General features: G+C 37.9%; 1 protein-coding gene across 3 annotated transcripts; it reads right to left on the reverse strand.

Moving 5' to 3' along the window:
• Window positions 1–5,444: 5,444 nt before the first annotated feature.
• Window positions 5,445–39,540, reverse strand: RAB18 (RAB18, member RAS oncogene family). 3 transcript variants are annotated; one of them, XM_032144539.2, is made up of 8 exons: window positions 39,363–39,532; window positions 33,895–33,950; window positions 17,069–17,130; window positions 12,336–12,422; window positions 11,374–11,446; window positions 10,125–10,243; window positions 9,984–10,050; window positions 5,445–6,087 (listed from the first exon to the last, which is right to left on the reverse strand). In XM_032144539.2, exons 1-8 carry the CDS (start codon window positions 39,428–39,430, stop codon window positions 5,912–5,914), a joined length of 708 nt encoding a protein of 235 aa, XP_032000430.1. In that variant the 5' UTR covers window positions 39,431–39,532; the 3' UTR covers window positions 5,445–5,911. The 3 variants fall into 3 exon arrangements, with proteins under 3 accessions (XP_032000430.1, XP_032000422.1, XP_058292583.1); XM_032144531.2 differs by lacking the exon at window positions 12,336–12,422 and having other exon boundaries at window positions 39,363–39,527; XM_058436600.1 differs by lacking the exons at window positions 9,984–10,050; window positions 12,336–12,422 and having other exon boundaries at window positions 39,363–39,540.
• Window positions 39,541–72,089: the final 32,549 nt, after the last annotated feature.

Raw genomic sequence — 72,089 nt, forward strand, 5'->3', positions numbered from 1 at the left:
CATAATCATTTCAAAAAAGAGTCCACAAACATGAAAATGACTGCAGAAAATGCAAACTAAGTTACACCCAAAAGTTACACCTGGCCGGGTGCGATGGCTCGTGCCTATAATCCCAGCACTTTGGAAGGCTGAGGGGGGCAGATCACCTGAGGTCACGAGTTCGAGACCAGCCTGGCCAACATGGTGAAATCCCATCTCTACTAAAAATATAAAAATTAATCAGGCATGGTGGCACATGCCTATAATCCCAGCTACCTGGGAGGCTGAGGCAGGAGAATCACTTGAACCCGGGATGCAGAGGTTGCAGTAAGCCGAGATCACGCCACTGCACTCCAGCCTGGGCGACAGAGTCAGACTCTGTCTCAAAATATATATATATATATATATATACTATCTGGGAAAGATTCATTAGTATTCCAAACCTCAGCATCACACAACATACCTTTGTAACAAACATGCACATGTACTCCCGACTCTAAAAGTTGAAAAAAAATTACACCTTATAAGTATCAAAGTAACTAAAATGTGGTAACACCTCAGGGCTGATGGGGAATGCAGGGAAAGTGATATGTCCATAGTTATTACACTAGTGGAAATGTAAAAGGTTACAGACTTTGGGAAGCTATTGACAAAATATATCAAAACTTAAAAAATGCACTGTCTGATCTATGGATCCAACACATAGATATCTTACAAAAGGAAATGTGTACAAGGATATTTATCGTGGTACTATGTACAGTAGCAAAAAAATAGAAACAAGATAATTGCCCACTACTAGAGGAATAGTTGAATAAATTGTGGTATCCCATACATTAGAATTTTAATATTGTACCATCATGGAAATGGATCTTAGATGTACAGAAATTGGTTTGGAGGGATTTTCACAATCTACTGTTAGGAAAGAAAAGCAGCCAGGTGCAGTGACTCATGCCTGTAATCCCAGCACTTTAGGAGGCCAAGGCAAGATAGCTTAAGCCCAGGAGCTCGAGACCAGCCTGGGCAACACAGGGAGACCCTGTCTATACAAAAAGATGTTTAAAAAATTATCCAGGCATGGTGGTGCACACTTGTAGTCCAGCTACTTGGGAAGCTGAGGTGAGAAGATCAGTTGGGACTGGAAGGTCGAGGCTGCAGTGAGCTGCGATCACGCCACTGCACTCCTGCCTGGGCGACAGAGAGAACGCCTGTCTCTAAAAAAAATTTAAAAAAAAAACAAAGAAAAACAACATGCAGAGATGAATATACAGATGGTTCCAATTTATAATATATACTTAAAGAAAATTGTAACTATATATAAATATATATGTATCTATATATATTTGCATATGATTATAAACATCAAGAAATGCAGAAAGAGCACATTAGCTAGGATGCAACAGATAACCTCACGGAGGAGAAGAACGAGAGAGCATGCTCAGGTGACAGAGGAAATGAAAAGAAACCACATCATATATGTATGAAGTTAACTCATTTACAGTTTTCTATGTATATATCCATAAAGAAATACGTAAAAGTAATCTCACTAAAATGTTAATAGTTATTTAAGAGTAGTGGCTTTTCAAGTGGTTTACTTTTTTCTTCCTTATGCAAATAATCAATCTATTATTGATGTAACTAACTTGATGTACAAGCACCTCTGTAAATAAGAAAAACACACACATTCTCACACAACATATATTTGGTTGCAAGAAAAAAGAAAATCCAAGTCAAACTGCCTTCAACAAAATAGGAATTTCTTGGCTCACATAAGTGAAAGCTGAGAAATAGATCTCAATTCAGGTCCAATTTGATCCAGAAGTTCCCAAGGGCTCCAATAGACTCCCTCTCACCCTGGTACTGCCTCAGGCTGGTTCCTTTATATTAGAAAAATGAGCTGCAGCAAGTTCAGAATGTGACTCCTCCCAGCACACTATCTCCAAGATGTCTTCAATAGCTCCTGAAAAAGCCTAGGCAAACATCTTTATCTCAGTAGTCTGGTCTGGGTCAGGTGCCTATCCCTGAACCATTGCTACTGGGGAAGTGGGGCACTGCTAAAAGGTAATTGGGTTAATCTAGAAAGCCGAGGGTGTGACAATGCCACCCAAATCACATGCATGATTGTTTGCAGGGGTGGGGGTGGGGGCGGTATGGTGAGAGAAGGAAGTAGGTGCTGGATTGGGCAGCCACAGCACACACAAACAAGAAATTAAAGTCAGTCACAAACATATCCAATAAAATATTAAAAGTACTCAAGCTCACTAGTAATCAAAGAAACACAAATAAAACTAAGTAATTTGTTGCTTCTCCGGTTAAAAAAGAGGAAAAACAACAACAACAAAAAAAACAAAAAAAAAAACAAGAAATAAACTGTATGAGAAATGGTAAAGGGGGCAAGACTGAGAACAGGCGTGAACACATGACTATTCAAAATATGTATGTGTGTGTGTGCTTGCATTCATGGAACAGCTTTAACTAAGGGGCACTTAAGCAAACTTTATACCAGAATCAGAAACATGACTGATTCCTAAATATGAAACAATAAGCTAGCAACAAAACAGTAAAATGTAAAGCCCCATCACAGTAGTCCTCCAGCATGACAGATATTCCCATCTGGGGAGAGAAAAATAAAAAAAATAAAAATTAAAATTAAAAAAGACCTGGGTGATTCTATATTCCTGAGCCCCTAGTCTTGACTTAGCCTGTCTATGTCTATTTATTCTTGTCTTTCAACAGTTTAGGCAAAACCCAGGGTGAAGTCTATATAGTTGAGTATACATGGCAGGGTCAGAGTCAGAACAATGTCTTCTGAAAGTTCAATAACGTTTTTACCGCTATACTTAACTAGGGAAATACAGGAAAGACAAAATAACTTCCTAAGTATTACTGGTGAAATGTACCCCCAAGAAATAGAAGCATAATGCTTGAATATGGAGAGGATCTCTGATCTATAATACCTGAAGAATTGTTGAGTTCATTTGAAAAAAATACACAGAAAAAATATTAAGTTGTACTTAAAGATACTATGGATATTAGGTAAGTCTGTGCCAACTCACAGGCAGAACAAGTACTGGTGTAAGAAGGATTCTTTTATGAGCTACGGTGCTAGCCCTACCCTTAGTAAAGAATCACATCTCTTGACCATGCAAGCTACGATGAATCAAAATCAAGTCTATTTCCACAACACTCAACTAGAATGTCAACACCAAGTATGAGTTTATGGATGGCAATCAAATACATGAAATGAAAACATCACCCCCAGATTTCAGTTTTGAGCAAATTACTGTTTCCATAATTTCTATTCTCACATAAAAAGTGAAGGTACCATAAGTCCCCTAACTTTGTACCTTTTCTAAGTCAGGATTTTCAGTCCACTCTGAGCAGGTGAAAGAAATAAGACCACCTACTCCACTACCTTAACTTTTATGTCACATGACTTACGACGTAGGTTTACATCATGGGATTTACTCTATAACCAAAAAGTCTGAAATACTTCTATTACATATAACAAAAGAGTGATAAAGAAATAGTGGAACTGCCTTAACTCGGTTGTGTTACAAAAAGCTGGTAACTACCCATTGCAAAAGGAGCGATGGTGAAGAGTATGGGCTCAGGAGTAAAAATGCCATCACTGGAATCCAGCTCAATGACTGAGTAGCTATGTGATCTTTGGGGGTTACCTAACATACCTACATTGTTTTATCCTCACCTTTAAAATGGGCATAATAGGAGTACTAATCTCTTAAGGTTGATGTGAGGTTTAATGAGATAATTCAGCACTTAGAATGGCACCTGGCACCAAGGAAGCTTTCAATAAATATTAACTATTACTCAGAAATTGAATAGTTTTTTATTTGTTTGGGTCAATCTCAGTACTCCTAGACCTCAAAATACTATACTCTAATTGTTCTAATTTGTACCATCTACAAAAGACCCTTTAAGACTGCTTCAATGATTCTGAAAAGAATTAACAAAATCCTGTTACTAGGTGCCTGACCTTAGATATTACAACCGTTTCATTTACAAAACCTCCACTACAAAACACTAAGCTTGCAACAAAATAACAAAATGTAAGCCACATAATATGAGTAACACAACAGTACATATTCCTCAGCTGATGAGAGTAATAGGGAAATGTATATACTTCCTACACAAATGCATCTAGGGAAAGCAGGCTATATTTATTCAAGAACTAGAAAAAGGTTACAATATAAATCTATCAAACAAAATTCATTTTTGTTATATTCAAGTAACTCATATATATTCAAATTTAGACCAAATCAAGACAACAATCCAATACACAGATTATTATATAGCTCAAGGAGCAAAAAACAACAGTCTTGTCAATACAGACTCTACATAAATACACAAATCTCAAGTTTTAATATAACATGAACAAATCACAAGTACACGTGTTAGTGTTCTTTCTCCAAATTTCTAGTAGTAAATCTTGTATATTTAGTAAAAGCATATAGAATGTATAAAACCTTCAACCACATGTAATGTAGACTAGGAAGTGTAAATCAAATAGAATGTGAAGTTTTCATATGTAAAGATATACATTTCAGAAAGAACCCAACATGAAGTAAATTAACAAACATATTGCAAAGGTGGTCACTCACAAAAATGCTTACCATTTGCAATTGTATACAGAGAACAAACTGCCCAGAAATTAATATTGGAATCTTACTGAGGGGTATTATAGTAACCAACCTTAAAGGACAAATAACTTATTTGGGGGGTTAAAATAGCAGAGATCAGTGTAAATTAAATAACACATGAATGAAAAAAATCTACAATATACAATAGCAAGAGGTGAGAAAACTGAATACTGTGAAGATTTATTAGTCTGTACAAGTTGGTTTTGATGAACTATTGGTTACTTGTTAAATTGTCAAGATTTTCATTGTGACAGTATTTTCCCTCACACATCAGAATCTGGAAGCAATATGCCTTTCTCAAATTATCACTTAAGTGTTTTTTTCCCCACCCCCTCAAAACACAGAAATAGGTTTTTGAATATCAACTAGCCATTATGGAAGCTGTAAGATACAGATATTCATCAACATTACACAAGCTACAATTAAGTTACCTAGACAAACACTACCAACATTTATGAAAAAAGATGTTGGTTTTAAAAGTGTATGAGGAGTTACAATAAACACACTATTCATGTCCTCCTGAAACCAAAATGGGGGAAAACCTTATTGTCATTCTGCCAAACACCACATAACTAAAAATGCTGCACAGAGTCATGAATCCAATGTACATATCACAGGATTAAAACTCCAGTTAAGCAACTGAGCTAATCATTGAAGTAAATTAAAAATACCAAGTTTCTTTAACTTATCAATGCTGTTTTAGAAGCATCATCAGAACAAATAGAGATTTAGTTATAAATTGGCCAGGGCTACATTCTGTGATAAGAATTTTGCTTAGTACTATAAAAGAATCTCAAACATCCTAGAAAAGCTGTGGAATCATGCTCTTTATTATTCCTGAAAGAAAATTTGCCACGTTTGATGGTACCTCTATTCTTCCCCGTGGTTCTAGGAGTTCTAAATACCATGTAATTCAGAAAATGATGGGAGTATTTAAGCAAAAAGAATAGCAAAAGCAGACTTTGTATCAACATATCCTAGATAGATGGATTTTTTAAAAAATTACATGATAAATGTAAATCATAAAATTGAATGTACTTATAAAGGTACACCTATTTTGCGCTACATAAAAAAACTGTAGACTGCAAACTGTGCATGCTTACCATAACATTTTACCCGGGGTCAATGAGTGGGATTTCTTGCAAATATTTACTGCTATGATATAAAACAATTATGTGCAAACTGCAAGGTCCCTAAAATAGCAGTTAAAGAGTTTATATACAGAAAGATGTCACTATCTGATCAAATATGCAAGAGATGGAATTTCCCAGAGTTTATAACACAGAACAATAACCACCACAGGCTCCTCCTCCTTGGCCTTCTTCCCTGTGTGACAGTTTGACTCCTTTATTCTGGTTCTCACTTTCCCACAGTCCAGGGGTCTGAATGATCTTTTCAACAAGTTCTTCAAAGGCACATTGTACACCATCACAGGTTTTTGCACTTGCCTCTGAAATTCAAGGAAAAAGGTCATTCATAGTATATTCCTTTCTGGCCATATTCTCATGTTTTTCTGGGAAATTATCAGGGCATAAATATCAGCCTATAATATATTAAGAAACAAATCAGTAATTTTTCCCCACAGGTCAACAACTAGTGAATTTCCAAATCTCAAAATTGGGCTACTTAAATTCTATCCATAAGAATACCAGTATATAAATTTATACCAAAAAAATACTGGTTTATAATATTAAAACTGTGATAGAATTGTAACTTGTAAAGCCCTACTTAAATAGCATGTGAAAGTTTTTTCCTTAAGCTTTCAGTTAACTCTTACGACTCGCTCCCAAGGCAGGTATTATTCCTATTTTAAAATAAGGAAATTCATACAAGTTAAACAATTAACCTGATTATTCTGTGCCTTCAACCAAGCAGCTCCAGGCAGCTGGACAAAATGACAAACCACCATGAAAATTGGTCCCACAGCAAATGTTTGCTCATGAAACTCAAGTGGACACTCAGCACTGCTACCAACCCTACGTTTCCTTAGTGATGATCTTTCTCACTGTCTGAGATGACTACTTTATTCCCTCCTCTCAAAACTCTATCGCAGCTAATAATCTAGCTGCATTATGCTGAGAAAATCAGAAGCAATCTGGCAAGAACTGCCTGATCACCCCACTAATAAATTTACCAAGCTACCTGCATATGTATCCTCATGCTCTGCTTTCCCTCCTGTGAGAACAGATAAACTGTCCCTGCTGCTATCCAAGCCATCGCCTTCTTTTGTTCCTGGAGTCCCATCCCTTCTCATTCACCGAAGGATCAAACGCTCTCTCTATTGGATCATACCAATCAGCCTAAAAGTCTGCCAAATTATTTTCCATCCTATTAAAAAACAAACTTGCTCTCTGGGCCACATGCCCTTCTTGTAGTCACCCATTTCTCTACTCTCTTTGAAACCTCTTCTAAAGAGTTATCCACATAAGCTGTTTCTGCCTTCTTATCTCACATTCTTTCTTCAAACTACTCTACTTAGGCTTTCATTCCCACCACTCCACTGAAATCATTCTTTTCCAAGACCACCAACACCCTTTATCTTGTCAAATCCAACATCCTAATTTTATTTGACATCTTTGGTATTTGCTACTGCTAATCACTTCCTCTTCTTTCAAACAAGTTGTTCCCTTGACTTCCAGGACACTGAACATGCCTGAAAATCCTCTGATCCCACTGGCATGTCATGTGCAGCCTTATTTGCTGGCACTTCCTCTTTCTGCTGACCTCTAATTGCTGGAATCCCCCAGGGTTCAATCTTCTGCCATTTTCTTTGTTTTGTTTTTAAGACAGGGTCTCACTCTGTCACCTAGGCTGGAGTGCAGTGGGAGCTCCACTGCAGCCCTGGCCTCCCAGGCTCAAGTGATCCTCCCACCTCAGCCTCCAGAGTAGCTGGAATCATAGGCACATGCCACCACACACAGCTGATTTTATTTGGAGATGAGGTCTCACTATGTTGCCCAGGCTTCTTCAGCCCTTTTCTATCCACATTTCCTGAAGTCACCACTCTAATCACATGACCTTAAATGCCACCTAAATGCCAATGACCACCATGTCCACCGGTTATCGGAAAAATGTCTCATTCTTATGTCAAAGTGAAATTCTTCATTCCTCACTTCCCTACCCTAAACCTGCTCTTATCTCAATCTTTCACATCCTAATTATTGGCAGCACAATCTACCTCACTGCTCATGCCTAAAACACGGAGTTATCTCTGATTGCTCTCTTTTTTTTTTTTTTTTGAGACAGAGTCTCGCTCTGTCGCCCAGGCTGGAGTGCAGTGGTGCGATCTCGCTCACTGCAAGCTCTGCCTCCCAGGTTCAAGCGATTCTCCTGCCTCAGCCTCCCGAGTAGCTGGGACTACAGGCACCTGCCACCACGCCTGGCGAATATTTTGTATTTTTAGCAGAGACGGGGTTTCACCGTGTTAGCCATGGTCTCCATCTCCTGACCTCGTAATCTGGCTGCCTTGGCCTCCCAAAGTGCTGGGATTACAGGCGTGAGCCACTGCGCCCGCCTGATTGCTCTCCTTTCTTATCCTCCATACCCAATCCATCCACAAATCCTGTCAGCTGTACCTTCACTGTATCTCCCAGAACTGCCAATTTTCCACCACCCTCTACGGCTACACAGTCAAACCGCTTCTTCCTTCATCTGGGCCACTGCAAGAGAAGAACTAGTCTCTTGCTTCTGTTTCCCCTAGTCCATTTTCTACACAACAGGATCTTTTTAGAGTATCAGGTCACACCGCTGCTTCCCTGCTTTCCACCACAATTGGAATACAATCCATCTCTTTACCATTTGAATGGCATCTCTCACCATCTGCCTTCTCCTTAACATACACTATGCTCCAGTACACACGCTTTCTTCCTGTTCCTTTAACGCAGTAGCCTGGTTCTCACCTCAGGAAATATTCGCTCTTCTCTCAGCCTGAGATGATCTCCCTCTAGACTAGGGGTGTCCAGTGTTTTGGTTTCCCTGGGCCACATTAGAAGAAGAAGAATAGTCTTGGGCCACACATAACATACAGTAACACTAATGATAGCTGGAATTTAAAAAAAAAAAAGCACAACATCTCATAATGTTTTAAGAAAGTTTACAAATTTTTGTTGGGCCACATTCAAAGCTATCCTGGGCCACATGCAGCCCATGAGTTGGACAAGCTTGCTCTAGATCCTCACCTGAGGGATTTCTGCTCAAATGGGACAGCCTCTAAGAACTTTCCCTAACCCTAACCCTAACCCTAACCCTAACCCACTCCAGTCATTCTCTCTCCCCTTATAATGTTTTATTTCCTTCATAGCACTACTTACTTATTTAAGTCTGTCTCCCTTACTAGAAGGTAAACTCCATGTGGGCAGAAAGTTTGTCAGTTTTGTCCACTGTTACATCTTGAGTGTTCAATAAATACTGGGTAAACTAATGTATGGAAATGGGGGACATATAGCAGTAAAAGTACTCAATTCCTTTCTGAAAATCTCAATACTTTCCACTAATTCCACTCTGCTTCTATCTATATATGAAGTCCTCTCAACTCATTTGCAGATTCCTAGTAGCTTCTAACACCATGGAATGGTTAAATCAGTAATTCCTAAAGCTGGCTTCACATCAGAATCAACTGGAGTGCTTTCAATAAACTGCCTTTCAAACCTGTAATAAGGCACAGGGCCCAGGTGATTCTGATATAGCTCATCCAATTTTCTAGATGAGGGGTTGGCAAACTATTTCTGTAAAGGGCCAGATAGTAAATATTTAGGCTTCATGGGCCATATGGCCTCTGTTGTAACTACTAAACTCTGCCATATGGCACAAAAGCAGCCACAGACAACATGTAAACACATGGACATGGCTGTGTACCAATACAAATGGTGGAGCCAGATTTGGACCAGGCTGTAGTTTGGCAACCCTTGCTGGACCATGTTTCTCAAAAATTAATGTGCATACAAACCATATGAAGAGCTTGTTAAAATGCAGATTCTAATTGAGAAAATCTGGGGTAGGGCCTGAGCTGAAGCACTGCTAACAAGCTCCCAGGTGGTGCCGATGGTATCAGCATATGGACCAGCAAGGCATAACTTTAGCACTGGGTGCCAAACTTTACTGAATGTCATTATATCCTGTGAGGAATAATTTGACTGTTTTTTAATATGATTTCACATAATATGATCATACATTTTACAGGAAGAAGAATAAAGAACCTTGCTATATAGTTAGATTTTATAACACAAGGCAACTAGGAACAATACTCTAAATACATTTTATGGTTCATAAAGAAATAAACTTAGCAAAAACTCCATTCAAAAATTCCTCATTAATAACAAAACGACAGATATTCATTCACACACCTACCTATAAATAACATGGAATGCTTTCGTGCAAATTTCAGGCCTTCATTTCTATCGACTTCACGATTTTCCTAAAACATAAATGCAATGATTAAGAAGGGCTACCAAAATATAGAACCAAAATGCCAAGTGTCTGCCTTCTTACCTTATCAATTTTATTTCCAACTAGCATGTTTACTATGTCATTTCTTGTACAGTATGTTTCCAACTCATTTAACCAATTATCCAGTTTAACAAATGTGTCTCTTCTTGTGACATCATAAACTGAAATAAAAGGAGTCATTTTTTAAATAAGCATTAAAGAAAGAAGCAATGGCGTATTTCTGATATGTAGCTAGGAGTTAGCATTACTAAGCAATATAGACAAGTCTGTTTTTTATTGTCTTCAACGATTGAGTGTCTACTGATCCAAATGGAAGAAACAAGTGTTTTTTTTTAAAAGCATACACATTTCAATCCTATTAACATATACTGTCACAGAAATGAAATTATATCCTGTGTAATAAGTGAAAACCCATTTAATACCCATTAAAGTAAAACAACAGCTATTCCCATTCATAATGATGAATGAGGTCTATCCAAAAACCAGAGTGTTTAGATTCGAATCTGTGGCAAAAAAAAAAAAAATACATGAATGTAAACACCTATGACCCCATTAATTTGTTTATTACAAGAACCAAAATTTATAGCTTTGGAAAAATTGTAGTACATGGGTTCCTGGTGGTCTTCCTGTTATCACTTTCATCTTATGTCATTCTGCATTATAACAAAAAAGCTTATTAAAGTGTTTTATAAACTCAAGAGATGCTGAACCAAAAGGCTGTCACTATCAAGCCATAATATTTTAAAAAAGAGAATTCTACCTATTAATACAATTGATCAATATTCATTTTAAACAGTTTCCCAGGAATATCAAGAACAAGCACTTTTCAACAAATTACACTGAGAATCCACATCTGGTTTCTAAATTTTGTTTGATTATAAATCAATAGTGTTAAGTGTTTTGTGATATTTTTAGGACTGATAAAGCAGATTCTACTAATCAACAAATAATTTTCATCCTTTATAAACTGCCGCAAATATTAATATGCTGATGACTGAAGCCCAGTTTCTGTAACACTCCAAGACAGTCCAACATATGCTGATTAATCCTCAATTATGTTCTCATTGACATGTTTTCAAACCAAATAAATTAGTCTTGTCTTTATTTTTTAAGTGCTAGACAAGACTAAAATCAAGCTTTAATATTCATTAATATTACATGAAGTTAATACAACTACAATTTACATAAAAGAACCTCTAACGAGAAGTAAAACAAAAACATATTAACTTTCACAGACTAGGACAATCAGAAACTCCAATAAATATTTTTAAATAGTAAATTAAACACTTACCTAATATAACACCCTGTGCACCTCTATAATAGCTGGGAGTTAATGTTCTAAACCTCTCTTGACCAGCAGTATCCTAAAAATGATCATTATTATTAAATTAAACAAAGTATAAATAGACCTTCAATATACTAGTTTAAGAGTAGAAAGTCAAACAGCATTACTAAATAGTATTAACGCATGAGCTCATTAAAAAACTGGAACTTAAATAAGATGTGTTCAATTACTGACAAGTGTCACAAAATAAAATTATTTATAAATACTCATCTCTAGAAAAATGAAACTATGTAAAGGTTTTCTGCTGTTTTGAATTTAAGATTTTTATCATACATGAAATGAAACCCATGGTTCTAAACTCCAGCTGCACAATGAAATTTTCTGGGAATCTTGAGTCTAATCTCCAAAAAATTTCTGCTTAATTGGTCTAAGGTAATGACAGGGATTTTTTTTAAAAAAATCTTACCAGGTGCTTTTAATGTAGAATCAAGGCTGAGAACTACTGATTTGAAGAAAATTATGGGGATGTCTCACTTTAGGTAACAGATTTTTAGGTTGGGCTCTTTTAAGTGTTTTCTATGTATCTCCTTTTGAGAAAATGCATATAACCAAGCCATTCTTTATTACATGTTGTTTCTGACTCATGTTAGGGTTAGTGAACAATGTACACTTGGTAGAAAATGTAAATTTCATAAAGCAGGGACTCATCTGTTTAATCACCAGTTTAACCATTGTGCTGAGACCAATTCTTGAAAAAAGATAGTTGCTCAGAATTTGTTGAGGAAAAAAAAAAAGAATGAATCTATTTAACAAGCCTTTACTTCCAGGCCCAATTCCTTCTCTCTGTTGTCTTTCTACCATCCTTGGACTATGGATTCAAGGTACCTAAGATTATACAAAGCAGCTCAGCCCACCACCTGTTTTATTAAATAAAGTTTTATTGAAACACAGCAGGCCTATTTGCTTACGTATTGCCACATGGCCCACTTCAGGATTGGACTATTTCCTATCTGGCTCTTTAAGAAAAAGTTTGCAGTCTGCTGATGCAAAGTAACCTAAAGAAAAGTAAAAGTAAAAACATGTATCAAACCTCAACTTAGCTACCAGTCCCACTGCTGTAAATGAGGGTTTGCTATGGGACAAGCCGAAGCTCCTCTAGACACAAAAATGTTACAATAACCTGTAAGAGGTTTATAAGATTGGAGAAGAACTCAAACCAGGGGCTTGAGGGGCCTGAGCAAGACAGTAGGGAGGATCTGCAGTCATTTATAACCCCAGAAGAGGTTAAAGTTAAGAGGAAAGTAACGTTTCAATGTAAACCACTTTGAACATTCACCACTCTTCCACAGATATACTTACATCAATTTGAAAGCCTTTCCTTCCAGATCCTTACCACCACAGAAACTAATCCCCACCCTGCCATGCTTAAGTGAAGAAGTAACAGATTTAACGTAAATGTTCTAAACAGATAAATTTATAAAATAAATGATTTTTCTCTTTACAAAAATTCTCTCTGCCTCTAAGTTTCTTACAAAACCTGCCTTGGATTTTTAAATTATTCAATTTACATATTTACTCACCTTTTCAAGAACAATAATATAAATTAAAAGCTGTTTAAAGCAAAGTGAACTTGCTATCTAAAGCAGATTATAACTTTGATAACATGAGACGAGTCAATATTGTAGTCCACTAATCATTACTGAAATGGCACATGGATGCCCAGTGATCTTTTTTGATCACTATGCTCAAGTAATCAAAACCCAAATTTGCAGGGAAAAAAAAGTAATCAACTAGAAGCTAAAAGATATAACTACTATGCATATCATAGTAAAATGATTACTACGTATATCAGTAAAAGTGTCACCACTTTTAGGAAGCAATTGGTAATATATATAGTAAGAAACTAGAAATGCTCTTCATAGCCTTGTACTAGTACCTATTTCAGACAATCTGATTCATAAAAACTCAACAAAAAATGTATATTTTAAAATGACAAATCATTATGAGAATGTATCCTAGCTATTTGCTTACATGCAAAAAAATGACAAATTAGTAAATTCAAATTATTCAGTATCCAGATACATTATAACTTTGAGAACTGCACCATGTTAAGCATTTAACTTTTGGTAGTACAGACTATCTTTTTTAGAGAGAAAGAAAAAAAAAAAGAAGGAAAAGCCATTATTGAAAAGACAAGCCTTGGATTTGGAACAGCGAATTACTGAATTAGTGAATCTGGAAATTTAAGAAGCAGCTATTTTTCTATACAGTGAATTAGTGAATTTGGAAATTTAAGAAGCAGCTATTTTTCCATACATAGAACACCGTTCTATATTCATAACAAATAGTTTGGGGCAAGGACCAAGTATGAAATATTTTAGCCCCAAGACTTTGTGATAACAGGAAAAAAGTTTATTCTATTTGCATAAGGAAACTGTATCCATAACTTCCAGAGCTGGCAGAAAAACAAGTGAACATGAACTTTGTTCTCTCTGGTCTTCATTCAGATCAACTTCAAAAACTGCCTTAATGAAACACAACATAAAAGTCAGAACTTCAATTCCAGTTAAAATATCCATAAATCCTGATGTTTTAAAAGTAAAAACCATAGCAAGAAAGTTTTAATGTTGAAATATTACACTTGACTTTGAAACTTTGCTTGTGAATATTTATTAATAATTAGGCCAGATGTTTAGAGCCTTGCCATTTTTGGATTCACTTATAAAAATGTTTAAATAGGTGTTATAATTTAGGGGGTGGAGGGAACCATGTGCAATAGCATTGCATCAGGATTTATAGTAACTATAAAGTGTATATGCTTAAATAGAAGTTAGATTGTTGCTTGTGTTTGTTTTCAGAACAGGAATATGTGGTAGGTATAATAACATCTTTGTAAGATAAATGAAGCACAGCTTTTTGTCTCTATCCTGTGGTTTTATTTTCTGATGGGGGAAGGAAAGAAGAAATTACTGAAAGATACATAGACAAATTCAGGGCTAGGAAAGAACTAGAAAGGCTTAATAATAGATGTAGGGAGTGAAAGTGAAGCAAGGACATACAAAAAAGCAGTAGAAGAAAACAAGGTCATGATGAGTATGCACTTTCAGGAGGTAGGAGGGGCAGGGCTATGCTTAATTATTCTATTTCATCCTAGAGGAAGCTTCCAAGTAGGAGAGAAACTCATAAATAAAACTATAGAAGAATTAGGCAACTATGGATTCATGTATTTCTAATACAGAGGAAAGGCCTTCCTAAATACGTTACATCCAAATGCCATGATAAAAATAGCTGATACAACCATATAAATATTAAAACCTTGGAATGACAAGAACACCCTTTACCTCCTCTTCACCTCCCCATCCCTATATTCATCCTTAACAATATTGGAAGGTAAATGACAAACTGGAAAAAAAAATCTGTAGCATATGGCAGTTAGTATTACACACACACAAGAACACAAACATATGTTCAACTGATACACGATTTAAAGACAAATGATAGCTTAGAAAATTGTACCACATGACAAAGAGCTAATAATTTTATTATATAAAGACTTTAATGAAGAAAAAGATGAATGCTAACATATAAAATGGGTAAAATATGTAAAAAGAAAACTTATTTTTTAAAATGATCAATAAACAGGCAAAAATCTCTTATCAAAAGAAATGCAAATATAAGTAAAACAGTAACACTCAGAAGCAAAAACAGAATGATAACAGTACAGATAAGGATGTGGCAGAATGAATATGAATACAATTGGTGGGAGTATAAACTGAAAAAAAGGCTTTTTGGTGTACATTAATGTTAAGACTTCATATTCATTTCTACTTCCAGCTACACATTCTAAAGTAACTGGACAAATACACACAGACGTATAAATCAGGATGCTCAAAGAGCTCTAATCTTTTCTGAAAAGCTGGCAAAAATGTAAGTATCTCTCACTGAAGGTTGACTAAAAGTACAGCTATGAAATGGAATACTAGCTGGCCATCTAAACGGATACAGCACATACTATGAGTGGGGGTGAGGTGGTAGGAAAGGAGGACAAACAGGTTTAAAAATGTAAGATATAATCCCTTTGTTTTGGAAAACTCACATACTCGTATGTATAGTGCTATATATACATGTCCCTAGATATTTTAAAGAATGTTCACTAAAATGTATTCAGTGGTATACTTTTATGGATGTTCTTCTCTGCTACTGTCTTATTGTCTCAATTATCACTTTTAGAATGACCCTGTATTATTCTTACAGCCAGGGGGAAAACCTCTCTTCTTTAAAAAATGTTCATAGGCCTATGGTAAAAATGTCTCTTCAGTAATACCTGCCAGCCTTTTTATTAGGCAGGAACTAGAAAATAAATTTAAAACAAAACGAAACTATGAGAGAAAAACCTCACTGCAACCAGCAAGCCTCAGATACTACTCTAATCTATGTATTTCACAAAGCAGCAGCAAGGCCGGAAAGGGATAATAAATCAACCATGAAAAGCATATGGAAATCAGAGGCCCCCACTTTAGTATGGAAAAAGGCAGCATTCTTATATCGTTCAACACATTTTACCATAGTCTAGTCCAACATTTTCCAAATTGTTTTCTGTTAGACATTACTGTTCTGATTGATATTAAACATATTTGGGGGAAGGGGGCAAACAGGTTAACAAATTTAAAGTATTGTATGTTAGGAAAAACTGACATAAAAACATTAAACACACTTACATAGTTATTTGTTATTTGGGGATGTGTATTAGAAACAGTGTGCCATTCAGAGAATGCCAAGAAATATGACATCATACAATGCATGAACACTTGCTGTTTTCAATCTGTGACTGATGTACAAACAGCATTTACCATTTAACCACCATGTGGAAATATGTCTCGATTTGATGACTGCTGATCAGTTCTAATATGATTTCTTATGTTACAAACATATATGTATAATTATCACAGTATATGGGAAAATTAGATATATAAAACAGTATATATTTAGAATTAATATATGTATATATATAACCGATCATATTTAGATAGACAGATATAGATAGATCGGTATGTAGGTGGGTAAATAGACTGATGAAAGGGAGACACAGAGAGAGATAAACATAGACACTAAGCATCTTGGATATTTTTGACAGTTAATGCTACCTTATTTGACACTAGCATGAGGAGTTCTGGCTAGTACAGCAATGGGGATCAGAATGGTTGGATTGACAGGAAAATGAAAAGAAGCCAGTAAGGAAAAACGAGGCATTAAAAATAAGCCCAAAGTTTGAAACCTCAAATTTTATAAATATCTATACTAACAAACAAGAAAAATAAAATTTTTTCCTAAATATCACGTCATTCCTCCTCCCCTTAAAAATTGTCTTTAGTGTTAGTTCAGTCTAGATAGTCTTTTTAAAACTGCAAAGAAACATATCCAATTATGATTCTCTTTGGCAGATGAGATGATTTTTTAATATTCTGTTCTGTTTTGAAATATTCATAAAGAATTATGCATTGTAAAAATTTAAACAAAACATAGCTGCCTAATTGCCCAATTATAAGATATTACTGTTTATCCTTTAATCAGTATCAAATCTCCCAAAAGTTATTTAATACAAATTGTTCATTCACCACCTCTAGAACACTACACAAATCAATTTCTGCATCCTTAAAAAGTAAAGTTTAATATTTTAAAAATACATTTTAAAAACTCTTACCCATATTGCAAGTTTAGCCTTATTTCCATCCACTGAAATTGTTTTCACCTTAAAGTCAACACCTTAAAGAAATGAAAATTTTGATAAGTCTCCCAGTAAAACAGACTTTTAAAATCCATTACCAAGAAAACCAGAAAACAGAAAAGTCACTTTTATCAAATGCCCAGTTCACACCCCAAATTCTTAGAATTCTGGATGTGGAGATAAAAAGTGTCATTAAAATCCAGGATCTTAGGATTTAATCAGGATAAATAAAAATCAAATGCTTGTAGAATTCACTCACTCACCTACCTTCCATTCTTCCAAAAAGGAAAAACAAAATTCAATTTAAGGTGATAACTCACTATGCGTGTTAAAAGTCAAGAGCTGCAATTACAGTGCTCACATAAAGAAGACTATCCATGGCTGACTGTGGATCATGGCAGCTTCCAGGGGCTCCCTAAGCATCCACATGCTACTGTTAAGAGTGCTGTCCACTGCCAGCCAACCACTAACTCAGATCTTGACTGTAAGCAGCTTGGGGAACCAGTAAAAATATTAAAGGGCCACTCACTCCTTGTCATATAATCTCTTTATTTTGTTTTTATCCTAAAAAAATACTATTTTTATGTAATAACCTAATCAATAACTTGCTACAGCACAATTTCAATGAAACAATTTACACATGAAAACATTTATATACAACCATCTAAGAATCTTCTTAAGTGAAAGAGGAGTGCCCAAAGTCCTATGAAAAGCTTCTATAAGTACTAATTTATGTAAAGAAAAGAGTTTCATAAGAAGTCACACAAGGCTTTATTACAGCAGCCAAAAAAGAAACCTCTCCCTTTCCAGGAAAAGGAGTTGACACATGCCATCTGGCTTAAATGAATAGCAACTGCCCACATGTCTTTAAAGAGTTCAGTCTACCCCACTGGCCAGAGGGAAAACATTAGCTCAAGAAGCTTGGAAAGAAACTTTCAAAAGATCTTATTAGCTTGTCACAATTAATTCAGAACAGCCCCAACTAAGATGAACAGCACCCTCACATACTAAATGCTTAATAGAACACCTGTCACCAATATGGAAATATATTCGTAATTCTTGGAAGACTTGTGGTGATCCATTACATATACAAATTCGGTAATAAAAATGCACATTCAAAATGTGCATTATGCCAGGTCTTTCTGTATACCAAATATATATTTTTTTAAGTTTGGTGTTTTGAGCTGGGGTGATAAAGGAATTGATAAAGCCTAGAATGATGGGCAACCATTAGTAAAAGGACAGTGCTGATTACATAGCCCAAGAAAAACCTAAATATAAAATTTCTTCACAGCCAAACAAACAAAAAATCCCACATGCTAAATAATCTTGTATTTACCAGGTCTAAATAAAGAAGTTACTGTGCCATTTTGAAAGTGGAACCATCTACATAAACAACATGAAATTATCTACATTTTCTTCCTATTTAAAAAAAAAAAAAAGCAAAGCACAAACCCTGAGAAAATTCAGAGGAGGAAAATGGTTCCGACTTGGTGCAGGTACTAAATGACAGCCACGGGCAGACATTACACAGAGATAGCGTCTGTCATGTACACTCTACAGTTAAATTCTCAAGGTTTTTCAGGGAGTATATAAAGAACTAATTTTTTTTTCTTAATAATCCCAGATACATGTTCAAGAGCAGACAAGCATCTTTCCTCACTATCAGCTAATTTCTTTACTCAAGAAAAGAAACCCACCGCTTCCAGAATGTATGTGTTGTCTTCCCATACCCCATCTCCTCTTTCTCTTTTATTATTTCCTGGTTTTGCATGTTTGTTGTCAACAGTCTAATGACTGTCTCTGACATAAGAATAATTTGCATGTGGATAACTAACAATGTCTCTAAGTTATGCTTTTGACATATTATATCTGAAACTTACCCACACCATCCACAGGAGACACTGCCCACTGTGGTTCTGCCATCAAAGCCAACAGACACAGGTAGCCTGAAGGGGCACCTAATCTAAATCCAGGCCACTAAAGTCCCCAGTCATCTTCCCTAGGTTCCTCTGGTGAATCTCACATGCAGCAATTGAGCTCTTCAGATCTCACATGCTAAAACTGCTTCTTCATCATGCTTCTCTTTTGTAAGTGGCTGATAATTTGTCTTAATTGGTAGCAGCAGTGGGAGTCTTTTTGAGAGATTTGATTTTGCCAGTTTCTTACCCAATTTGATTGAACTATGTCTTCAATCTCTTCGTGTGGATAACATGGAGCTCACAACAGAAACAGAACTGTCATCTCAGCTTTTCCTTGTTCATTTGTGTTTGCATTTTTAATATGATCTTTAATTCAGTTTCTTTGCAAGAATCTTTTTTTAGGCACACTGGTAAATTTTCATGTTGCACTTACTGCTTATTTCAAAGGCTCCATTAATTATATTATCTAGTTTTAACTAAAATAACCTTCATGAAAAAGGCCAAAGAAAATATGAACTCAACAGTAGATATATGTGAATGGAAGACCAGAAGATATTAATGGAAACAGAAGCATACCTCTTGTCGAAGAGGAGAAAAATCAATCAATAGAAACTGACTCAGAACTGACACAGATGTTACAACTGTACACCACATGTTCAAACAGTTAAGTAGACATGAGTGACATAAAAAAGGATCAAACAGAACTTTCTAAAGATGAAAATGGGCTGGGCACAGTGGCTCATGCCTGTAATTCCAACACTTTGAGAGGCTAAGGTGGGAGGATCGCTTGAGGCTAGGAGTTTAAGACCAGCCCTGGCAAAACAGCGAGACTTTGTCTTGACAAAAATAATTTTTTTTTTTTTTTTTGAGACAGAGTCTTGCTCTGTCGTCCAGGCTGGAGTGCAGTGGCAGCGATCTTGGCTCACTGCAAGCTCCGCCTCCTGGGTTCATGCCATTCTCCTGCCTCAGCCTCCTGAGCTGCTGGGACTACAGGCGACCGCCACCACGCCCAGCTAATTTTTTGCATTTTTAGTAGAGATGAGGTTTCACTGTGTTAGCCAGGATGGTCTCAATCTCCTGACCTCGTGATCCGCCCACCTCGGCCTCCCAAAGTGCTGCGATTACAGGCGTGAGCCTCTGCACCCAGCCAAAAATAAACTTTTAAAATTAGCCAGGCATGGTGGCTTGTGCCTGTAGTCCCAGCTTCTCAGGAGGCTGAGGTATGAGGATGGCTTGAGCCTGAAAGGTCGAGGCTGAAATGTGCTGTGGTTGTGCTACTGCAGTCCAGCCTGGATAACAGAGCAAGACCCTGTCTCAAAAAAAAAAAAAAAGGTAAAAATGGCAATGTCTGAGATGAAAATACACTGGATGGGATTAACAGCAAATTAGATGCTACAGAAGAAAACATCAGTGAATGTGATGACACAGCAAAAGAAACTACCCAAAAGGAAGTAGAAAGAAAAGGTTCAAAGAAAATGAGAGACCATCAATTATCTGTGGGACAACTTCAAGCAGCCTAATATGCAAACAATGGAATTGATGAAAAAGAAGAGAGAAGGGGGGAAAATATATCTGAAGAAATAATGGCTGAAAAATTTCAAATTTGATGAAAAATATAAATCCACAGATCAAAAAAGCTCAATAAGCCCCTAGCAAAAAAAAAAAAAACTCAGAGACATCATAATGAAATTGTTCTAAGTATTTTAAATTAAATATTTTAAAGAAAAAGAAAAACACAACATCAAAATTTGTATGATGCCACTAAAGCAATACTTATAGGAACACTTATAGCACTAAACACCCATATTAGAAAAGAAAAGTGATCTAAAATCAATGACCTAGGCTTCTAAACTAAGACAACAGAAAAAGCAGCAAATTAAATCCAAAGTAGTAGAAGAAAGAAAATAAAGTTCAAACCAGAAATTAAAAACAGAAAAACAACAACAAAAATCAATGAATCCAAAAGTTGGTTCTATAAGAAAACCAATAAAACTGATAAACTTCTAGTCAAATTGATCAGGAAAAAGAAGACAAAAAATATCATTATAAAGGATGAAAAAAATCACACCATTTATAGATTGTACAGAGGTTAAATGAATGACAGAATGTTATGAACAAGTTTATGCCAATAAATTTGACAACTCAGATAAAAATGGACAACTTCCTTGAAAGATTAAAAGCTACCAGAATTTACTGAAATCGATCACAAAGAAAATATATATACAATATAGATAAAAAAGGAAATGTGAAGAGAGTCGAAGCATATTATTATGAAAAATCCCTAAACATATAAGAAGGCAGTAACGGAAGAATTCAGGAACAAAAACTCTTTAAGGAAATAAATAGCAAAATGGCAGAAGTCCTTCCTTATTGGTATATTAAATGCAAATAGAATAAACTCTCCTATCAAAAGATTGGCAGAATACTTTTTAAAAATTCAACTACATGCTTTCTATCACAGATTCACTTTTGGTCTAGAAACAAATATAGGTTGAGAGTGAAAGGACAGGAAAAGATATTACATACAAATAGTAAACAAAAGATAACAAAGGTAATTATATTAAAATCAGACAAAATAGACTTTAAGTCAAAAACTGTTAGGAGACTAAAGACAAAATATTTTGATAAAAAGGCCAATTCCCAAGAAGATACAACAATTATAAACATATACACCATAGAACAGAAGTCCAGTATATATGAAGCAAACACTTCATAGAATTAAATGGAAAAATAGTGTTACAACAGTCAGGGATTCTATTTATTTATTTATTTATTTATTTTCCTAAACACGAACCCTCCACCGAAAATACTGATTATTTTTATTGCCTGACTGAATTCCAAAACTTTTTTTTTTTTTTTTACAAATTACATTTTATTTAGATTTTTACAATTACAGTTTTATTACAAAGGATACAATATCAGGACCAACCAAAAAGAAACACATAAGGATGAGGTCTGGGAGGGTCCCAAACACAGAGCTTCCATGCCTCTCCCCTTCCTCTCCCCACAGAACCAGAGCACATCACCCTCTTGTTTTTTTTTTTTTTAATCCTCCCATATACTTTATCCTATTTTTTTTTTTATTTCAATAGGTTTTTAGGAACAGGTGGTATGTGGTTACATGGATAAGTTCTTTAGGGTAATTTCCGAGATTTTGGTGCACCCATCACCCGGGCAGTGTGCACTGTACCCAATGTGCAGTTTTTTTATCCCTCATCCCTCTCCCACCCTTCCTCCTGAGTCCCCAAGTTCCACTGTATTATTCTTATGTCTTTGTGTCTTCATAGCTTAGCTACCACTTATAAATGAGAACATACAATATTTGGTTTTCCATTCCTGAGTTACTTCACTTAGAGTAATGATCTCCAGTTTCAGCCAGTTTGCTGCAAATGTCATTATTTTGTTCCTTTTTATGGCTGAGTGGTATTCCATGGTATACATATGCCACATTTTATCTACTGGTTGATTGACGGGCATTTGGGCTGGTTCCATATTTTTGCAATTGTGACTTGTGCTGCTATAAACATGCATGTGCAAGTGTCTTTTTCATATGATAAACAGTCGGAGATTTTAAACAACCAATAAAATCACAGAAAAAAATTAGAGAATGCCTTGAGACAAATAAAAATACAATATATTAAAATTTAGGGAATGCCGTGAAAGAAACGTTAAGAGAAAAAAGATTTTTTTTTTTTTTTTTTTTTTTTTGAGATGGAGTCTTGCTCTGTCACCCAGGCTGGAGTGCAGTGGTGCGATACCGGCTCACTGCAACTTCTGCCTCCTGGGTTTAAGTGGTTTACCCATCCCAGCCTCCCTAGTAGCTGGGATTACAGGTGCCCGCCACTATGTCTGGCTAATTTTTGTATTTTTAGTAGAGACGGGGTTTCACCATGTTGGCCAGGCAGATCTCGACCTCCTGACCTCAGGTAATCTGCCTGCCTCAGACTCCCAAAGTGCTGCGATTACAGGCATGAGCCACCATGCCCGGCACAGAAATTTATAGCTGTAAACGAATATATTATAAAGGAAATAAAACTTCAAATCAATAACCTAACTTTATACCTTAAGGAACTAAAAGAGAAGAGTAAACTCTGTGCAAAGCTAGCAGGGCAGAAGTAATAAATAATACGAGCAAAGATAATTAGAGAATAAAACACAATAAGGAAAACTGATAACCAAAGTTGTTTTTTCTTAAAGATCAACAAAATAGACAAACTTTTAAACTAGATTAACTTTAAAAAAAAAAGACAGTGAGAGAAAAGATTCAAATTACAAAACTCAGATATGAAAATAGGGTCATCACTACCAATTTTACGGAAAAAAAAAAGGATCATAAGAATACTATGAACAACCATATGTCAACGAATTGGATAACATAATTACATGGACAAATTCTAACAAATACACAATCTGCCAAAATTTACTCATGAATAGAAAACCTGAATAGACCCATAACTAGTAAGAAGATTGAATCAGTAATCAATCAAGTTTATTCCCAGAATGCAAGAACAGTTGAACTTTAAGAAAAATGAATCAAAGTAATATATCGCGTTAAGAGAATGAAGGTTTTTAAACACATGATGATCATCTTGATGCAGAAAATGCATTTGACAAAATTCAATTCCTTTCATGATAAAACACTCAACAAACTAGGAATAGAAGGGAATTTCCTCAACATGATATACATCATATATGAAAAACCCATGGCTAACGTCATACTCAATGGTGATAAAGCTTTGGTTTTTTTCCAAGTTGTTTTGGCTAGTCTACTTCCTTCGCATTTCCTAGTGAATTTTAGAATCAGCTTGTTGATTTAAAACTAAAAGCCTGCTGGGATTTTGATAGGGATTATGTTGAATCTATAAATCACTTTGGGGAGAACTGACCTCTTAGCAATATTAAATCTTATGGCTACTGAAAAAGTTGTATCTTTCCATTCATTTAAGTCTTTAAAAATTAATCTGAAAGTATTTTGTAATTTTCAGTATTACAGGTCTTTGACAAATTTTGGTAAATTTGGCCGTGGGTATTCCGTAGATTTTTATTTAAAATTGCATTTAAATTTTTCATCTTCCTTTTATTCATTACTAATAAATAGAAATACAATTGATACTTTAAATATGGATTTTGTATTCCTGTGGATTTTTACATTCTTCTTTTCCAATCTGGATGCACTTCTTGTCTTACTGCCCTGGCTAAAAATTTCTAGTACAACAGAAGTGGTGAGAGCTTATATTCTTATTTTGTTCCTCATATTAAGGGGAAAACATTCTTTATTTTATCATTAAGTATGATGTTAGCTGTAAGTTTTTTATAGATATCCTTTATCAGGTTTCTATTCACAGTTTACTGAGAGATGTTACCAAGAATACATGTTGGATTTTTTCAGATGCATTTTCTGCATCTATTGAGATGATTACGTGATATTTCTTTTTTAGTTTAAAGTAGTGAAGTATGCATTGATTTTTTTTTTTAACGTTAAACCAACTTTTCCTTTGTGGGATAAACCCCACTTCGTTTTATTGGTTTATTATGTGTTGTTCTTCATGTTTCATATCAACTGATAATTTTTCAAAAGTGCAAAAGCTATTCAGTGTAGAAAGGACAGTCTTTTCAACTAATAGTGTTAGAACAACTGGATATCCATATGCAAAAGGAAAAAAAACAACTTCATACCTCACACTGTATTCAAAAATTAATTCAAAAAATTACACTTAATGTAACACTTTATAAACTATAAAACTTCTGGAAGAAAATATAGGGGAAAATCACTGCAACCTTCTGTCAGGCAAAAGACACAACACTGAACTCATCATCCATAAATGGAAAAATTAAGAAATTAGATTTCATCAAATAAAAAACATATGCTGTTAGAAATACACTTTTACACGAATGAAAAAAAATAAGCCAGAGACTGGGAGGAAAACATTTGCAAAGCATATATCATCTAATAAGGGACTTAAATGCAGAATATATTTCAAAAACTCTCAAAGCCCAACAAAAAGCAAAAAACCCACTTAAAAATTAATGAAAGATTTGAACACACACTGCAAAAAAATACACATATACAGTCTATATAAATGTGTGTATAGACGTTAAAAAGATACTCAACCTCATTAGTCATTAGCAAAATTCAAATTAAACCACAATGAGATCTGAACACATACCTACTTACCCATTTGAAAATAGGTTAAAATTTAATAAGGCTGCTTGTAGACATATAATAGGTGAGGGGTATAGAAGAATAAGAATTCTCATATGAAGCGAGTGGGAATGTAAAAATGATACAACTACTTTATAAAAATACGGCCAAACTGTTTTCCAAAGTTAAATATGCATTTATCATATGACCCACCAATTCCATTACTGGGTATGTATTCTAAAGAAATAAAAATTAGTATTCATACAAAATCCTATACCTGGATGTTTACAATAGGACTATTCATAATCACTAAAAACTGGAAACAACACAAATGTCTTACAATTGATGAATAGATAAACCAACTAAAACTGTGGTACATCCACACAATGGAATACAGCTCAGCAATAAAAAGGAACAAACAATTCACAGGAACTTGGATGAAGCTCAAAGGCCTTAAGCTAAGTGAAAGCAGTCTCAAAGGTGCACATGTACCCTAAAACTTAAAGTATAATTAAAAAAAAAAGGTAACATACCATATGATTCCACTTATATGACATTCTCAAAAAAGATAAAACTAGAGACCAGGTAAGTGGCTGCTGAGGTTAGAGGCAGGCGGACCAGACTAGAATAGAACAGAAAGGGATAGCACCAGGTAGTTTTGGGGATGATGGAACTATTTGGTATGCTGACTGTGGTGGTGGCAATTATATGACCATAAACATTTGTTTTAATACATATGTTAAAAATCAAACTGTATACCAAAAAAATCAACTTTAATGTATAATTTTTTAAAAAAACTGCCATGAACTCATATGTAAGAAACACAATAGGTAAAACATATTTTCTGAAAGAAATGTGTATTGTAAAACCTCTACTTCTTTTCAATTTAGGATTTACTTTGTTGTGGTCAAGTCTGAGATTGATTCTGTATAATTGTTCCATGGGCTTTTAAAGTAGTGAGGTCTTTATTCAAAAGATTTGCTGATTTTGTTAGTCCAATTCCCTGTGCCTTTATCTGTATCTTTTGGGTCTATCTATCTACAAAATAAATGCAGCAAATCTAATATAACTGTATTTTCATCAAATTCTTTTTTTTTTCTTTGAGACAGAGTCTCACTCTGTCGCCCAGGCTGCAGTGCAGTGGCATAATCTCGACTCACTGCAACCTCTGCCCCCTGGATTCAAGTGATTATCCTGCCTCAACCTCCCGAGTGGCTGGGACTACAGGTGCGAGCCACCATGCCTGGCTAATTTTTGTATTTTTAGTAGAGACGGGGTTTCACCATGTTGGACAAGCTAGTCTCGAACTCCTGAAATCAGGTAAGCCGCCCTCCTCAGCATCCCAAAGTGCTGGGATTACAGGCGTGAGTCACTGCACCCAGCCCTCATCGAATTCTTTTCTTGTGTTTTAAAGCTTTATTTATAGAGAGCTTCTACATTTGGTGCCTACTTGTTTATGACTCTTATAGCTGCTTAGTTAATTTACTGGGCCAACATTATATACTATCCACTTTATTCTGTCCAGTGCATTAAACTTAAATTCTACCTAACTTAGGCTATATTTTATCACACGACTTTTGCATTTTTGCATTCGCCTGGTTCATCTATTTTCAACCTTTTCTTACTTCTTTTTCAAATCTAGCTGATAATTTGAATTATTAAGAGAAGTGGACCCAGGCACATTTAATTAATTAACATTTAATTTTACTGCTTCCCTCTTAATTATATTTAGCATTCTTTGACATTCAGGTCAAATCTGTGGTTGATATACTGTGAAATAATTAAAAGAATTCCAAATTAGAAGTTAGGAGGCTGGATTTAGCCCCAGCCTTCTGACTAAGGTATAGCCTAAGGAATACAGACTAAGGTACAGAAATCAAAGATTTCTTTTTTTTTTTTCTTTTTGAGATGGAGTATCTCTCTGTCACCCAGGCTGGAGTGCAGTGGTACGATCTTGGCTCACGGCAACCTCCATCTCCTGAGTTTAAGCAATTCTCCTGCCTCAGCCTCCCAGGTACCTGGGATTACACACAACCTGCCACCACGCCTGGCTAATTTTTGTATTTTTAGGGGAGATGGAGGTTTCACCATGTTGACCAGGCTGGTCTGGAACTCCTGACCTTCAGTGATCTACCTGCCTCGGCCTCCCAAAGTGCTGAGATTACAGGTGTGAGCCACTGCGCCTGGCCCAAAGATTTCAAACGTTCAAAGGGGAAAACAAAACTGAAAATTCAAAGTATCCAGAGCAATGACAAAGAAACACTCCATACCAAAACCTATGGAACACAGAATTGGTTGTTAGAGAACATCTTTAACAAAGAATAAGCATTAAAAATAAGGGGACTTAATATTTATCTTAACAAACCAAAAAAATAATGCCAAAAGAAAAGCAGGAAGAACAACGAGGGAAAAAAAATTAAAGCAATCCTCAAAACAATAAAATAGATACATTCCTTAGGAAAAGACAACAAAAATAGACAATTTTAGAAATGAAGAGCCACGATCACAGATAATGAAAAGTTTAAAATAATACTATGTGCAACGATCTTAAGAGAAAATGAATACTTTCCAAGTTACACTCCCAAGACTATTCTAAGAATAGAAAACTTGAAGAGGTTGGAATGGTAAAGAAGGAAGGAGGATCAGATTGATTCAACAGGTAAAATGTAACCTTTAAAGAACAGATAATTCCAATATTATTTAAGCCTGTCATGAAAAAAAAATTTATTTTTTGAGACAGGTCTTGCTCTGTCACCCAGGCTAGAATACAGTGGTACGATCACAGCTCACTGCAGCCTTGACCTCCCAGGCTCAAGTGATCCTCCTGCCTTGGCCTCACAAAGTGCTGGGATTATAGGCATGAGCCACCGCGCCCAGAAGAAGTCATAGGTATTTTTGAAAGCTCACTAAGGAAATAACATCAACCCATAACAACCACAATTTGTCTAAGTGTAGTTGAAATATACCAACCCTCAAAAGACATTTTCACATATTTTAACAATTATAAGTCTTAAAATAGATTAAGAAATATGTTGTGACCCAGTCTGAAGTAGAAAAATGGTTTTACATTCATTTTCTAGGTTTTTATTTGAAAATAGTTTTTAAAGCACCCTTTTTATAGTCAAAAGGTACATAAAATAGGGTAAATAAAAAAATAAAAAACAAGATAAAGCGAATTGTGCCTATTTAATCAGATTATAAAAAATTAGTATAACTAATTTCTACAGGATCTAATTTCCATGCTTACCATTCCATCTATGCTACCAATTACTTAGATAAGTACCTGATTAAGGACCACCATGTGATCCTGTCATAGCAGAAAAAGAAACCTAATACTATCTTTTAACAAACACTCCTATGTAATAAGCAAACAAAAAAAAACTTGTCAAGATATTTTTGCAGGCTGAAAGCAGTGGCTGACACCTGCAATCCTAGCACTTTGGGAGGCCAAGGTAGGAGGACTGCTTGAACCCAGGAGTTCAAGACCAGCCTGGGCAACAGTTTGGTGAGATCCCATCTCCAAAAAAAAATACAAAAATCATCCGGGCATGGTGGCATGTGCCTGTAGTTCCAGTTCAGGAGGCTCAAGCGGATCACTTGAGCCCAGGTGGTCAAGGCTGGAGTGAGCTGTGTTTGTGCCACTGCATTCCAGCCTGGCGACAGAACAAGACCCTGCCTCAAAAGAAAAAAAAACAAAAAAAACTTGCAATTTTGTGTGTATGAGTGTTTATTTTTATGTCAGAAATGTTATCTTGTACTACATTTTTAAATATTTGTGTTTCATTATGTTTCCTTCTTAGTCTCAAATATGCATATGTTGGATTTCCTTTTCTGATTTCCATATCTATCACTTTCTAATTCGTTTTAACATTTTCATTAATTTTGGTAAATTCTACCTGCTTTTTCCATTTCTAGACTCTGTCTCTTACTGTATTTTCCACAGTTCTCTATTATCTATGTGATCCTTTCAATTTCATCTTCATTTCAGTAATGGTTTTATTTTCTAATTTCATTTATTTTTCTTTCCACTCAACCAGCTTACCTTGCATTTTCTCATGCAATCACTCTATTTCTTCCCTGGCCTCTTATATCAACTGCTTTGTGCTCTCAGCAGTAAATACTTCATTAAGCTTTCTAAACTCATGGCAAAATGTTTGATCACAATATTCATCTTCTTTATGGCAATATTTTAGGTTACTGTTCTTCATCTGTCCTTTGTTTTTCTGTTTCTTTCTTCCTTTTTTATTTCCAAACATTCGTGGCAGTCAAGCTTAATGAATTCCTTTTGATTATTCATCTCTGAAGAAGTGCTGGTTGTCCAGAAATTGATATTTGTAGGAGGTTCATGCAGAAGGCCAGAGTGCCTCCAGTTCTGGACTGACAACTTTTTCGTGATTCAGAGATTTACCTAAGAGACAGTTGAGCATTTTACTTCTCAACAGCCAATGCAGACAGGCAGTCTGGAGGTTTTTCACAATGCAGTCATCTCCTCCCCAACTGCTATAGAGATAGACACATATTACTTCCTTCAAAAATGGCTTGTTCATGTGACTCCTTGTTTGGCTTCATTTCCCCAACTTCTTAGAATCAAACCAGGTGCAGGAAAGCTCCTGCCTTGGGCTGAAGAAACCCATTTCACTTTTGTAAACAAGGGGTTTAGGTTTTATACCTCAGGGGGGCCTTGCAGTTTCATGGGTGTTTCTTGCTGTCTCTGAGCTCCACAGCCATGGCATCCTACCTACTTATTCCCACATGCAGCCAGCCTGATGGCCACTGCTCCTGGCAACAATTCCACCTATTTTGTGGCTTGGGGTTCTTAACTGTCTTCTAGTTTAGTGGAATGCTGGGTTTGTGTGTCAGTTTTTCCCTCTCTTTCTTGTTTTTAGCTAATTGCCAACAAAGAAAAATGCTAACTTTATAGTACCATCTGCAAATCCCAAATCCAACAATTATCTTAAAAGAGTATTTTATACAAGGCAGAAACTTTAAGTGTCTAAGTTACTAAAAGGTAACAATACACTTTCCTTACTACTATTTTACTGTGGGGTAAAATACCAATTTTCATAAAACACTAATTTTCACAAGGCTGTTAAGTAATTGTTTTTATTTTTAAAACTCGTGTGGGCTGGGCATGGTGGCTCACACCTGTAATCCTAGCACTTTGGGAGGCTGAGGCGGGTGGATCACTTGAGGTCAGGAGTTCAAGACCAGCCTGGCCAATATAGTAAAACCCCATCTCTACTAAAAACATAAAAATTAGCAAGGCATGGTGGCACACACCTGCAATCCCAGCTTCTTGGGAGGCTGAGGCAAGAGAATCATTTGAACCTGGGAGGCAGAGATTGCAGTGAGTTGAGATCATGCACCACTGCACTCCGGCCTGGGCAACACAGCGAGACTCTTGTCTCAAAAAAAAAAAAAAAAATATATATATATATATACACACACACATATATGTTATTACCTAAGGCAGAAAGTAATCTGATGCTTCAATGTAAAAGATATTTTGTTCAACATATTCAAGATCCAGGGCCTATTTGGGGAACAAATTATATATATTTCACCAGCATACTATAATCTTAGTATTTGTCTTTGCAGAAGACAAAGCCTTTTTAGTAATAAAGACAACCCACGATTTGTCATGCTACAAGTCCCCAAATTCCATTTGGGTTTGTAATGAAGACAGTTAATATTATATGTATGTTCATTCCTTCTGTAAAATTTTAACTTTAGGCAAGTTTATTTTCCTGCCAGTTGCTACTGCTCTCCTCCTGGCTAGCCATTCCCAATATGTATTCAGGCAGGTTCTGACCAAAATAAGGTTTTACTACTAAGTAATTTTTATAGGAATAAATAATACACCAGTCTGGGCACAGTGGCTCACACCTATAATCTCAACATTTTGGGAGGCCCAAGGCGGGTGGATCACTTGAGGCCAGCAGTTCAAGACCTGCCTGGCCAACATAGCAAAACCCGTCTCTACTAAAAATACAAAAATTAGCCAGGTGTGGTGGTGCATGCCTGTAGTCCCAGCTACTCAGGAAGCTGAGGCACCAGAATCACTTGAACGGGGAGGAGGCGGCTGCAGTGAGCCAAAGTTGTGCCACTTCACTCCAGCCTGGGCAACAGAGCAAGACTCTGTCTAAAAATAAATAAATAAATAAAATTAAATAAGAATTATTATTATAATACAACAAAGCCAAATTACAATGGATTTTGTATTCGTGTTTTAAAAGATTCCCTTTCCTATGACACAAATAAGAGTAAATCTGTAAATTTTAATATCATGCAAAAGCTAAGTAATGCCTTATTGAAAATTTAGAGGCACCATGAGTTCATATGAAGAAAAAGAAACAAACAAACATGAGCTCCTCCTGAACTGGGCATGGTGGTACATGGCTGTAGTTCCAGCTACTTGGGAGGCTGAGGCAGGAGGATCACTTGAGCCCAGGAGTCTGAGGCCAGTCTGGGCAACACAGTGAGACACTGCCTCACAAAAAAAGGAAAAAAAAAAAGAGCTCTTACAGAAGAGCTCTTACAGAAGAGCTCTTACAGAAGAAGAATTACTTACAGAATTCCAAACAAGATACATAGACAGAGTGATGGCATTTTAAAAAAAATCACCATTTGATAACCATCACAGTTGGAATGACAAGATCATATACTGTCCTTATCACTTGTCACAGGCAAGAATTATCAATGGATGCCCTTTTTAGGAGGGCAAAAAGTATAAGAAAGAGGATACCTATACAGTTTCAATGTATCTCTCTATAAGAAATATATTAGTTATGAAGAGAAGAATAATAACTTCACAGAGGAGTAAGTTGGCATATATCACCTTAAGTAACCAAAGTCCCACCACCAGTAAATGGGATAAATAGACACAATGTGCCTCCTGACACTATGCTCTGAAAAACACTTCTGTGGAATTGCTGCCAAAACTGCATAACCTGAATCTAACCATAAGGACATACTGGACATATACAAATTGAGAGACATTCTACAAAATAATTATTTACTCTTCAAAAATGTCAAGGCCCTGAAAAGGCAAATAAAGACTGAAGAATTGCTGATTAAAAGAGGCTGAAGAGGCTTGACGCGGTGGCTCACACCTGTAATCCCAGTACTTTGGGAGGCTGAGGTGGGTAGATCACTCGAGGTCAGGAGCTCGAGACCAGCCTGGCCAACATGGCAAACCCTGTCTCTATCAAAAATACAAAAAAAATTAGCCAGGCCTAGTGGCATGCACCTGTACTCCCAGCTACTTGGATGGCTGAGGCAGGAGGATCACTTGAACCTGGAAAGCGCAGGTTGCACTGAGCTGAGATGGTGCCACTGCACTCCAGCCTGAGCGACAGAGCTAGACTCTGTCTCGAAAACAAATTAATTCATTAATTAAATGAAATAAAAGAGGCTAAAGAGAAATAACTAAATTCAATGTATGATCCTGGACCCGAAACAATTATTTGCCTTTTGCTATATGGGACATTAATGGGACAACTGATAAAATCTGTGTATAGACAATAAAATGTATCTATGTTCATTAAAGAAATACACATTAAAGTATGCAGACGTTGAAGACATCATGTCTACAATCTACTCTCAATTCATTTTTTTTAAAAAAGAATACTGTGTGTATGTAGAGAGAGAATGATAAAGCAAATGTGACAAACATTAACATTTGGAGTAATTTAATAGGATACACAAGAATTATTTGTGCTATTTTTACAAATCTGTGAATCTGAAATTGTTTCACAATAAAATTTTAAAAATAGACATACAATCAATGAAAACAAATAAAGGCAGTTAAGAGAACTCTTTATTTTCCCTAACAATAATGCTAGGATCATCTTTACTATATTCTCCTCATCAGATCATGAAAAAAAAAAAGTATTCTCTCTCCCCAAAACCTCCCAATTTACAGATGAAGTTAGTAAGTCAAGTGACTTCAACAAGATTACATGTAATTCAAGGCAAAGACAACCAAGACTATTATCTAGCTCTGACTCAGCTCAGCTACCTTTCAACTATTCCAAGTGGTCTCTTCATCCCTTTACGTTGTAGCTACCTTTCAACTATTCCAAGTGGTCTCTTCATCCCTTTACGTTGTCTACAGTCTAAACACATGATACCAAAATACTTACCTCTATCTTCTCATATATTCTCATAAGTTAGTGTGACTAACCACTTTCAGGCGATCTAAATTTTATCCTTAAAAGGCATTTAAGTATCATTGCTCCTAACAATCCTTAATAACTAGTATCAATACATATGTGAAGATAAGAATACATGTCAAACACTGTAGCAAATGCTGAACATACAAAATTAACACACTCTGTTAGGTCCATGATGACAGAGACCAAGTTTGTTATTCAATATTATAACCCCTCCTCTTAGTGGCAGTCCCTGGCATACAATAAGTATTTAAATAACTGTTGTATATTACAAAATAAAAGACAATCCATAGTATAGGAAAGAAATGTGTGTACAGATAATCACATTAGCAGTTTTAATAAAGTACCATGAGACAACAGATAAGGAAGTTATTTTCTCTTGGTAAGATCTAGAAAGGCTTCAGAGATTTAATGATACCAAAATTAAGTCTTGAAGGACAAATAAGATTTCAACAGACATGGAGGCAGTGGGGTGGTGAGAGGAAGGTAGAAGGATTTAGATTAAAAAGGCCAAAGGCAAGAAAATACTGGCCATTTCTATAGAATTTTTAAACACAGGCTTACCTATTGTTGCTGCAAGTTCTGGATCAAACGTATCATCTGTGAACCTCAAGAGCAGGCTGAAAGAGATATTAAAAAGACAGGTTGGGAACTTGAATTTTCTAATCATATGATAAATGTGTTCATGATTATTTGGTCACAAATTATTAGATGCAGATAAATATAACTGATGTAGGCCTGTTCCTAGGAATACTGCCTCAGAGCAGGTATACACAGAAAAATTAAATTACTGGAAAGGCAATTTAAAAATCCCAAGAGCAAAGTAGTTTACTATTAAATATATTCCCCATGCTCTTCTACACAATCCCCCAAGTACAAAAGGTGGGGGTTTTTGTTGTTGTTTAACTGTTCTGGTATGTTCTTCTGAGAAAATGATAATAGCAGCATGTCATGCTTTAACTGACATAGATGAAAAGGGAAAAAATAAAAGTCTCTTAGAATGCAACAAACTAGCTTTTAAAAATCTGATTGTGTAATCCATTCTGAATTCAAGCAAAACCAGAAATATACCAAAGCTGAGCATTCTGTAACACTCAGCATGGCTACTACCTAAGAGAAGATAGAGTAAAAAGAGAGGTAAAAAGAAAGATCACAGGACAGAGTAGGTAGACTCGGGCAAACACTAGGTAGAGTGTGTAAAACCAAGTAGGCAACTGGAGGCTACTGCAGGCTTTTAAAGAAAGTTAAGACAAGTACTGCTCTTTGTTTTGAAAAGTTAATACTAACAAGAAATGGAAGAAAATCAATGGAAGACAACTGCCATGGTTATGGCAAGAGAGAACAAAGGACTAAACCTAGGAAATGCTAAGAAACTAGAAAGAAAGGATAAAAGCAAAAGACACCAGATTAGAAGGATACTCTAAGATTTTCCATCTTCCAGAATTATTTTACTTACTATGAAGCAGAAGTGTCTTATTAGAAACTCTTCAAAAATAAAATCTAAGCTTTTGTTAAAGCCCTTGATTTTAAAGTCATTCAATCTTCCCTCATGTTAACTTCTGAAGTATAAGACTCTCCTAATTGACCTGTTTGCATGAATAAAATCAAAGAAACGGCCATCAGATATCTAAATTACTGAAAAATCTTATGACTCTTTCTATAGGTTGTGATTATTGCTGGTAGAGGTATGTTTTGTCCAGAGTTTTTGCAAAACATAATGGCCTCCTGGTAGTTTCCAAACCCAGTGTCATTAATTATATTTGAACGATTAACTCTCCCTTACTTGGTCTTGTTTTCTTGTGTTTACCATAAAACCAGCATCATAAAATCAAAGTAAAAAAGAAGAGTCAAATTCTGGATTTATCTACTTAACATCTTGACTATATTTACTTACTTGGAACATAGGTAACAATACTAGTAAGACTCTTAAAGACTACCTATAAAATTTTTATTCTCTCCCCAACATACTCAGTTACCCATAATTTAAGAAAAGATACATAATATCTACACGTGGTCACCACAGAAAATATTACTACAAAAATGTAAGTTAACATTACCTTGTAGACTAGTTGTAATAATATAATAATAATACAATAATGATGATATTGGGTATTATTTATTGTACATATGGCAATGTGCAGACACAAGGCCAGAGGTTTTTCTCTCATAATTGCTAATCCTTAAATGGCCTTTGTTATTAACAAAGGAGAGGCAGGGTATTGGTGGCATGGTGTGAAGCAACAAATTTTAATACAGGCTCTGGGTATACATCAGATCTTAGACAGGGGTACCCTGGTAGCCCAAAAAGTATTCTATGTATGCCTTTTTCTAGGCAGAGAGTCCGTTTCTCTATTAGACTTTGAAAGGGGCAGAGAGTCCATTTCTCTATTAGATTTTGAAAGGAACTGACAATCTCAAAATAATTAAGAAGCACACTTTTTTTTTTTTTTAAGAGACAGGGTCTCACTCTGTCACCCAGGCTGGAATGCAGTGGCACAATCACAGCTCACTAATCCTCCCACCTTAGCCCCCCAAGTAACTGGCATGACAGGTGTGCATCACCACGGCTGGCTAATTTTTTTTACTTTTATCTTTTTAGAGGCATGGTCTCGTTATGTTGCCCAAGCTGGTCTCGAACTCCTGGCCTCAAGAGATCCTCCTGTCTCAGCCTCCTGAGTAGCTAGGATTACAGGATGAGCCACTGCACCTGGCAGAAGCACCATTCTTATAGTATTGTATGTTTACACTCTCATATTTTCAAAGTTAAAGGAGCAAAATGTTTCCCATGCAGAAGTAGAGATGGAAGGAGTAAGTACCACCATGGCACTTAGTTGTGACCAAATTTATAATATACAGAGTGTGATTATGACTAATCTACATTTTTTAAATTTACAAATGAAATTCACCGAAAAAAAAAAAAATGGGAAGGCAAGGGGCATAGGAGGGACAGCAATTTAAATAATAGGTCTCTCTAATCCCTTCCAGTTCTTGATACATTCTGCTACTCTTTACCTCACCAGGCCTAGCCACAGAATTGGAGTCTTACACATTTAGGGTCTGAGAGGTTTCTATTCCAACCCCCTCGCTTTTGAAATGAAGGCCTACAGCATTCAAGTATCACACACAAGGTCACACAAGTGGCAGCCCCAGTTTCATAATCCTGATCTCCTGACTACTATCACATACCCTTTAGACTCTAACACTATGAAATACACTAGAAAGTAATCCACTAATTCGGATTAAACATATCCTTTGTTTTCCCCAACAACACAAGTGCTGTCTCACTTCCACTAGCTCCAGCTCTGTAATGAAATAGAAGCAAACTTGGTTAAAACAATCCTTTAAGATCATATCCACAACAAATGTTTTTGTACTAATTCACTTTAAAAGGCATAGACTTCTATTTCAGTGGAGTCATTTATTCTCATCTTATCCAGAAACATAAGTGCTTAAGATTGTTTTCCATAGCATATCACATAGGCCAATAATGTATATCTAGCTAGACAAATAAGACAACTTTCTCACTATATGTAATCCTTTCATGAAAGAAATAGTGATAAAAACCTGCAGCGAGCAGTTGATTATCCATTGCTACGTATTGAGGAAAAAGTTTAAAACAGATTAGGCCCACGGTAAATTTGTTTGTTTCGGCGGCATGAACCAGGGAGACTGATAAATCCACTTAACAGGCCTTACTCTACAAGGAGAACCTAGGTTGGGTGTCATGCCTTGTGTCTGTAATCCCAGCACTTTAGGAGTACAGGGTAGGAGGTTGGCTTGAGCCCATGTGTTGGAGACCACCTGGGCAACATAGGAAAATCCCATCTATGAAAAAAATTTTAGAAGTAGGGCCGGTTGTGGTGGCTCATGCCTTTGTTCCTAGCACTTCGGGAGGTCAAGGCAGGAGGATCTGTTGAGCTCAGGAGTTCGAGACAGCCTGGGCAACACAGTGAGTCCTCCTCTCTATAAAAAATAAAAAAACACTAGTCAGACATGGTGACTCATGCCTATAGTCTAGCTACTCAAAAGGCTGAGGTGGGAGGATCACTTGAGCACAGGAGATTGAGACTGCAGTGAGCTATGATCATGTCACTGCACTTGAGTCTGGGTGACAGAATAAGACCCTGTCTCAAAAAAACAGCGGGTAGAGCAGAGGAATTTTGTTTATATACTCCAGTTAACCTTCAGGAAATTTTAACACACCCTAACTCGTCATCCATGCAATACATTTAGAAAAAGTGCTAACCGACCATGTACTGGGTTGAACTACGTGAAATGACAACCAACCATTCTTGACTTCAAAAACACTAATTTCATATGCCTGAACTTAAATGAGAACGATATCTCAAGGAGAAAAGGAGAAAAGAAAAAGAAAGATTACAAGGCTGTGAAATTCCTATTAAGACAATGTTTACATTAACTTTTTAAGCCTCAAATATGTATGTGCAATAATAGATGATCATGCAAATAATTTTACTCATGCCTTTTACACGCACACAGACAAATCATGCTGGTTTGCTAACTCATAGTATTTTATTATTCTATTCCTTGGTATGTGCAAATCCTTCATTCCAGTAGACACAGAGGACATTACATGAGGAACACTATGAAAACGTGTTGTCAAACTGGTGGCTCACGCCTGTAATCCTAGCACTTTGGGAGGCCGAGGTGGGAGGATCACGAGGTCAAGAGATCGAGACCATCCTGGCCAACATGGTGAAACCCCATCTCTACTAAAAGTACAAAAGTTAGCTGGGCATGATGGTGCGCGCCTGTAGTCCCAGCTACTCGGGAGGCTGAAGCAGGAGAATCGCTTGAACCCGGGAGGCGGAGGTTGCAGTGTCCCCAGATGGCGCCACTGCACTCCAGTCTGGCAATAGGGCGAGACTCCGTCTTAAAAAATAAATAAATAAGTAAATAATATCAGAATATATTACATAAGCTTTCAAATTCTGAAGAAGCTTTTAAAAAGTAAGACTTTACGAAGTGACTTTTACAAGTTATTTGAGGAGAGCTTTCATTCTAGTTTGTAGAATTAAGGCTACTTCAATTTATGAAATATAAAAAATTATTTGAAAGATATGTGTACCAGAAGGTATAGCTAAAATATGAAACTGATTACAGCCCCTGGAGTGTAAATGTGGTTTAAGGATCAAGACGGCCTTGAACATAACCTACTCATAATCAGATGGCAAGAATGACATCACCTGGAGAACTCTGTTCCAAGACCTGGATGAAATCACAGCCCTCTAGCAACATCCACCTAGATCCATGTATTACCTTATACTCAACTCCACTGTCAATATTATTTTCCCCAAGGAAAAAGTCAAAAATGAAAGGACAACACTAATCTTGTCTCCATGGGATGTGGCAAAATGAGAAATAACAATTACATTTTATTTTCAAAGGTGGCCCACGGCTGAAGCACTCGGACCTTACACTAAAGCGAAATTTTCCAGCAGTCACAAGATCCAGTTCTTTCACAGCCGACTAATAAAAAAGTAAAAGAATCGACATTAAGCTGCGCCCGAACAGGCCAGGAATGGGACCTAAGGCGTCACGAAACTTCCCGAGGACATTATGTATTTAGAGAAGGCCCCACAGAAACCCTCAAGTGGGAAAGTTATGTCTCCCGGGTCTCGGGGTGACAGGCAACCTCAACCCCGAGGGGCTCGAGGCGAGGCGCCCGCCGGTCAGATTCGGGCCCAAACCAGCCCGCCACGCCCTGAGCTCCGCGCAGCAAACCGACCGGCCCAGTGGCGGCCCTCGGAATGGTGTTTTCTCGGCGCTACAGGAGGGAGAGCGACCCAGAGAACTTGGGCCTGGCAGAGGCCGGGAACCAGGCAGGCGCGGGTGGGGAGAGGGGAGCAGAAGTCGCGGGAGAGCGCGGCCCAGAGGCCGAGGAGGGCGCAAGCGGAGCCGGCCCGAGCCCGCCGCTGCAGTTTACAGTTCCCGTCGCGGCCCAGGAGACAGCAGCCACCGGAGCAGAAAGAGCCCAGCCACCCTCGTCACGACCCGCACCTCCGCCTCACCTGGACTTGCCCACCCCACTCTCGCCGATGATGAGGATCTTCAGGGTGGTTAGCACGTCCTCGTCCATCCTGACCCCGCTCCGCTCCGAGCCCAGCTGGCCGCCCGGGTGCGCCTCTCAGCCCTTCAGCAGAGTGACCTGCTGCGCATGCGCGCCGCTCCACTTCTGCCACCTTCCTTTCACGCCGGGTGTTCACGCTGCCGAAGCCCTGGACTCCCCAGTTCCGCCTTGAGGTAGGTAGCTCCACGGCTGCTCGACCCAGAATCCCCGGCTTTTTTCCGGACTGCGTGTTTCTCCCCTGCGCAAGCGCAGGTGGGGAGCGCTGTGTGTGACTTTGTTGGCTTCTTCTTGAGGTCTACCTCCGCCCCAACATCAACCTCACCCTCCTTTCGAGTTAGTGGGAGGGCTGAGTCAGGAGAATATCAAGCTGTTTTATTTCAGCAGCTGCTCATAACAGCTGCACTGCGGTGGGAAAAGCACTGTGCTTGAAGCAGATTATCTTAAATTTAGGTCCAACTCTACCTTATAACTGCCTTGTCATACTACTCAGCTTTCTTAGCCTTTCTCCATCTCTGAGAGACACAGTAACACTTCTTAGAACATCTGCTTCTTATTGTTATGAAGGTTAAATGAGTTAATTTGTGAGGACATATTGTTAACCAAAGTGCTCTATAAAAGGTGTGATCAGGTATTAACTTGCTGGCTTCCCCTCTGTTATAGTGGAGAGCACCCTCCGCACCCTAATTCATCTGGAAAGGGAGGCGTAGACTTCAGGTAGGTCAGGTGCATTACTTCTGGCAATGCAACTTCAAGCCAACTCTCCCTCCTCATAAGAACTGCAAACACCCAGACTGCAGGAAGTGTATGTCTACACCTTGCCTCCTGCATTAAGTTGTAAATCTTAGTGAAGGTACCAAACCTCATTCATAATACTTAGCACAGTGCCTGATACATGGCAAGCACTCAATAAACCTCAGTTCTCTTGTCTTATTTCCTTATACCTGCAGCTAATGTCATATACAATGGATATTTGATTAAAGACTACATATAAATAAAATTTCAAATGTTAAGAAATTAATTTGTTAAATAGCTGGAAAAACCCTTTCAAAAGATATCCAAATGGCTTCTCCTCCTTCAGGTCTTTGCTCAAATGTTGCATTCTTAAAGAGGCCTTCCCTGTCCATTCTACTGAAATATGCAAATCCCTCCAGCATTCTCTAGACCTCTTTACAGTGTTTTTCTGCATAGGACTTAACCACTCTCTGATACACTATATATTTTACCACTTTATTAGAAGTCTCATGAAGGCAAGGATTTTTTGTTTTGTCTACTGGTATGTCTTCAGTATCTAGAGTACTTCATGGCACATAATATGCGCTAAATAAATGTATGCTGAATGAATTAATTGAATGAATGTTGTAGAGTCCATTCCTAACTTTAGAGAATAATGTCAATGAAACAACCTCCACTTCTCATCAAATAGCCCTTGAAACTTCAGTCAAGTCTATCTAGCTTACTTTTCATTATGACAAAAAGATCTTATTTATGAGGTTCACAGTATTGTCAAGCTCTCCTGCTCTGGGGTCCCCAGATCCCTAGAAATCCCTGAAAACCTTTCAGGGGGGTTGCCAGATCAAATTATTTTCATAGTTAATATGTTATTTTTTCATGCACATTCTCTGATGATAATATAATGGAGTTTTCCAGAGACTATATATTAATAACATTTAATAGCAAAACAGATTGAAGGCAGAACAAGATATGTGAACTTACTAGTTTTCTATATTAAGCCAGATATTAAAGGGATTTCCTAAAATGTAAAACATTGCCACTGTTCTCAATTTTGTTTTGTTTTAAAGTAGTTATTTTCATAAACATTTATATTAACTGGTAATAAGTTTATTATTGTTTTTAAGTAAGTTAACATGTTTAAAATTTTCTCAGTTTTAATTTCTAGTAGGATAAATAAGAGATGTGATCTCTTTGGGGTTCTTATAATCAAAAGCTCTTTCAGGTCCTCAATGATTTTTAAGAGTATACAATAATTTGTACAACCAAAAAGTGTGAGAACCATTGCACTGTGCTATTCACACCAAGATAAATACAAAATCAAAAACTTCATCAATAAATCCAGGGCTATCTCTTGCAACCTGTAATACTGTTGACAGATTTTGGCAATATCATTTTCTCTTGGATTTCCTCCATCTCTTGGCCATTTCCTCTCTTTTTCTTTTCTTTCTTTTTTTTTTTTTTTAAGAGATGGGATATTGCTATGCTGCCCAGCACATTGCTATGCTGCCCAGGGTGGACTCTAACTTCTGGGCTCAAGAAGTAATCCTCCTACCTCAGCCTTTGAGTAGCTGGAACTGCAGGCATGCATCACCACGCCTAACTAATTTTTTAAAAAATTTTTTAGAGATGGGGTCTTGCTATGTTGCTAGTCTCAAACTGCTGGGCTCAAGCAATCCCCCTGCCTCAGCCTCCTGAATTGCTGGAATTAGAGGCATGCACCACCGCGAACGGCTCCTCTTGGCTATTTCTCAGTTATTTTTCTGTGATCCTCTAGCTCATTTTTTAAACAATTTTGTCTTTAGGATTTTAGCCTGATTTTATCTTCTTGCTCTACTTACACTGTCCCCGGTTGTCTTCTTGGCTTCTTCATCCCCAAATTTATATCTCTGGCTGAGATTTTTTTCCTGAGGTTCAGGACAACATATACAACGGCCAAGTCATCCCCACATGGGGGCTGGCAATAAAGAGCTGTATGTAAAAGACACAACTGTCCCATGCTTAGTGAAGGAGAGGGGAAAGAAAAGGGAAAGAAAAACATCAAACATTTCTCCAGTGTTTCAAGCCTCAGCACTACCAATCCGAGAGAAAACCCAAGACAGAAACAAGAAGGAATATGAGTTTCATTTCAGCCACAGTGAATTTTATGTAAAGGTGAGCCTTAAAGGCAAAATTTTTCAGAACTCTTCTAGAGCAGTGGTTCCAAGATTCAGGACAGATAGCAAGACACTAAAAAAACGAACCAAGGAGATGGCATTCCTAACCAACAATTTGGCCTAGGTGTTCTGTTCTATATACTATTATCCTTACAACCCTGGAAAACACAGCCAAATCCTTTCTTAGGTTTCAGACATACCTGACTGCACTTTTCCCTGTGGATCCATCTTCTAGTATTAATTATTTTTACCATACTCCAAATATATGATCACCTCATAAAGGAATGTCTATGGCAATATTCTTAAGACCTGAAGTTTGGGATGAGCAATGAGCAAGCCCAGTATGTAGGAAGAAATTGAAATGGCAAAACCACTTGGAGATGTGATGGAGAAGGCCCATCACATGTTGCTGTCAGTAACATGCCTACAGCAGGCAGCCCCAGAGATAGACAACAGATGAGAGAAAAAACAAATTCAGGCCTTTGACTTTTCTCCATCCTTCAGCATCAGTAATGAAGAGAAGAGAAATGCTGCTTGCAGAACTCACATTCTGTGAACAGGTACCAACATGGGCACTGTGACTCATGGCTTATGTAGGACTGCTTGGGTCCAAGTGTAACAGGCGTCTGTGGCTGGAGTTTAGGAGTTGGTAGTGACAGAAGTCATACAGCATTGCCACCTCCACCCCCAGCTCCATTGCCCCTGGCTGAGCTGAGGTTCCGAAACAACCCACACCCTCTCCAGGTACTGCTTCTCCTTGCCTCGGTTGATATGCACAGGAGCTTTGGTATGCAGTCAAGGAAGAGTTTACTTGTTGTTGTTGTTGTTGTTGTTGTTGTTGTTGTTGTTAGAGATAGGGTTTCACTATGTTTCCCAGGCTGAACTCAAACTCCTGGGCTCAAAATATCCTCTATCCTTAGCCTCCCAAGTGGCTGGGACTACAGGCACATTCCACCATGCCTGGTTTAAAGAGGAGTTCATTTCGTTGTTTAATTATTTGGGTGAAGGCTTGGGGATTTGAGAGAGAAGGGTCAGAAGTAAAGTCTGTAGAAAAGGTAGCTGAAATGTCATTTTGACCACTTGGGTGGGGTTTTAGCCTATGATTAGAGGGGTCAGGGTCAAGAGCTGGAGTAGCTACTTTAGGCTTGCAGCCCGACACAAGCAACGCTGTCTGAGGGCCCATGGGACAGGATAGCCGGGGCTGAGAAGAAGGTCATTGCACTATTTTTTTCCATTTGACCCAAGACCCTTTTCCAACCTTCTCTGTTACAATTTGTATAATATCACCTTCTACCAAGGAACTTATTTTACAGCAGAAGTGTGGCTGTGGGCTCAGGCATGCCCTTGGACTTCACTAGTGTTATCACCAGACCCCACTTCAGGAAGCAGCTAGTATGATAAGACAATGGGATGGCCCAATGCCCACTCAGTTAAGGTGGCAGCAGGGAGATAATATTCTCTAAGGTTGCACCGCTGCTCTATTGGATGTAGTAAAAACTTTCAACCTGCAACCTACAAATGATGCTGTTTTCCTAATAAAATTCACAGTCAATGAGGAGCATCTGACCTCCTGGATCATTACATGTTTCTCTTATGTGACTCCCACCCTGGCCCCAGCACTCAGTGGGCTATGGTAACATTATTTTCTGCCTTTTCTTCCTCAGATCTAGGGTGGAAAAGGCTGCCTACTGAAGTTAATTTCTGGGTTCCTCACTTCTTGGTGACCCTAACCTGACCATGCTGCTGTAAATAGTCTTTTGATTATACTCTCTTGAGACATCTGAGTTAGTTTTTGTTTCTTGCTGGGACCCTGACTAACCATTCTATTCATTTATTCATTGACCTGAGCACCTAAAGCTCACTTCCTTGGAAGAATTAAGAGACAGCATCTTTGGCACAAATATTAGTGTTTTCAGGAAAGTTACCATCAGCAATGACGATGAAACTTTTTTTTTTTTTTTTTGAGACAGTCTCTTTCTGTCACCCAGGCTGGAGTTCAGTGGCGCCTTCTTGGCTCACTGCAAGCTCCACCTCCCGGGTTCTCGCCATTCTCCTGCCTCCGCTTCCCGGGTAGCTAGGACTACAGGCGTCCGCCACCATGCCCAGCTAACTTTTTGTATTTTTAGTAGAGATGGGGTTTCACCATATTAGTCAGGATGGTCTGAATCTCCTGACCTCATGATCCGCCCGTCTTGGCCTACCAAAGTGCTGGGATTACAGGTGTGAGCCACCGCGCCCAGCCAGTGAAACTTTTTTAAGAGGCGGTTTCTTGCCATATTCTCAGGCTGGAGTGCAGTGGCTCTTCACAGGTATGATCATAAAGCACTGCAGCCTCTAATTCCTGGGCTCAAAGGATCCTCCCACCTTAGCCTCCCCAGGAGCTGGGACTGTAGGTGCATGCCACCATGCCCAGCTCTGATTACACAACTTTAAGAGGCTTTGTGGGCAAGAGACATCAATCCATGATAGCATGAGCAGGAGGAAAAGATAGCAGAGTCGATATGATAAAAGCCTGGGACCCACATAAATAGTCAACTGATCTTTGACAAGGGGCAAAGGTGATACAATGGATAAAAAATAATCTTCTCAACAAATGGTGCCAGAAAAACTGGAGAGCCACATATGAAAAAATGCATCTGGAAACAGACCTTACGCTTTTCACAAAAATTAACTCAAAATGGATTACAGACCTAATGCGCAACACAAAACTATAAAGCTCCTAGAAGATACCATAGGAGAAAATCTAGATAACCTTGAGTATGGCAATGACATTTTAGATACAACACTGAAGACGTTTCATGATCCGTGAGAGAAACTGATAAGCTGGACATAATTAAAACTTTAAAAATTTTCTCTGAGAAAGACAATGTTAAAAGAATGAGAAGACACCTCTGCCAAAAGACTGCTATCCAAATGTACAAAGAAACCTTAAAACTCAGTAATATGAAAACTAACAATCCAACCAAAAACTGGACCAAAGACCTTAAAAGATACCTCACCAAAAAAGATATACAGATGGCAAAAAAGCATATGAAAAGATGCTCCAAATCATATGTCATTGGGGAAATAAAAAGAAAACAATGAGATACCACTATACACCTATTAGGATGGCCAACATCCAGAACACTGGCAACACCAAATGCTGAGTAGGATATGGAGCAACAGGAACTCTGATTCATTGCTGGTGGAAATGCAAAATGGTACAGCAACTTTGGAAGTCAGTTTGATGGTTCCTCACACTACTACATATACAGACTCTTACCATGCAGTTCAGCATGCAATTCAGTTCTCTTTGGTATTTGCCCAAAGAAGTTTAAAATTTATGTCCACACAAAAACCTGCCCTCATATGTTTATAGCAGTTTTATTCACAATTGCCAAAACTTGGAAGCAACCAAGATATCCTTCAGTAGGAAAATGGATACATGAACTGTATTCGAGCCAGAGAATGGAATATTATTCAGCATGGAAAAGAAATGAAATAACAAGTCATAAAAAGACATGGAGGAAATTAAATGCATGTTACTCAGTAAAAGAAGCCAATCTGAAAAGTCTGCATATTATATAATCCCAACCATATTACATTCTGGAAAAGGTACAACTATAGACACAGTAAAAAGATCAGTGGTTGCTAGAAGTTAGTAGGGAGGAAGGGATGAATAGGCATAGAATAAAGGAATTTTTAGGTCAGTGAAACTACTTTCCGTGATACTATAATAGTGGATACATACCATATACATTTATTCAAACCCATAAAATGTACAACAGCAAGAGTAAGCCCTAATATATACTATGGTCTTTGGTGATAATGATGTGTCAGAGTAGCTCCATAAATTGTAACAAATATAACACTCTGAGGGAGAAGGATTTTTTTTTTTTTTTTTTTGAGATGGAGTCTTGCTCTGTCACCCAGGCTGGAGTGCAGTGGCGCGATCTCGGCTCACTGCAAGCTCCACCTCCCGGGTTCATGCCATTCTCCCGCCTCGGCCTCCTGAGTAGCTGGGACTACAGGCACCTGCCACTACGCCTGGCTAATTGTGTGTGTCTGTGTGTGTGTGTGTGTGTGTGTGTGTGTGTTTTTAGTAGAGACGGAGTTTCACCGTGTTAGCCAGGAGGGTCTCAATCTCCTGACCTCATGGTCCACCCGCCTCAGCCTCCCAAAGTGCTGAGATTACAGGGGTGAGTCACAGCGCCTGGCCTACTGTCTATTGTCTTTGTCTAATTTTGGTATTTTATGCTGACCTCATGAAAGTAGTTGGGAAGTCTTTTCTTTACCATTTTCTAAAAGAGATTTTGGAAAATTGACCTAAACTCAAACTTAACTCTTCCTTAAGTGTTTGTAAAATTTACCAGTGGAAGCATCTGGGCCTGGTGCTTTATTTTTTGAAAGGTTATTTGTCATTGATTTAATTTCTTTAGAAGTTGCATGGAATTGGTTTTATTCCTTCTTTATATGTTTGGTAGAATTTACCGGCAAAACTATTTGAGCCTGGAGATTTCTTTTTCAGAAAATATTCAATGGAGAATTAATGATTTACAATAGTCACAGGACTATTGAATTATCTATTTTATCTTGGTCAGTTTTGGTAGTTTGTGTTTTTTAGAAATTATTCTTATTCAACTAAGCTGTCAAATTTATGTGAGTGAAGCTGTTTATTATCTTTTTAAAGTATGCAGGGTATGTAGTGATTTCCCCTATTTCTTTCCTGATACTGGTAATTGGGACTTCACACTTTTTTTGTGTGTCACTCTTGCTAGATAGAGATTTATCCAATTTATTGATCTTTTCAAAGAACCAACTTTTAGTTTTATTGATTTTTCTCATTTTTCTGTTTTCAATTTCATTGATATCTATTCTTATCTTTCTTAGTTCCTTCTTACTGCTTGCTTTTTGTTCTTGTTCTTCCAGTTTTACATAAGGAATTTTGGTTATTGATTTGAGATCTTTCTTCTAATAAAGTATCTAATGGCAGAAAATTTCCACTAAGCACTGCTTTAGCTGCATCCTACAAATTTAAATATGATATATTTTCATTTATTTCATAGATTCCTGTAACATCCCCCTCTTCTGTTATGGCTGTCTTGTACATTACATCTACATTTGTTGAAATCCTCACCAGACATTGTAACCACCCGATGGGTTCACCTTGCCTACTGCCTAGACAGAGCCGATTTATCAAGACAGGGGAATTGCGAGAGAGAAAGAGTAATTCATGCAGAGCCAGCTGTGCAGGAGACCGGAGTTTCATTATTACTCAAATCGGTCTCCCCAAGCAGCACTCAGGGATCAGAGTTTTTAAGGACAACTTAGTGAGTGGGGGGAAGCTAGTGAGCTAGGACTGCTGATTGGTCAGGTCAGAGATGAAATCATAGGGAGTCAAAGCTGTCTCCTTGCCCTGAGTCAGTTCCTGGGTTGGGGCCACAGGATCATCAAGTGTATCAGTCTGGGTGGTGCTAGCTGATCCAACAAGTGCAGGGTCTGCAAAATATCTCAAGCACTGATCTTAAGAGCAGTTTAGGGAGGGTCAGAGTCTTGCAGCCTCCAGCTGCATGACTCCTAAACCATAATTTCTAATCTTGTGGTTAATTTGTTTGTCCTACAAAGGCAGTCTAGTCCCCAGGCAAGAAGAAGGTTTGTTTTGGGAAAGGGCTGTTATTGACTTTGTTTTCAACTATAAGCTGTAAACTAAGTTCCTCTCAAAGTTAGTTCAGCCTATGCCCAGAAAGGAACAAGGATTTTAAAGGTTAGAACCAAGACAGAGTAGGTTAGATTAGCTCTGTTTCACAGTCTCAGTCATAATTTTGCAAAGGAAGTTTCAACATTGTTGGAATTTTTGCTTTCAAACATATTTAAAGGACTAAAGAAAAAATAATAGCCCATTATGTATGCCCATATGCCTATCATTTCTGTTGGTTGTCCTTAATTAATAGTTTTCCAAGTATACTTAATCTAAGAATGTCTTTCACTTTTATTCCTGAAACATATCTTTTTTACCAGATATACAATTATGAATTAACAGTTATTTTCTTTCATCACTTGAAAACTATCTCACTTTTTTCTGGCCCCTGTGGTTTCTGAGGAGAACTCCACAGTCATTTGCATCATTCTCTGCCTATAAGTAATGAGCCATTTGTCTCTGATGGCTTTCAAGATTTTTTATTTGTCTTTAGTTCATGTGTTATATATATATATACTAGTTATAATTTGTCTTGGAATGGGTTTCCTTGGTCTTATCCTGTTCAAGGTTTGCTGATTTCCTTAAATCTGTAGGTTTATGTTGTCTGCCAAATTTCAGGATTTTTAGCCAGTTTTTTGAAGTAGTTTTTTTGGAACCACGTTTTCTTCTCTCTTTTTGGGACTCTGGTGACATAAAGGTTAGGTCTTTTGCTATTATCCCATAGGTCCCTGAGTCCATGTGGGTGTTTTTATATCTTTTTCTCTGTTACTCAGATTAGATCATTTCTATTGAACTTTGTTCACATATACTGGGTCTTTCCTCTGACATCTCTATTTTGCCATTAAGCCCCTACAGTAAGTTGTTTTTGTTTTTGTTTTTGCTTCAAGTACTGTGTTTTTCAGTTCTCAATTTCTATTCAGTTTTTATGGCTGGAGTACAGTAGCTATCCACAGGCATGATTATCGCACACTACAGCCTCAAACTCCTGGGTCCAAGCAATCCTCCTGCCTCAGCCTCCACGGTAGATGAGACTACAGGCATCTGCTACCATACCTAGCAATAATTTCTGTTAAAAATTATAGGAGGTCACTTTTTTGAACTAAGCTCTTGCTGTAGGCTCCAAAAGACCAGACTAAAAATCAAAATGGAGACATCCATACTACAGTTTCACGTCACCAAACCCAAACTAAGTTGTTATCTGACCTTCGGAGAAATCGCGAGAGACATAACAGCAATCTTCAATCCAACCTTCAATCCATATGATAATGAAGTTTCCTCTACTGAAATCCTTACACAAAAGAAGTAGCCTAAGAAATCTTGATAGAGTTTTTGTGGACAATATCTGTGTCCACAAAGTGGCTGTGCTAATTTATGTTCCCACCAAAAATAGAGTTCCCTTTTCTTCACCACATCCTTGCCAGTTTCCCTTTTCTCCACATCCTTGCCAGTATCTGGCTTTTGTTGTTGTTGGGTGTGTGTGTGTGTGTGTGTGTGTGTGTGTCTTAATAATAGCCATTTAACTGGGGTAAGATAATATCTCATTGTGGTTTTGATTTACATTTCCCTAATGATTTGTGATGTTGAGCATTTTTTCATGTACCTGTTGGTCATTTGTATGCCTTCTTTTGAGAAATATCATTCATGTCTTTTTCCCACTTCTTAAGGTGATTATTTGGTTTTTTACTGTTGAGTTGTTTGAGTTCCTTGTACATTATGGATATTAGTCCTTCATGAGATGAGTAGTTTGTAAATATTTTCTTCCATTCAACAGGTTGTCTCTTCACTCTGTTGATTGTTTCCTTTGCTGTGCAGAAACTTTTTAGTTTAATATTATCCTATTTGTTTATTTTTGTTTTTTTTGCCTGTGCTTTTGAGGTCTTATCCATAATATCTTTCCCTACACCAATGTCCTGCAATATTTCCCCCATGTTTTCTTCTAGTAGTTTTATAGTTTTGGGTCTTGCATTAGTCTTTAATTCATCTTGAGTTGATTTATGTATATGGTGAGAGATGGGTCCAGTTTCATTCCTCTGCATATGGATATACAATTTTCCTAGCATCATTTATTGAAGAGGGTGTCCTTTCCATAATGTATGTTCTTGGCACTTACGTTAAAATTCAGTTCGGCTGTAAATACATGATTTCTGGGTTCTCTATTTTGTTCCATTGGTCTAAGTGTCTGTTTTTATACAAATACCGTGCTGTTTTGGTTACTATAACCTTATATTTTGAAGTCAGGTAGTGTGCCTTTAGCTTTGTTCTTTTTGCTCAAGAAAGCTTTGGCTATTCAGGCTCTTTTTTGGCTTCACATGAACTTTAAGATTTCTTTTATTTCTGTGAAAAATGATATTGGTATTTTGATAGGGAATGCTTTGAATCTGTAGATTGCTACAGAATAAAATAAAATAAAATAGACATACATTATGGAAAAGACGCCCTCTTCCATAAATGGTGCTAGGAAAATTGTAATCCATATGCAGAGGAATGAAACTGGACCCTTCTGTCACCATATACAAAAATCAACTCAAGATGGATCCCATGAGCATGGGATGTCTTGTTTGCGTCTTCTTCAATTTCTTTCATCATTGTTTTGCAGTTTGTCTTTAGAGCTCTTTCACTTCCTTTGTTAAATTTATTCCTAGGTATTTTATTTTATTTTGTTTTATTTTATTCTGTAGCTATTGGAAATGAGATTGTTTTCTTGATTGCTTTCTTAGCTAGTTCATAATTGGTGTGTAGAAATGCTACTGATTTGTATATGTTGATTTTTTAACCTGTAACTTTAGTGAATTTTTTTTTATCAGATCTCAGAATTTTTGAGTGTAAAAACTAAAAATTGAACTTCTTTATGCTCCTGCAGTCCCACTACTGGGTATTTATTCAAAGGAAAAGAAATCAGTGTATCAAAGTGGTGCCTTCACTCTTGTATTTATTGCAGCACTATTCACAATAGCAAAGATACATTTGGCGCTCTTTCCTCTGATTGATTCCCACTCTTCACCTATTTTACATATACCTACACTTTCCAAATTGGTTTTCTGAACTGTTGTGCCCACCTTTGAGTGGTGCCTTTGTTTTAGCCTTTTTTTTTTTTTTTTGCATACTCACAAACCAATCAGCACACACTCACCATTCTGGGCCCATAAAAGCCCCAGACACAGCCACACTGAGAGACAGACCGCCAAACTTCAGGTGAAGGATCACCCTCACATCCCCCATCTGCTGAGAGCTGTTTCATTGCTCAGTAAAATTCTTCTCCACCCTCCTCACCCTTCAATTGTCAAAGTAGCCTCATTCTTCTTGGACGTGGGACAAGAACTCGGGACCCAACAAACACAGATACAAAGAAGGCTGTAATACTGTGGCCCTCTGCCCTCTGCCATCAACCCAATTATATTGTCAAAGGAGTATCCATTTAGGAATAGGCTGCCTCTCCCTCCACCAAACCAACAATGAGCCAGCCCAGCACCATATCGAAATCTCTTGCCCTGCTGTTCTCATGTAAGGGTACTCATGGCAACTATGCCTGTAGCTCCAGGGCACCAGTAGGTGCTGGCAAATACACACCATGGAAAGTCTAGGTCCATACCTAACTCTCCTACCTACAGCACTTGGAGAGTCAGAGCTTCTGTATTCACAGTGCCAGCTGGCTGGAATCTGCTCTATGAATCAGGCCAGCTGGCTGGATTCTGCTTCCGGCCTCATTCCTGCCAGTCCCATTGCCTGGGGGCTGTGTCCTGTTCTTTTTCTCTAGTTTTGGGATAATTCTTAGAACAACCTGGCTCTGTGTCTAATACTCCCACTGCTCCTGTTCCAAAGCATGCTTGTGTCCTTGTCTTTTAGATTAGGTTCTCCTTGATGATAAACTGAACTGAATCTGTACATGTCTGTTAGTTTTGATCTGTTGTTGATAGGACAATTCTTCCACTTTCTATTTACTATACTTTTTGTATCTGCCTTTTATTTTAATTCATTGACTACCATTTTAGAAAAAATAAAATAATAGTGCCAACAACATGCATCACTTTTTTCTTATTCCTAATTTTAATGGGAACATCTGTAGAGCTTCACCTATGGTTTGTCATTTCTCATAGCTTATTAATGCAATGTATTATGTTGGATTTTGTAATAGATTTTGTTATAGTATTTTGTGCTAAGATTCATTTTGATTCATCTTGGTAAGTTATTCCTTTATATACTGTTCAATTACATTTTCTGACATTTCATTTATGAGTTTGCATATGTAGACATATTCCCAAGTGAAACCAATTCATATTTCCCTTTAACTCACTGTCACTTAGATACGGGAGAGCACAGCAGGCACTGTTCTAAGATAATCATTGATATAGTGTACACGCAATTCTTTGTAAGACTAGATATCTGTTGTTTCTTATTACCCCAAATCTGTTTCTCCTGGTTCAGTTAACACACTCCTATTTTCCTTGGGAAACCTCTCACTTAATGTCCTTTGAAAGAAGCTGATCTCCTATCTCACCAATTCCAGAGGGTGCCCATTAAAAAGGTCCAGCCTATCAGCTCACTCCCCACGTGAAAATGATGTAATTCAAGGATGGGTACGTTACTCAATGGGGTGAAATTCTAGGACCTTTGCAAAAACTTTGAGAAAAGAGAAGTCCATTTTGCAAGAGATGCCAACAGCTTAAGATAGGGCCCTGGAGGTATTAGGAGCCCTCTAGCTGCTGAAAATGAAGAACCTAAATAAGAATAGCACCTAGAGAAAAGAAAATAACTCCAAAAGCTGGAGATAGCTCCTGGCACCACCACTGGATCCTCTGGATTGGGTCAGACTCACAGCCAGATAGTCATAGATCTTTCTGTGACATGAGCCAGTGGATTCCCTTTTTAAAGAAAATTATGAAATATTTTAAACATATACATCTATAGAGAATAATATGAATAACCAGTTTTATCAAATGTATTAAGCATCAAACATTGTTATTAATGTGAAGCACTAAACATTAAAGACAAGTTCAAGACCCACCTGTGTGCTCCTCCCTGATCCAATCTATTATTTTCCTCTCACCCAGAGGAAAATATGATATGATATGAAAATTGATATGGTTTGGCTGTGTCCCCATTCAAATCTCAACTTGAATTGTATCTCCCAGAATTCCAACGTGTTATGGGAGGGACCCAGGGGGAGGTAATTGAATCACGGGGCAAGTCTTTCCCATGTTATTTTCATGACAGTGAATAAGTCTCACAAGATCTGATGAGTTTACCAGGGGTTTCCGCTTTTGCTTCTCCCTCATTTTCTCTTGCAGCCACGATGGCATCCTCTCACCATGATTCTGAGGTCTCCCCAGCTATGTGGAACTGTAAGTCCAATTAAACCTCTTTTTCTTCTCAGTCTTGGGTATGTCTTCATCAGCAGTGTGAAAACGGACTAATAGAATAATTATTGTCATAAATTCAATGTTTGTCATGTCCATACATATGCTATATTTTTACCTACCTATTTATGCATCCTCAAACTTACAGAATTTTATATATTATTATTTTATCAAATTATACAAATACTTCTGCAACTTGCCTTTTTCATCCAGGGGGTTTACCTATGTTTTGGGGGTTTAACTATGTTGAGAGATGTAGCTGTAGTTCATTTAAAATGCTGTATTCTATGGTCATAATAAAAAAAATAAAAAAGTAGTAGATGTTGGCATGGATGTGGTAAACAGGGAACACTTCTACACTGCTGGTGGGAATGTAAACTAGTACAACCACTATGGAAATCAGTGTGGAGATTCCTTAAGGAACAAAAAGTATAACTATCATTTGATCCAGCAATCCCACTACTGGGTATCCACGCAGAGGAAAAGAAATCATTGTACCAAAAAGATACTTGCACACACGTTTATAGCAGGACAATTTGCAATTGCAAAAATGTGGAACCAACCCAAGTGCCCATCAATCAACTAGTGGATAAGGAAACTGTGGCATATATATATATATATATATATACACATACATATATATACACACACATATATATACACATATATATACACACATATATATACACATATATATACACACATATATACACATATATACACACATATATATACACATATATATACACAGATATATATACACATATATATATATATACACATATATATATATATGATGGAATACTACTCAGCCATAAAAAGGAATGAATTAATGGCATTCACAGCGACCTGGATGAGATTGGAAACTATTATTCCAAGTGAAGTAACTCAGGAATGGAAAATCAAACATCGTATATTCTCACTCATAAGTGACAGCTAAGCTATGAGGATGTAAAGCCATAAGAATGACTTTGGGGACTCGGGGGAAAGAGGGGAAGGGGGTGAGGAATAAAATACTACAAATAGGGTGCAATGTATACTGCTCAGGTGATGGGTGCACCGAAATCTCACAAATCACCACTAAAGAACTTGCTCATGTAACCAAACACCACTTGTTCCCCAATAACCTATGGAAATAAAAAAATAAAAAAATAAAAAAATAAAAAAATAAAAAAAATAAAAATAAAGTGCTGTATTCTATATTCCATAAAGCTGTGTATTCATCAGTTCTTTCACTCTCTGGTGTTTCTGTAGGGGATCAAAATATGCAACCCCAAAATATACCACTTTGGCATATGGATTATTTTGAGCGGAAAGCATTTGAGATCCAACAGATGCAGAAAGAATCCTTCCCAGAGCTAAAAGCAGAAGATTTCAGAAATGAAGATTGCCGTAAGTCCCCTTTCCTGGAGAAGCTTTATGGCCATGAAGAAGATCAAAAGTGGGTGTCAAGACGGACCTTCACAAACAAATCCTGTTCCATTTTCATCCCCCATATATTTACCTTCCCATAATTTTCAGACCTTGAAAGCCTAAAGCCTCTTCCTTTGTTTTCTCCATAAATTTATTGTCCTTTGTTAAGATGTTATATAACCGCAGATTCTAACCACCCCTTTGAATTACTTATCACTGGGTTTCTCTTGCGTGTTTGCACGCTGCATATGGTAATAAACTATGTTTTCCTCTTGGTCATCTGTCTTTTATCAGTCTAATTCACAGGTCCCCAGTTAGAGAACGTAGGAAGATAAAGAAAATTAAGGTTTTCTTCCTCCCCTACATTTCCAATGTTTTGCCAGTATACTCTCTTTTCCTTTAAGCCAGATTAAATTTGGGTTCCCCTTACTTGCCAACCAAAGAGTGCTGACTGGCCCATTCAGAAAATCTCTAAAAGCTCCCAATATTACTCACCCTTCAAGGAGCCTAAAATCCCTGACATTAGAGTCAATCCTGGCTGAGGCATTGTATTTGGAAAACTCTCATAAAGTGAAGGTACTATCCAGGAAGAACCAAAGATGAACTCATTAGATTTTGCACAGAGCATAGAACTGTTGCTATTTAGGAGATAGGCAGCTATCTCCTAAAAGAAGACAGGGCCCTGAGTGGAGAACAATAGATAACTATGTTTTTGTTTTTGTTTTTGTTTTTGTTTTTGTTTTGAGATGGAATCTCACTGTGTCACCCAGGCTAGAGTGCAGTGGCACGATCTCGGCTCACTGCAACCTCTACCTCCCAGGTTCAAGAGATTCTCCTGCCTCAGCCTCCTGAGTAGTTAGGATTACAGGTGTGTGCCACCACATCCAGCTAATTTTTGTGTTTTTAGTAGAGACGGGGTTTCACCATGTTGGTCAGGCAGGTATCAAACTCCTGACCTCATGATCCGCCTGCCTCGGCCTCCCAAAGTGGTGGGATTACAGACGTGAGCCACTGCTCCTTTCATACAAGACTTTGAAAGAGGAGGACAGCCCTGAGCTGCGTTGTAACCAGGGAAGACTTGGGGAATCTAGGGTTGGGATAAGAGCACCAAACATTTAAGAAGAGTTAATGACTTTGCCTTAGAGGGGAGACACGAAATATCAGCTTTGTTTATTAAAGGTAGCAGCATTTAATCGGACAGACTTAATTTCAAAGCTTCATTTGCTGTCTGTACGATCTTGAGGCAAGTCATTCTGGTTTTTGAGCCTCGATTTATTCACTTGTAAAATGGAATGAATTATACCTACCTTTAAGGGTCGATTGCATTATTTAACACAATGAATACATAATGTCTAGAAACTAGCAGATTTTCAATAGATAATGGTTATTACCATTATCATTAATTTAGCCAGTCCCATAGATAATAGTTACATCAATGACAGTGATTCCCCCAGGGGTTGTACTAAGAAGGGCTGACTTGAGAACCTGGGTTCAAAGCCAGGGCTTAAAAGTAAGAGGTTTATCAGAAAGTATATTTTTTCTTCTAGCAAAGGTGACCCAAAGAAGGCACAATTTAGTGCTAGAGAAGACTGGGCTTATCCTGGGAGTGGATTCTAATGATCAGATCTCCATCCAAGGTGATCTAATCATTCCTGGCCCAGTGATCAACAGAAGTAAATTGGGATATAATAGAAGGGTTCTGCCAGTTTCTAACAACTTAAGGATACTCTTAATGTGAAAAAAAAAAAATGGTGCCCTATCCAATGTTTAAGAGATAGAGAATCAAGCTTGAGCTAAATTTAATCATCTTGAGAATGTAGTTCTCTCAGAGTTGCTGATATGTCTAACACTGAGATGGAAGGGAGCTTCACGGAGAGGGTGAGAAGTTGCACTGCTTTTCAACCTGAGTCACACTTTAGAAACACCTGGAACTTAAAGCTGTCGATGTTGGATGCCATCCCTCAAGAAAGTCCCATGTCTTAGGTTAGGGTGGGGCATGAGCTTTAAAAAAATTATTCAGATAATTCTAACATGCTGCCAGAGATGAGATCCATTAGGTAGAGAATTCCACGACTTCGGGTCCCATATGTACAGGAACAACTACAGTATAAAATGGTGGTGTTGGTGATTCTGGGAGCAATAAGTATCACATGCAGTTAGTGTGAGCTCTGCTGGCAGAGTTGTCATCACTTACTAGAATAAATCATATCCATGGAACCCAAAGAAAATCAGGAGTTCTCAGGTGATAAGGAGAGAGCCCTACCTAAGAGTGACTGATGGACTCTGAAGAATCCCAGGACAAGGATCTATGAAGTTTTTCTCTTTCCCTTGTGAACCCTTAAACCACAAGATTAACACAATCATTGCATTTTCAATGACTTGCATACAAACTAATATAAGCAATTGTGCCTCATGTAGGCACTTCTGATTGGATACAACACAGTAATAAAACCAGTCACTCATTGCAAAGCTCTTGGTTAGAGAGCAAAGGCTGGCATATTCAAACTCTTTGTCATTAGAAAATATTACACTGATGGGTAGAGGGAACAGAGGGTTCTGGAATGCTTGTAGTGTTCTGTTTCTTGTTCTGGATGCTGGTGACAGGGTATGTTCAGTTTATAAAAATAGGTATGTACACTTATGAATTCTGTACTTTTCAATATGTATTTTATACTTCAGTACAGTATATGACAAATATTAAAAACTAACCACTGCTTCCTTTCAGCATGTGTATGGAGGATGGCTAGATAATTCTTATCAATGGGAAAATAAACGTCCATATTGAATTCTCCCACTTACAGAGCTTGGAAGGAGTTACACAGGGAAAGGGTTATGGAAGAAAGATGGAAATTGCAAAGTGTTTGCCGGTTCTTCAGTGCTACCCAGGGGTGAACAGGTGGTCTTTTGTTTAGCAAAGTGATGAATGTGTTTTCAAACACGTAGAAGGTGAACAGACCTCAACATGAGGAAGAAGTAGAGAGCTCATTGCTCTGTCCTATAATTAAATAGATTCTAATTTAGGAGAAAGCTAAAGGTGAAGGGACCTGGGGAATCAAGGAATAAGAGGGGATACCTGAGAGAGAGAATTGCTTACGCTATGTGATGGCAGATTGCAGCTTGGGAAAAGATGCCCATACAGATTCGGAATGCATTCTGAAGATGCGATGGTTAAAGGACTCTCAAGAAAAGAGAAATCTATTATTTATTTTCAAATTTGTTTATGTAGCTGCAGTGAAAACCCCATCCATTGATTCAGACCCTTGGTAACATCTGCCACCTTAGCTACCCTGCTACCCACCTGTTTTGTTGTATTTATTTGTTTACTTATTTAGAGACAGGGTCTCACTCTGTCTCCTAGGCTGGAGTGCAGTGGTGTGATCTCGGCTCACTGCAGCCTCTGCCTTCTAGGTTCAAGCGATACTCCTGCCTCAGCCCCCACCAAGTAGCTGGGATTATAGGAGGGTATCACCATGCCAGGCTAATTTTTGCATTTTTACTAGAGATGGGGTTTCACTGTGTTGCTCAGGCTGGTCTCGAACTCCTGACCTCAGGTGATCCACTCGCCTCAGCCTCCCAAAGTGCTGGGATTATAGGCATGAGCCACCGTGCTCAGCCCCCACCTGCTTTATAATATTCCTAGGTACAAACCAGACAGATGGAAGGATACTGTAACTTACTGAGCCAAAGAGACTGAGTTAATTTGGTTATTTTAGCTCAATTTTCTTTTAATGATGATACATGCCTGCAACTTGCTGATTTGGGGCCAGACCCTTAAACTATAAAATGAAAAAATGTGACACCCCCATAAAAAAATGACCTCAGCCCTTCTGATACAGCTAATTCTGATACATAGATCATAATTGCTACTTGCCCTAGCTGTGATGTGGGTTAAAGAGTAGTAAAACTTGAAGTCAGATGATAAGTTGTATTCTTCGGGGAAGCTACTTAACATTTATTTTATTATTATTATTATTATTATTATTATTATTATTATTATTATTTTGAGATGGAGTCTCGCTCTGTTGCCCAGACTGGAGTGCAGTGGCTTGATCTTGGCTCACTGAAACATCTACCTCCCAGGTCAAAGTGATTCTCCGCCTCAGCCTCCCGAGTAGCTGAGATTACAGGTGCCCACCACCATATCTGGCTAATTTTAAAAATATTTTTAGTAGAGACAGGGTTTCACCATTTGACCAGGCTGGTCTTGAACTCCTGACCTCGAGTGATCAGCCCACCTGGGCCTCCCAATGTGTTGGGATGACAGGCATGAGCCACCATGCTCAGCCAGCTACTTAACATTTCTAAGCTTGTTTTCTTTTGTATAAAATGGGGGAAAATAACTCTCACACAGAGATTCTGTGACACCTAAATGAAAGGATGTATTTGAAGCAAGTCCCTTACCAGATAGCATATAATAAATACTCAACAAATACTAACTCCTTTCCTTTTTGCTCATCCATAATATGGTATATAGAAATATTTTATAAATTACAAAATACCATACAAATAATTGTTTAAAAAATTAGTGATAACTAAAATTTGTTGACCGATTATTTGCAAAGCATATTCCCTCCTAACAATTAAAGAAGTAGAAAGAGTATTTTCATACCATAAATTCAATGAATGATTTTAATGCAGTGATTTTCACCTGGGAGCAATTTGGCCTCCCGAGGGTCATTGGGCAATGTCTGGGGACATTTTCAGTCATCACAGGTTGGGGAATGCTACTGGCATCTAACGAGGACAGGCCAGAGACGCTGTTAAATATCGTACAATGCATAGGACAGACTCCCACAACAAAGAATTATCCAGCTCAAAATGTGAATGGCTCCACTGTTGAAAAACAGTTTTGGTGGCAAAGCAAGTTAGTCCGGTTTGTCTTCATATCAATTTTATTGAGTGCCCACGCACACATCAACATCTTTTAACCTTAAAGTATCCCCTCCTTAGCCTGTGAACCCTCAAAAGGAATGAGAAAATTCACTTCTAAGGTGACCCTGTTCTTAGACGTTCAGGCATATAAACCATGAGCCTGTAATATCAATGCAAAGCTTGTGTTCTGCCCCAGAAAAGTCTAGCGAACTCTCTCACTAGACACTCTCCTCCACACCCCATTAAAAGGTGCATTATATTTTGTACAGTGTTACCACTTTAAATGACCTGTACAGTCCTGCCTGTCTCAAGCAATACTTAGTAAATCAGATTCCATGGTACTCAGCTCATTTCATGATTCAACACTGTGGATGGAGCTCTTTCCGGTAGTGAAGATGATTGCTTCAGAGTAAGAACCTGCCTTCAAAGCAATCCTGAATCTTAATTTTAGAAATCAGAATGAGATAATTCACAGCTAGTGAAAAGATTGCTCAGAAACATTTCTGTTATTGCTAAGTAAATGTTCTTCCCAGCTATGAATCTAACAGAGGGTGGAGCTAGTAACCTGGGGCAACGGAGCTATTGATATTGTGCTGTTCAGCTTCTTCATCTCCTACCATCCCTGCTACTACTGCTGATGTCTTAATACTTGGCTCCATGAGAGCAGCCAGAGGTCCTACAACAAAGTCAGAGCTGGGTCAGGGGCAAAGGATGCTGGGAAAGCTGTGTGCAACATGCAGTGGAATTGTTCTAGAATGCAGTAATAATTATTCTATAATTTACTTTGTATTTTCACAACACATTACTCTTTTTGTTTGTTTTTGTTTTTGAGACAGAGTCTCACTCTGTGGCACAGGCTGGAGTGTAGTGGCATGATCTAGGCTCAGTGCAACCTCTGCCTCCTGGGTTCAAGCAATTCTCCTGCCTCAGCCTCCCTAGTAGCTGGGACTACAGGCATGCACCACCACAATGGCTAATTTTTCTATTTTTAGTAGAGGCAGGGTTTCAGCACGTTTCCCAGGCTGGTCGGTCTTGAACTCCTGACCTCAGGTGATCCGCCTGCCTCGGCCTCCCAAAGTGCTGGGATTACAGGCATGAGCCAACGCACCCAGCTCAAGACATAACTTATTTGATCTTTCCAACAACCCAATGATGTAAATAAAATAAATATCTTTAACCCTACTTTACAGATTAAAAGAAAAAAAACCCTATAAAAGTTAAATGTCTCACTTTAAATCCTGCAACTATTAAGTATCTAGAGAGCCAGGTACAGTGGCTCATACCTGGAATCCCATCTCTTTGGGAGGCCGAGGTGGGAGGATCGCTTGAGCCCAGGAGTTCAAGACCAGCCTGAGCAACATAGCAAGACCCTGTCTTTACAAAAAAAAAAAAAAATTAATTAGCTGGTTCCAGCTACTCAAGAGGTCAAGAGGCTGAAATGGAAATATAGCTTGAGCCCTGGAGTTCGAGGCTGCCATGAGCTATATGATTGCACCACTGCTCTCCAGCTTGAGCAATAGAACAAGACTCTGCCTTAAAAAAAAAAAAAAAGTATCTAGGATCCAAGTCTTCTGTGATGGTTAATATTGAGTGTCAACTTGTTTGGATTGAAGGATACAAAGTATTGTTCCTCAGCATATCTGTGAGGGTGTTGCCAAAGGAGATTAACATTTGAGTCAGTGGACTGGGAGAGGCAAACCTACTACCCTCAATCTGGGTGGGCACCATCTAATCAGCTGCTAGCATGGCTAGAATAAAGTAGGCAGGAGAAGATGGAACAGCAGACTTGCTGAGTCTTCTGGCCTTCATCTTTCTCCTATGCTGGATGCTTCCTGCCCTCAAACAGCAGACTCCAAGTTCTGCAGCTTTTGGACTGTTGGACTTACACCAGTGGTTTGCCAGGGATCTCAGGGTTTTGGCCACAGACTGAAGGCTGCACTGTCAGCTTCTCTACTTTTGAGGTTTTGGGATGTAGACTGATCCACCACCGGCGTCCTTGCTCTTCAACTTGCAGACGGCCTATCGTGGGATTTTACCTTGTCATCACATGAGTCAACTCTCCTGAATAAACTCCCTTTCATACATACATATATCCTGTTAGTTCTGTCCCTCTAGGGAACCCTGACTAACACACCTTCCAACTCCTAAGAGTTCTTTACACTTAGAGTACAGAAAAACATAGTTTGTGCTCCTTTTCTTCCAGTTCTCCACATTTACTTCCCTTTTCTCTGTTGCAGGAGTGCAAAAGAAAACCGGAGATACTGACCTGCTGTAACCCAGCCTGCAGACTCCAGAAAAGGTGCAGAAATCCTTGACTTAGCCTGCTGGTATTCTCCAAATCAGAAAGTATCTGCCCTGCAAAAATGCCTATGGGAAATCATTCATTTCCTAAAAACTTATTTTCATAATGTAATTAATCATCCTGGACAGATTTTTCAAAATTAGCCAATATTTGTTCTTGCCTAATTTCACCTATTACTGTAATTTAAACCGTATTACTGTGATTTAATGTGCTTTTCTTCAGGATTATTACTTTAAACATTTGAAGATGGCTTGTTCCAAATTGGCAATGTCATGACCTGAATGAATGTACTTATTCCCTTCGTTAACTCTTAGCTATTCATTCTTCCTTGAAAGGATCTTTCAGTTCCCTTAACTTGCTCTTATTTGAATACTCACTGTTAATTGTGTTCATACAGAACATAAGGATCTTTTTTTCCTTTCTGAGAAGGTAGAGCCACCCTTGTTCCAGTTATAGGAAGTTTTAATGAGGGTTTTAGGTGTGTGTATGTAGGGAGATAATTTTATTAATATTTTTTATTCTTGGAGGAGTTAAAAATTTGACAACCAGCTCTTAATATTATTAAAACTTAGAAATTTATTATATATAGCTACAAAATTGTAGCTTGTCTCTAGAACTGTGAAGGACAAAACCAAGAATGTAGTACTCCTGTAGCACTGTATGGGTCCTGAATTCAGAATACATACCTTCTAACTTCTGTAAACATAACCCAAAATTATACTGTTATTCCTTTTTGCTACTGTACTTTGAAAATTCATAACTTCAATGGCATAGTAAAACTCTGAGTGAGCAGATGTGATTCATTAAATTCTCCATAACGAGGGAGGCTTCAGCTAGGAAAACAGAAATATTCTGTTCTGGTATCTTCTACCTCCAGGAGAAAACTTTATAATTACTTTGAAGTCACTATGAACATAGGAAACCTCAGCACAGATAAAGAAGGGCGAGGATGTCACTGGAGGAGACAGTGCTTGAGCTCACAAGCCCTTTGCTATGTCAATCCTTGTCTACCTTTGAACTATACCATCATGACTTCTCTTCTTGTAACTGAATATTGAGTTTCTCATCTTCAATTCCTTTTCTTTTTTTTTTTTTTTTTTAGACAGAGTCTCACTCTGTCACCCAAGCTGGAGGGCAGTGATGTGATCTTGGCTCACTGCAAACTTCGCCTCCTCGGTTCAAGCGATTCTCCTGCCTCAGCCTCCTGAGCTGTAATCCCAGCACTTTGGGAGGCCAAGGCAGGCGGATCATGAGGTCAAGAGATCGAGACCATCCTGGCCAACATGGTGAAACCCCATCTCTACTAAAAATACAAAAATTAGCTGGTCGTGGTGGTGCATGGTGCACGCCTTTAGTCCTACTTCCTTTTCTTTAAGCAGTAAAAACTTTATTGTTGTTAGCAATTCCTGCTTCAGTGAACAAGTTTACTGGGACCACATATGCCAAACCAAAAATCAGTCTCTCTCGATCACATGCAAACATATATTTTTTATTGTGAAATATTATTCACATATAAAATGTATGTGTATAGTTTAACAATTAGTTGAAGAAACATACACTGGTGCAACCATCAGATAGGTCACAAAATGGAAATTTTCTAGCACTGCAGCAACTGATCAGTGCAGTCCTTCCTACTCCCAACCCATCTACCCATTCAAGATCACTGCTATCCCAACTTACACTAATCATTTCCTACTTTTTAAAAAATATATAGTTTTACCATATGTAGTTTGTTTTCTAAATTTTTTTTTTTTTTTGAGATGGAGTCTCACTCTGTCGCCACACTGGAGTCCAGTGGCACAATCTCAGCTCACTGCAACCTCTGCCTCCCAGGTTCAAGTGATTCTCCTGCCTCAGCCTCCCGAGTAGCTGGGACTACAGGTGTGCACCACCACATTCAGCTAATTTTTGTATTTTTAGTAGAGATGGGGTTTCACCATGTTGGTCAAGCTGGTCTCGATCTCCTGACCTTGTGATCTGCCCACCTTGGCCTCCCAAAGTGCTGGGATTACAGGCATGAGCCACCACGCCTGGCTGTTTTCTAAAATTTTTAATAAGATGTATCCATATTGTGTGCAAATTTAATGCATCCAAGTTCATTGCTGTATTAGATTCTACTTTATAAAAATACCACAATTTGTCCTTTCTGCTGATAATAACCATCTGGGTTGTTTCCATTTTGGGGCAATTTTATCAACACTACTGTGAACATGCTTGTACATGTATCTATGGTATACCTTGGAGTGAAGCTTCTGAGTCACAGGGTAGGCATATCTTGAACATTACCATATAGCGTTAAACCATCTCACAAAGTAGTTGTACAAATTTAAACTCTTATCCATTGTACATGTGGGTTCTTGCAGTTCAACATTCTGGCCAACTCTTGGTATGGTGAGATCTTAAATTTTTGCAATCAAATGGTTTAAAGAAAGGTATGATTCTTGCAACTTTTCTGTCAATCCAAAATTATTTACCAAAATCTCCTTGATGGTCAATCTCTCCTACCATTTTCAACAAGTGGAGCTCCAAATGTCTATATATTTAAAAGATGCCAAGCTAATAAGCAGTGAAATTCAAAAGTCACGTATATGATGATGTTGTAGGAGTATCTCATTGTGATTTTAATTTGCATTTCTTTGATCACTGACGAGATCACTAATAAGCCCTTTTTATGCCTAGTTTCCATTTAGATTTCCCCTTTTGTGAAGTGCCTGTTCAGGGTCTTTTGCCCATTTTTAGCATTTTCTGTGTTTTTTTCCATTGTAAATGTTCTCTAAATGTTCTGAATACCACTCCTCTGTCAGTTATACAGTTGAAGATGTCTTCTCCAATACTTAGTCTATATTTTCACTTATTTTATGATGTATTTAGAAATTCTTAATTTCAATGTAAAAAGTAATGAAATGTGGCCTATGGTTGAACAAAGAAACAGTCTATAAAAGCAAACATTGAGATGGCTCAGATATGGAGTTTATCAGACAGGGACTTTAAAATAACTATAATAAATATGTTAAAGGATCTAGTTGGTAAAAATGGGCAACAGGCATAAAACAGGTAGGTAATATCCAAAGAGAGCTGGAAATGATAAAAAAATTAAAATGTAGAAATAATAAGTACAATAACAGACATGAGAATCATTCAGTGGTCTTAGCAGACTGGACATAACAGAAGAAAAAAAAGTTGGTGAGCTTGTAGACAAGTCAATTGAAATTATCCAAATTAACCTAAACAGGAGTGGAGGTGGGGAAAGAAGGTTAAAAAAAAACAGTCTGAGTTCCATGGGACAATAACAATAGTGGCCTAACATTGTACATGTCATTAGAGTTCCAGGAGGAAAAGAGAGAGTGGAACATGGGAAAAATTAGAAGAAATAATGGTTGAGAATTTTTTTTTTTTTTTTTGAGACAGAGTCTCACTCCATCACCCAGGCTGGAGTGCAGTGGTGTGATCTCAGCTCACTGCAACCTCTGCCTCCTGGTTTCAAGCAATTCTTCTGCCTTGGCCTCCCAAGTAGCTGAGATTATAGGCATGTGCTACAATGCCCAGCTAATTTTTGTATTTTTAGTAGAGATGGGGTTTCACATATGGCCAGGCTGGTCTTGAACTCCTGACCTCAAGTGATCTGCCCCCCTCAGCCTCCCAAAGTGCTGGGATTACAGGCGTGAGCCACTGCACCTAGGCATATCAGGAGTTTTAGAAGTGGAATAGACACAGAAAAGAGCAGTTATGGAGAGGCCAGGGTTGGATCAGTGGAGAGGGGACATGACTCTGGCCAGCTTATAATGGAGCCATATATGGCAAGGAGATAGCCAAACACCTCTTTGAGGCTGTAGGTCAAGAGAGCTCCTTGTTCTACGCAGCCAGCTGAGGTGAGTCAAAGCCTTTTTCTTTCTTTATCCCTGTTATTCCTGCTGCTCTAGTTTACAGTTCACAGCACATCTAGTCCCAGAACATGTCCCTTTCCCCCCTTCCAATGATAGCATAGTGGAAAATGTGGAAACTGTCTTCAATTTTGCAGACTTTTCTCCCCCTTAGTTTCCAGTTTTGTTTCCAGTTTTTGTCCTTTTGTGTATCTTCTTGGGTAATCTAATGGGAAAGTTGGAGAGGTCCCATCAGGCACATCTAGCCTGGTTTTCTTCACAACTTTTTATTTAAATTTTCATATAGACAGGGAAGTGGGAAGAATTTTCCAGGGGACATCCATATACCCACCAAATAATTCTACCTAAAGTATCATTTTAACTTATTAACAGTGAATTTTAACTTGTATACATGCTTTATAATAAATTTTAGTTTAATTCAAGCAGATTCTTATCATGCACATTCTCAGGACCTATAAGCCTTAGATAGACTTTAAAATATTAATTATAAAAAGATTAACTAGAGAAACAAGAACTGGAGTATATGTCATTGGGCTACAAATGGTATGTCTGCATTATATTAATAAGTAGAGAGTTGAAGCAATCATTTTAATAACTTCTGTTTTAAAAAATTTTGTGATGGTTGGTTTAATAATTTTTTACAACTGTCCACCTCATTCCATAGATAAAAACTGGTCATAAGAGTTGAAAAGAGAAATAAAGTGATCCTGATATCAATTTGGGCCCATATTGTTTCATGTAAAAATTTACCTAAAAATCAACCAGCTGTAGTGGCTCACACCTGTAATCCCAGCACTCTGGGAGGCTGAGGCAAGAGGACTGCTTGAGCCCAAGGGTTTTCACCTGGGCAACATGGTGAAACCTTGTATCTACAAAAAATACAAAAATTCGTCAGGTGTGGTGGCGTGCACTTGTGATCCCAGCTTCTCAGGAGGCTGAGGTGGAAGGATTGACTGATCCCAGGAGGTCGAGTCTGCAGTGTGCTGTGATCATGCCACTGCACTCCAGCCTGGGTGACAGAGCAAGACCCTGTCTCAAAAAAAAAAAAAGTAAAATATAAATCAATCTTGAAATTCATGGAATCTCCTTTTGTAGATTTTTTTTTTTTTTTCCCAGACAGTCTCACTCTGTCACCTAGGCTGGAGTGCAATGGTGCGATCTTGGCTCACTGCAACCTCTGCCTCCCAGATTCAAGTGATTCTCCTATCTCAGCCTCCCGAGTAGCTGGGATTACAGGTGCACGCCACCATGCCCTGCCTTTTTTTTTTTTTTTTTTGCATTTTAGTAGATACAGGGTTTCACCATGTTGCCCAGGCTGGTCTTGAACTCCTGAGCTCAAGCAATCCACCCGCCTTGGCCTCCCAAAGTGCTAGGATTACGGGCATGAACCACCACGCCTGGCCGATAATTTTTAAGGATACTATATAGTCACATAGTCTCATGGCAGATGATGAAGACAACAATCAGAAGATTCTTCTTGGTTTGTGATTCGTCATTTTCCAGTCCTTTCATGACTTGAGAGAAAACAACAGTAGCGGCAGCAAGTGGACTTACTTCTTTCGAAGCCCAAGGATGGCCTCAAAGTTCTTTAAAAGGAGTGCTTAAATCCCAGTCTTCTTAAGAAGGGTATGTGTTAACAAAACCTTGGATGTAATGTTCCTAAACTTTACATTATTTCCCTTGTAATAGCGTTTGAATCATCCCAGCCAAAGGACTACAAAGCAATCTTACTACTATATGACAATTCGCTGCATATTGTTATTATTTTTTTTTAATTGCATTTCCCTGGCACACATTACAAAGAAGTTTTCCTACAAGTCAAAATCAAAAGCTTGGACGAAGCCAAAGTGAGTTTCAACTTCAATCACCACCCACCTGGGCCTGCCTCAGGCTGGCAGTCGGAAGGGAAAATACTGCCTAAGTATATTACCAGCCTCTGGATCTGTCCCCTTCTCAGGTGTAGAGAGCTGAGATTAATCAGGAGAGGTGACAAGGCAAATTTGACTGGAGATGAATTCTCGGAGGCAGCAGCGTTTAGAGCAGCAGAGCTGAGATTAATCAGGAGAGGTGACAAGACAAATTTGACTGGAGATGAATTCTCGGAGGCAGCAGCGTTTAGAGCAGCCCGGCCATTTGGCAAGGAGTAGAAGAAATGACTTTTGATTGGAACAGTTTGAGAAAGAGCAAGGTTGTTCATGATTCCAAACTGTTGCCAGAGCTTGCTGAAGCCTTTTAGCTAGAAATGCTTTCAAGACAACACTTTTCCTACTGGAGAAGCTTAAGACCTGAAAGCAAGCCAAATTTTGCTATGATGAAACTTGACAATATGTAAAATGTTAAAACATAGACTCGGGTTCAAGAATTTACTTAAAACAAAAAGAAACCAGAATTGATCTGTTGTTGATTCTAGAGATCCCTTTCAAATCTAGGTTTTTTATATACTAAAAGCTCAATCCTTTTTCAAATTAATTTTCAGTAAAAGGAAGAATAGTTTTATTAGACAATTATTGTTCTTTCTTTTTTCCCATCGACCAGATTTTCCTGGTAAGCAAACGGTGTTAGTTGGCTGAGTCTTTCTAGCTTTAATTATCTTTCACTCTCAAGCCTCTGGGATACTGCTCATTAAGAACAGATATTAATCATTCTCTACCTAAGAGCCTAGCAATGTGGTGGGTCTCCTAAAGTTGGTGAAGAGGAGGTGTTGGTGTTGTACACCTTTCTGGGGTGACTCATGAACCCAGAAGCCTGGGAGACTATGTTGGCTGCTCTTGGGAGGTTTTATAGATGTGCCTGTTTGGAGAACTATGACAGAGTTTCCACCTGCCCCACTTAGTGGCTGGATAGATTGGGACAAGTTACTTAATCTCTAAGGCCCATTTCCTCCTCTGTAAAATGGGGCTAATAGTAATGCCTATATCATAGAGCCATTTTTAGGATTAAATGCTAAAAACAAAGAAAGCAAAGGAAATGCTAAACATATGTTAACCATTTTTATCAGACCTGTGTGCACACGTCTGTGTGTCTGTATATGACTCACGTAACTCCATTAAGACCTATTTTTCTTTTGCCAGCAGGATTTCATTGTCAGCTTGAGTCAGGAATATCGTGTTTTTAAACTTCTCTCAAGATTGTGAAAAGATCACAAAAAAGAAGCAGCGAACTGGCCAGGCGCAGTGGCTCACGTTTGTAATCCCAGCACTGTGGGAGGCTGAGGCAGGCAGATCAGGAGTTGAGGTCAGGAGTTGGAGACCAGCCTGGGCAACATGGTGAAACCCTGTCTCTACTAAAAATACAAAAATTAGCCAGGTGTGGTGGTGGGCACCTGTAGTACCAGCTACTCAGGAGGCTGAGGCAAGAGAATTGCTTGAACCCAGGAAGTGGAGGTTGCAGCAAGCCAAGATCATATTACTGCACTCCAGCCTGGGTGACAGAGCAAGACTTCATTTCAAAAAAAAAAAAAGGCAGCAAACTGATAACTAAGGCAGAGGAAGAACAGAAATCCCTGGGACTTGTCACTCCCAATATCTTTTTCAGGCACCTTTGGGAGGCCTCTATGGAGCAGGCTTTGTGTGTTTTTCTAACATTCCTCAACAAATATACAGAGCTTTGCTTTGGGAACACATGTCATAAATCCGTAAAAAGAAATCCATCGAAAACCATATTATGGATGTAAAAAATATTGTAGGGACTTCACTAATGCATGGCTACTTACACAGTATTTATATTTATGAAGAGATCCTTGAAATAACCCAAAATGTTGACTCAAATAGGCACAACTTGAGCATGCTTTTAATCTCATTGGTGTCCATATGACAACGAGCTACAATTTCATTTCAAATAAATTAGCAATAAATAAAATTACAAAATGTGGTTTCTGTCCCCAAGTGGTGGTTTTTGTTGCTTTTACAATTTTGCCAAGTACATTTTCAAGATAGAGACCTGTATACCCAGTGACAGTAAACAAGATAATTGGATATTAAGAAATTAGCTTCAGTGAAGGATATCCAGATTCTTGGAAATTTTAATTTTCACTTTTCTGCTTCCTTTTTTTCTGTAAGAAGAATGTAATTAGTTTCTTGCTTCTATCTCTAGAGAAACATGAAAAGAGTCTTCATTTCACTGCCATTGGGGAGAAGATGATGATGCCATTTGGATTCTGATACTTGTGCAGACATTCTGAGCCACAGGGGAACCCAGCTCAGAAGCTTTCAAATTCACAATATGCCCGCTAACATCATAGGCAATTATTTTATTGTTCCTTTGGCCAAATATTAGGAGAAATTTCAGACATTCAATATGACTTTACTAAATATTAACAACATCTCTGAGTATTTATAACACATTATATTCTGGTATCACCCATGGTGCTGAAAGAGAAGGGTTTTTTTTTTCTAGTTTACATAAATTCTTGATTTTCATCTCCTGAGACCTTACATTGGACATAGGAGTCTCATAATGTCATAGGTATCTTAATTTTACACACAGACAATGGAATGAAACTAAAAGGATTTGGTCCAGCCACTCTAATGAATTTATTACTACGTAAATTCCCCAAATCTAATATTAATGTTTTGATTCTGCTGTAATGTAGATACTTCAGGGAAATAATAAAACCAAGAACACTTGACTTCAATCGTGTAGTCAAAGAAAGATCATTAATTTCTTAAAGCTGGAAATGCTCCAATGTATTTTAGACAAGTTTTACCAGGAGATTTCTATAAACCTGAATACATTTCCTAATTATGCTCTACAGCACAAAGTTACTGTCTTAAAATATTTACAGAATACTAAAACTTTTAAAATTAAGAGACCAACCTTACCAACTGTTTAATTGAGGATATTTCAAACAACAACAAAAATCTACCATTTACTACCCAGCATCATTTCACCTCAAACATCAACATGTAAAACTAAATCCTTGATCCCCTCCTGCCAACACACACCTTTTCACTGATGTCATCTAACTTAATAAATGGCACCCACCATTTACCAAAAAAAATTTGCTCAAGACAAAGCCTTAGAAGTCAGCCCTACTCCTTTATTTCTCCCATATCCAACATCCAATTTAAGAGCAAATTCCTTTGGCTCTGCCTCCTCCAATTCTCTCCAGTCCAACCACTTCACACCTTCATCTGCTAACACTTGTAGTCTAAACCACTGATCTTTCTAGCCTGATTTACAGCAGTAGGTTCCTAACTAATCCCCTACTTCTGCTCTTGCACCTGATATTTAGTCTATATTCCATACATCTGTCAGAGTAATTCTTCAAAATATAGATTAGATTATTTCACCGCCCAGCTCAAAATCCGCCTATGGCTTCTTATCACATTAGAATAAACCTGAGTTCTTTCCATAACTTACAGGGTTCTAAATGACCTGGCCCTTGTCTATCTCTCCAATCTAATGCTACATTGTTCTTTCCCTCACTCATTCTGCACCACCCAAACTTACCTCCCTCCTCTTCCCAGGGCAAGCCAAGCATCCACTCACTCCGGGACTTGTCTGTGTGGTCCACCTGGCTGAATGCACTTGAGATATGCTCTTAGCTCATTCTCTCTCTTCATTCATACCTCTCCTCATGTTACGCAGTCTACCTTCCCACCTAAAATAGTGTGTTTTGTCATTCTCCATCCTAGTGGTTCTCAATGCTGGCTGTACATTAGAACCACCCAAAGTACTTAAAAATCCATATTCCCAAGCTGTTCTCCAAACCAACTGGAATGGAATCCCTCCAAGTAGAACCAAGGTGACAGGATGTTTTAAAGCTCTCAGGTGTTTACACCGTTGGCCCCAGGTTGAGTCCCACTGCTTGAGCTCCTGGTTCTGCTTCATGTCTCTTCAAGCACTTACTACTATTGGCATGGCATTATATATCTGCCTTTTTCTGTATTCTAGAATTTGCTCTTGTGCTTTGAGCTAAGTCATATGCTGTGAACATAGGCAGCCTCCCTCCAGCCTCAGCCCCACCAACCCCTTGCCGAGGGCCTGGGCTCCCCCATCCAGCACTAGAAGGATCCCTGGACTATATGCCTAAGCACTATTGTATTTTGGCTTGGTGTGTATGCTTTTCATTGAGTAAAATTTCTGTTCTTTTTACAGTTCAACTAACTATTTCATTTACTGTAGCTTTGAAGACAAAAGTTATAAGAAAAAAATTCCAGTGACTGTGCTCTGGTTGAAGACTTCATTACCAAGGTGTTAATATCTGCCTTTTCCCTGTCATTTTGAGGAGGTATTTGACTCCTCCTCCTCCTCCTCCCCTACTGGCTTGTAGTTTTTCCCAT

The sequence above is a fragment of the Hylobates moloch genome, unplaced genomic scaffold (assembly GCF_009828535.3).
Source record: "Hylobates moloch isolate HMO894 unplaced genomic scaffold, HMol_V3 SCAFFOLD_3, whole genome shotgun sequence".
In the NCBI taxonomy this organism is placed as follows: domain Eukaryota; kingdom Metazoa; phylum Chordata; class Mammalia; order Primates; family Hylobatidae; genus Hylobates; species Hylobates moloch.

What these genes read in the sequence shown, in the direction of transcription:
- RAB18 (XM_032144539.2), bottom strand. Translation starts at nt 39,430, where the DNA reads ATGGACGAGGACGTGCTAACCACCCTGAAGATCCTCATCATCGGCGAG. An exon ending in AGAACTTGCAGCAACAATAG is followed by an intron (nt 17,131 to 33,894) that starts GTAAGCCTGTGT and finishes CATTTCTTTAAG; the next exon opens with GTGTTGACTTTAAGGTGAAA. An exon ending in AGGCTAAACTTGCAATATGG is followed by an intron (nt 12,423 to 17,068) that starts GTAAGAGTTTTT and finishes ACTTTTCTTTAG; the next exon opens with GTTACTTTGCATCAGCAGAC.